The sequence below is a fragment of the Lycium barbarum genome, chromosome 1, assembly GCF_019175385.1.
Source record: "Lycium barbarum isolate Lr01 chromosome 1, ASM1917538v2, whole genome shotgun sequence".
Lineage (NCBI taxonomy): Eukaryota > Viridiplantae > Streptophyta > Magnoliopsida > Solanales > Solanaceae > Lycium > Lycium barbarum.
In genome coordinates, this window is record NC_083337.1 from 152,666,330 (window position 1) to 152,725,620 (window position 59,291).

Consider the following 59,291-nt stretch of genomic DNA (forward strand, 5'->3'; position numbering starts at 1 on the left):
GAATATCATCTTCTAGAAACTTACATTACAGCGCAAGCGGCCGTCATATCTTGACTTAGTTTGGCGACCATAATGTTGCTGAAATTTCAGACATCGATTTGTGTGATGAGAAAGGTGGAAGGTAATAATTAAAAGACTACATGTAAGTTCCTGTAAGTAAAACAGATTTCTCTAAACAGAAAAAATTATAATTTGCAGTTTAATTGCTTTGTTACTGGCTCGAAACAATTGAGTGAACTGACTTCTGCTAAATCGATTGAATTTTCTAATCAAATGAAACTTATGTGCAATCTGTTTTTCTCAACAGGTGTCACTGTATTCCTATGTGGGATAGCTATTGCATTATTGGGATCCTTTTGTCATGCTCCAACTACGATGTTGGCTAACTTCATTGCTACTCCAATTGAATTGAGGTACTTTACAATGGTTCTTTATTAGCTCAATTATCTGATTGTCCACCCCACAACACACACACACACACACAACCCCCTACCTGGTCCAAGATCTCTTTGACGGTTAGGCTTCTTTGTTATAAAGTAGGAATCTTGTTATCAGCTTAACATCTATTTCTGCCAAAGTTGTTAGTATTGCACATGTTTCTTCTCTCCAATTTTATGCTAGGATCTTTAGAACAAATTCTGTGGTTTGTGAGAAATGGGAAACAAAGGAGGATGTGGCATCATGTTATGCTTTTGGTTATTAGCATCAATGTTATGCATTTGTTAATCTATGACCCCTCAGGATTTAAGTTTCTTAAAATGCAGAAGGCCCACATTTGGATATAGTTTATGTGAATATCTCTTTCCCGTTCGTCATTAGACTGTGTCAGAAAGAAGCAATTAGGGTTCTTATGTTCAAATTGTATTATGAGAGAGCTTCATAAAGTTGTGATTTCATTTCATTTGTAGTCCTAACTCCCATGATATGCAACAGTACAACTATGTCTATGCAAGTAAATGTCCTCTTCACTTCAGGAATCATTGAGTATTTTCCACTTTGATATAGTACTTGACATGGCAATAAAGAGATTTCAGGTCATTTATATGACAGCGAAATTAAATAATAAAGACATTTCAGGTTTAAACAAACGTGAATTTGAGTATTTAACTTAAGGTAATGGAGAAGCTATGTTCTGATGAAAGATATGAAGTCCTTTCTTGTGTTTGGGGTGGGGACTGTTGGGCATGAATTTCCTACACCATTACCTTATAGGAATAACATCAATTTGTTGTCCGTAAGGGTTTGAATGTGATGCTTTATCCAGCTGGTTAGGTTAGCATTCCCATTGTAAATCTGCCTATGTTGAAGATAATGTCTGCTTTAAGGTGATGGAAGATTGTTGTTTTAACTTTGTGTTCAACGAAGCAAGTCAGATGTTAGTCCAAGTGAGGATAAACTGTGATCTAAGCTATATTTCGTCCGGCTTTTCATGTCTCAGCATACTTGTAATTTCATTTGCATCTTTTCTTTAGTACTGAACCTCTGTGAGGTATGTCTGCTTAAGTCCTCACTTAGTGCTCTGCCTTCCACTTTGCAGTCTGATGATTCCATTTCTACGCATGGGTGAGTTTATGACTGGTGCATCTCATTTTCCTTTGACCTCTGATGCACTGAAGAAGGTCTTCACTGGTGAGGCTTCAAAGGAAGTCTTGCTCAGCATTTTCCATGCGGTAAGTGAAGAAGTCTTTGCATCCGAGCATCTCTTCCTTCGTTTCTATCTTATATGAGTATCATCTTCTTGATTGTTAGACCGATATATCTTTTTGATGTGGTTTTCTTCTTGATTTAGATGCATTTCTTTTCTCTCCTACCAATAGAGCATAGGATTTTCGTTTTTATTACGGTAGATTCTTGATCCAATGAGGTAGGCTTTATTCAGTAGATGCAGATTGGGGCAAAATGAAGTTTGAGACTTTGTCCGGCTTCTTCATTCCAATTATACTTCAGGCTGCAATATAATTTTTAAGTACCAAAAGAAGAAGAAAGGGCATTTCTCAGTTTTCCTTTCTTTTTTTTTGTTCTTGAAGGCCTATAAAGCATTAACTTTCCATTTCCTTAAGCCTGCATACTTATTAAAGGGTCATTTGTTATGCATGGATTTGTGGAATATGTGTTTATGACTTGATGGTGGGCAAAGTTTCAAAATTTCGTTATTCTTACAGTTTCGATATATCTATCTCTCTCTGCATGAAGAATTACTTTTCTGTCAGTTACTAAACCTGATGCTGAAGTAACTTTGATTCGTCTTTGCATTCTTGAACTGACCTTTAGCAATGGACTTTGGAGAACTTTTTGCAGATATTGGGCTGGCTTGTTGCTGTACCATTCATCCTAGCAGGACTTTATGTAGCGTTTTTGCCATGTTTTACGATCTTGGTTCACAAGTTCAGCACTCGTCCTCCAAGCCCGAAGACGCTTCTCACACCACTTACAGAAGTCAGTGTTAAAGCAAGGGATGCATGATTGATAATTGTAATTTAGATATGTAAGTTTCTGCTAATACTTATTGCTTGTGAATAGGACCTGGGGGAGTCTAGCAATTCTGTACATGTATGAAGTTCAGTATTTTTCCCAAAGTTCATCACTTGCTCATGAACTCGCAGCTTTGCCAAAAGTGACAAGGGGGCCTGGGGAAGGCCTACTACTACATGAGGGGGGAGCTTTAAATAAGAAGCTTTACCCCTGAATCTCAATCAAACTCCAGTGTAATCTCTTTCTTTTATACAAAAACTTTGTTAGATTAAGCACAAGGACTATACAGGCAGTTGTGGATGTAGCATATAGTCGACGGGGTTAACTGAATTCATCACTTTCCTCATAGAGCACATCTGTACATGTGTGTGTGTGTGAGGAAAACCGCAAGTTCAGAAAATTTAAATTATGGACTAATAATTTCATAAGTGTAATCGGATCCTAAAGATTAAACCCGTTAAATTTAAATTATGGACCCGTCTCTATTTAGATGTACATTCTCTAAACAACTAGCTCTACGCTTGACTACATTGTTATGGCGTTCATGGTTCTTTTGAGTCGGTTTTCCTTTAAAAGGTAATTAAACTAATTAAGTCGGTTCTTGAAATGTTGGAATCAAGCCAAATCAATTAAATCGCTTTTTCATCATTACAATTTTTGTGAGTTTTATAAGTATATGACAATATAGTTTGAAGCACATATTAGATTGACTAGCTTCCTCGAGAAAAAAAGTCATATGCATAGTCCAAGAATTCAGTCATTTTCAAGGAACTTAAAAAACTTGTTACAGTGAATAAACTTTATTTTAACGGTCTCTCGTTGGTTGTTCACTAATTCCATTATCAAGAAGTGCATCCATGTCTTCTTGTGCTATTTTGTCTAGACACATTACTAATTTTTATGGTGTAAATTTACTGGTTAATAGATTGATAAGGATATTGTTCTGATAGATAACTCATCTATAGATCTCATTAATATCCAAGCTTAATGGCTTACACTCGTCTATTTGAATGATCGATCTCAACTCAGGAGGAAGAACTAGTAATAGATACAGAACCGTCCAGCTTAGTCAGAAATGATTAGTACCAAAATTGAAATAGCCAACACCAAGGAAATAGAGGTGCAATTTCTCCTCCTATTTTCAAACAACGTCGATCATCATTTTGTTGTACTCCAATTTCAGTAAATGTTATTATTAATAGACAAAATAATTTATTTTTTAGGTCCAAACAAAACATGCTTGTATTAACTAAAACTAAAAATATAAGTAACTTGGCACTAAAAAGAGGTTGAAAAAAAAGAAAGAGAAATATGTATGTGGGAAAATGCAGCTGATGATGCAGGAAATGCGGTAAAGTCCCAAGGGGCAAATTAAACGCCTAGTAAAGAAAGTATAAATTCTAACATAAAAGTGATATCTATAAAACAAAAATATGGGGACAATATAAGGAGAAAATAACATCTTATACTCACTTATAATTTGAATAAAAGAAATGACCTTATATAAATCTGCCCTGGTATTTTTAAGTGACACAAAGAGGTCTTAAGCTTCTTGGAAAGAAGAAAAAGAGATTTTAGGCAATAAGGTTTATTCCGTCCCAAAATAGCATATACTCCTCAAACAACGTTCTCTCGTATAGTCGCATAATTCCCCCAATCTTAAATCATGAAGTTTCATTTTTAAATGATATTCTTTTGTCTTAATATTTAATCAAGCTTTACATGGCCAGCTGTCTACATATTTCTTTTCTTCACTATTCACTATAGTACGTTTTATCACCATGGTTTCTTTGTTTATTGAGTTTTACTTGAAGAGAAAGGACACTTCTATAAAATTGAAATGAAACCAATTCTTTCAAATCAATCTTTTTTTTTTTCTTTCTATAAAATTGAAATCAAACCAATTCTTTCAAATCAATTTTTGTTTCTATTTCCAGTTTACTCTCTAAGAAATTCTCAATTTATCTTTTGATATTACACCTTTTAACTCATGAAGAAATTCTCTAGTTAAAGTACTCAATCTACTTATTGAATTACTCTGAAATTTTAGTAGTTTAAGTTAGACAAAATGTGTTAGGGCGTTTTCAACAGGGGATGGAGAGATTATAAATTTAAGGTTTTAAGCTGTTGTTTTTCTTCCGATAAGTGAAGCAATCAAAACACAAGTTACTATAAGATTAAGTGACATAATAAGTTATAAGAAATCAAATGTTGAATCTTTAATTGCCAACACAAAGTATAACTCATATTAAGTAGAAGTGGAAAATACACATCGTTATGGACTTCTGGTTAAAAATTGGACTTTCGGCCGGATAAATAGGTTACCATAATTCTTTACATATGAATAGAAGAGAAATGATCATGCAAAAAATTCTTGTATGTTAGTTTCAAATATCTTATGTGTCAAGTTATCTTACCATAATTCTTACTCTCATAGCTAGAGTGAAGAAGAATCTTTCATAAAGAGAGAAACAATTGCTTGACTAAGTCATAAGAAGAAATGAACAATAAAGACATGATGTGTCAAGTTGAACGAATCCAATAATTTTTTATTGCTATATTTCCATGAAATCTATACAATCATAAGAGGTCAAAATGTGTCGAGCAACGTTAAGTTAGTTACTCGTGTGGAATTTTGAAGTCATTAACCCAATTATGAAAATTTTCTCATTTCACCGAGTGACTGAGATTGCACCATGCGTGACATACAAAACCTATTGGCCCGTTGAATGCCGTTTGGTTGAGAACTTTCCTGATTAATGAGATGCCAAAACTCGAGAACGTGTATGTTTCTGAAAAGAAAGAGTTTATTATAAATAATAAAATAATAGATGAGCATTAGAATATATATTGTTCACGTTGTGGATTTGACGCATCTTTAATTTTATTGCAATTTGCAATAACAAATCCAAGAATCCTCACCTAAAAAAGAAGAAGAGTAAAGGTAGTAATATTACATCTTTTATAATACTATGATTTTTCGCTGAACTTTATAATACTAAGTTGCAATACGTAAGACATTGTTTGGTCGCCGCAGATAACCGTAGAATCACGATGAAACCTCCCCTATGTCCATCTATTTTCCAAGTTTGAAACAAAAATGTTTGGTAGCTTTCCTTCATCTTTTTATTTTGGTCTTCAGTCGTGCTTATCCTTTGCATTTTTGTTATATTTCTATTAGTACAAAAGAAATAACATCAATAAAAGTATAGAATTCCAGGATAACGTACATATATGGATTTTAGATTTGGTTACATACATAACTTCTAAACTATGTGTTGGGTGTTTTGAAGCTTATTCTGGTATTTTTTCTTAGTTCTTTCTGGAGAAACCCCAACCCCAGAAAGCCAAATTGGAAAGGACAAGGTCACAAGAGCAAGTAATATACATGAATATTGGCCTTTGTTGGGATAAATATAGTTTTATTATATATTTATTGTTAACTCTGTCAGGTTTTGCCCTGATTTTCTTATTATAATCGGGTTGTTCTTTGCCTTAATTAAAGAAAAATATAAATTTTTCGTATTTGGCTAATTCTTTTTTTTTTTTTGAATGAAAAAGTTTTTGACTACGTAGCTATAAATTGAGGTTTCTTCCTTCTCATGTGACAACATCCTCAATATAGCACTAAGGGATTTGAGAGTTTGTTTAGGAAGAGAATTTGTGATTATTGAAGATAGTGACATTACTTAGAACTTAGGGGACTAAACTGTAATTACTAGAACTTAGACTGGTTAGTGTAAATCAACTAATTAAATGAGTTAGTTAGTTAGTTAATAAAGTGTAGCTTAGTTGTATAAACTGAAGATGTACAACTCATTTTTCTGAGATAACGAAATCAGTATGATTCAATCCCCAACTTCATCTTTTCTATTTTCTCTCAACTGCTCAACTGCAATCTCCATTAATGGAGTAAATTCATCATGGTATCAGAGCGGGTACATTCATTGGACTGATTACCAATCCAAGTTTTCATAGCTCAGAAGCAATTTGAGAAATCACAACAATGGTGGTGGAAAATACACTACCAGAAAACCTAAATCACAATCATCCATTGTATCTCAGCTCAATTGACAACTCTGGGGCAGTTCTAATTGCATTGCAACTAACTGGTGTCGAAAATTACTCGATCTGGAGTCGAATGATGAAACTTGCCATTCTCGGTCGTAATAAGCTGGGATTCATCAATAGAAGTTGCAAAAGGGAGGATTACGGTACAAATTTAACATATCTGTGGGAAAGATGTAATGCAATCGTACTCTCATGGCTAATGAATTGTGTTTCAAAGGAATTGTATGGTGGAATTGTGTACTCGACTGAGGCAGTTAAGGTTTGGGAAGATCTCAAAGAAAGGTTTGATAAAGTGGATGGTTCTCGAACTTATCAACTGCACAAGGAGATAGCAACAATTCATCAAGGTACTGATACAGTTTCTGCATATTTCTCTAAATTGAGAGCACTTTGGGTAGAATTTGATAGCATAATACCATTTCCTGGTTGTGATTGCCCTAAAACTCAAGATTATGTGAAGTTCATGAATGGTCTGAAACTGTTCCAGTTCCTAATGGGACTAAATGACACCTTTGAACAAGCTAGAGCACAAATCCTTATGATGACTCATCTTCCTACAATCAACAAAGCTTACTCTATGTTGATTGAGAGGGAGAGTCAGAGAAATATGGTAAATAACAAGTCTATGAACGAAATTAATGATCTCACTGCAATGCTAGCCCTGAGAAATGCAAATACACAAAAACACAAAAAGGACTATAACTACAATCCAAATTATGGTCCAAATACACAGTGTGACCACTGCAAGTTGAAGGGACACACCATGGCAGTTTGTTATAGACTTGTAGGATATCCACCTGATTATAAATTCAAGAAGAAAGGATCCTATCAAAATAATAATCAAAACAGCTATCAGAGGAATTCACAAAGAGAGTATAGACATACTACTAATAATGTTGCTGCTGCTGCACTTGGTGAATCAAATCAAGCTGAATACAGTGCAAACAATCATCAAAGGGGCCTTGAACAAGCTGTGAATAACTTTGGTTTTGGTATGGGATACAACAAGGAGAAATATGCTCAAATAGTGAATCTGCTGAATGAAACTGGCCAGCCTAGTCAAAGGGCAAATGAAACTGTTCAAAGTGATGCCTCAATCTCTGCCAACACTGCAGGTACTACCACTGCATTCATGGTTAATCACACACAAGATAAGGATATGTGGATGTTGACACCCAATTTTGTCCCTCCTTCATTTAATTTTATTCACTCGGGCGTCTAAATTTATTGACGAGCTAAATACTTTATTTTTTCACTACTATTATTTTCGCTACTTTTATTTTTAACATTACAAGTATTACTTTATCACAAATTTTAAATGATTCGTCATCATTTCATTTTTTCGGGTTTGGACTCGTTAAATTAATTACAAGACAACACTTTGCAAAATATTTTTTTTTTTACATTATTAATCTTTACTAGTTATTAAATTAGAAGCCCGAAAATAATTAAATAGAGAAGGAAGAATCAACAATTTTCAGCCAAATTAATGACCCGAAATATAAATACAATATTATTTCCCTACCCAAACAAACAACCCACATTTAAATACACAACCCACATTATTTTCATACCCAACATCTCTACTCGGTCCAGCCCAAAATCACCCGACCCGGCCCAATTGTTTTTATTTCCCTAAACCTAATCCCTTTTCTCTTCTTCTTCCGCCTCCTTCATCATCATCTCCTCCTTTCTCTCTCCCTTCCTTTTCTCCCTCTTCTCCCACGCTCCCCATGCCTCTCCCACTTACCCCTGCTCCCCACGCCTCTGCACCTCCACTCACCGCTGTCCCCCACGCCTCTGACTCCTCCATCCTTCTTTGTGCCCCCCCCCCCCCTCGCTCCTTCGTCCATCTCTCATACGTTCCTCCCTATCCTCATATTTTCCTATAAAGAACGGAATTACTCAACATTTTCAGGGGGATTTTTCAGGATTTGAGAGGAGAGACAAGTTTCCTATCCTCAAGTCTTAAGTTTCGTTTCTACTCTAGTCTTGATTTTCTTTTAAAATCAGAAAACCTTCCGTTGAAAAAATGTAAGATTTGGGACTGAAATCCTCATCGAAAGATAGCCTCGTTCTGAAAATAGCCACATATTACTCTATTCCCAATTTGAAGCCTTAGTTACTTTAATCGATTTCGAGCTCGTCGTGTTCGAGTAGATTCGTGACCGTCGACACCCACTTCACTGCACCCACAAAAGGTCAGTGTGTTCGTTTTCTTCCAAATATGAAGTTTCTGATGTATTCGTGTGTTTGTTGTAGTTTGGCTGAATCTCAGTTCAGTAATGTAGAATATTATGCATGTCAGGTTTGGTTAGTTTAGTTCAGTTTTAATCATGTTTGTAGGTTCATGTCTTAGTTTGGTTTGGATTTTGCAGTTTAATAGCAGTTAATAGTGTCTGTGTGTTCATGTGTTAACTTAGTTTAAGTTCAATTTTCTTTAGTTCCCTGCGACTGATGGTTTTGTCGTTTGATCTTCACCCAACTTCAGCTAATCTATATGACCAGTCTACGTTCTAGTGGTTTACTAATTACGATTCAATTTAAGTCAACCATGTTTGTTTAACATGAACATCGGGTCTGCTAGTAAGTAATTTCCCAGCTGTGTACATGATGTCTTCAATTTGTATTAGGGTGTTCCTATCGTTAAGTCCCTTTCAGATGAATTAGTTTTCTAGTAATAGTTTAATTTGTTTAATTTTGCGCTTTATTTACTCTTTCAATCAAGTAATAAGGATATCAACATGTTTAGCATAGTCTTTGGGCTTTTTCTACTGTTTTAATCAAATCATGTTGCTGAAATTAACTTGGCATAGCCTAGTTTCTTTTGTTTCACTTGCTGCCTTAGTCAAGACTACGTTAGTAATGAAATTAACTACATGTTTGTGTGTTTTGCCTACTGATATTTGACTCTTGCGCATAACAAACGCTACTAATAACTAGTTTTCAATCTCAATATGAATCTTCTTTGTTATCTAGCCAATTGAATGAACATGTCTATGTATTTGGTTCAGCCACAACTGAGAATTATTAGCTTGTATTAGACTTATTTAAATCAGTTTAGGCGTCAACTTATGTCTAAAAAAGGATTCAGAGGTTTACTTAGTTAAACTAACATAAATGGCTTTGGTGATAGAAGGTGCTAGTTATGGGTTTAGTCCTTGTCTAATTTAAGTCTGGTGTGCTTATGCTATTTCATGGATAGTCTGGTCTTCTGTATATTTGATTGAACAACATTAATATAGTCATGATTCATTTAAGTATCTGGTTATCTGCCCTCTTCATGAACTCACTGTGAAGAGTCCTGCATGTAAAATGAACTTGAGGTAACGTTTTAGGACTTCAATATGACTGTCCAAGCTTGTCATTTGCCTAGTTTAGCATGGTAACTACCTTGAGTTGCTTAATGTTTAGTTTTCTGTTAGCATGGTAGTTTGAGTACATTACTGTTCTATATGTTTGGGTCTGGAACATGCTAATGAGTTAAAAGTGTTCCCACAGGTCTCTAGATTTAAGCTAAAGCTCTCTAAGTTTCTCTTATGTGATTTTAATTTGAGCATGCCTTCTAAAATGAGTAGTCTCTTCTAGTTATATTAAGTAATGTTGTTACTTTAATTTATTATGCTGTTTGTTTAATCTGTTGTATGGTGTAGCTTGTTAAAGTTGTGTCTATATAGTTATGTTAAGTAATGTTGTTACTTCAATTTATTGTGCTGTTTTGTTTCTTTTATTCTTTATGTTGTTTGGTAGGCTATTTATGCGACAGTATATGCTCCATGGTTTGTTTAACTAGGACAATGATGTTGTAGCCTTAATTTATGGGATTGTTTAAGTATTTTTCATGCAGTCTTAACTTGTTATTGGCATGATATGGCCTGCTGATTCCATGAGTGTGTGGTTAGCTGAAAACTACTGCTATCTCAGTCTGTTGAGCATGACCAGCTTAGTAATCTTTATGTGCTGTTGAAACTGGTCCTGTTATCAGTCTAAAATGCTAGACAATATAGCAGGTTCTCCTATACTTATTTATTTAGTTTAAGCAGTGTTTTTGTCTTAATTTGTTAACCAATTAGGTGTGCTGAAATCTTTCTTAAAACAGAAAACTATACTACTGATGCCTTGATGAAACTTGTTGCATTTGGCTGCCATAATATGATGTCAATACTATACTAAGTGAACCACTGGTTTTAAAAGGAAACAAATGCTTTCATTTGATGAGAATGCAGTGTTAAGCCTAGCTGCTACTGTTTCGAAATATCCATAATTGAGTTTTCTGTGTTTAGCATAATCAGCTGGTTAGAATATTTTCAATGCATCTACAATTGCTTCAATTTTGTTAAGGCAGTGAGGTTGTATACCTATGTATACATAAGGTATACTTCAAATATACATAGAATATATACGCTCTGCCGATTTGTTTGAGTTTATATCTTACATGTTTAACATTATCCATTGATTGCATACTAATCATTTTCTTTTCATTTTTTATGCATGACATCTCGCACACGAGTCCAAGCGACTCGTCATTTCCTCCCGCATTTTGGCGTTGGGACAAAAGCCCAACATAATTTCTCTCGAGTCAGCCTTATACAGAACAACCCTCAGCAGCAATACAAAGAAATTAAATGGGCCAGATCCATTTAACATTTTCCTCTCTTCCTTATTCTTATTGTTGTGTATTTTATTTTCTTTGTATAACTAACATTTGTGTTTGTCAATTAAGATAAACTTTAGTAACATTAAGGGTTTTAGTTTAGTATGGGTAGTTAATTCCACAAATCACATTCATTTCTATTTAAAAAAAAAACTATTTATAGTATCTATAATATATTTTTTTTTAGAATAATTGATTTTCAAAATAGCATTACGTATTTTGGCTAAAGGAATCATAATTTATGCTAACTATCTTAGAAGTTTAAAACATCACGAATCTTACATAACGTTAGATTATTCTAAGAAATAAAGGCAGTTAGTTTCAACGGATAACTTTTTCACTTTAGTTCCTTTTCAACACTTGAAATACATATTTGTTAAAACATTAATATTAATCTTACAATAACTTTACAAATACATTTTAATTTGCTAGTTGGCGCAATTCCTATTCGGGGTACATATGAATATTACTCATTCCGTTTCTTTGGGTTTATTTATAATTAAACTCTTTTTATTAAATCACTACATTTTCTACAAGTATTATTTTAAACAATACTATTATACTTTCGTTTAAAACCTTGATGACATTTATAAGCTGTGTTTACAAAAATAACATTAGAAATACTCTTTTGTATAAAGTATTATTTTGCAAGTTCTATTTTAAATAACATTCTTACATGGCTATTTATCACTTTAGTCAGATTTACAAAGTTATTTTCTTTTCTATAATACTATATTTACCCTTAGCCTAATTAATCATAAGTCCGGTCGGTCAACCATTGTTAATGGGTCTTCAAGGGTGCCTAATACCTTCCCTTTAGACTAATTGAACCCTTACGTAGAATCTTAAGTTTCGCAGACCTTAAACAGAGTTAACTTTAAACATAACTTTAATAAATTTCAGGTGCCCTAATTCACCATAAATAATTAGGTGGCGACTCCTTAAAACAAACATAAAACAGGAATCTCCAATATGTCGTACTTCTAATTTAACCCGGTTAAAAAGGGGTATGACAGTGGATTGTGGACTCTGGAGCCACAAATCATATGACCTCAAAAGCTAGCATCATCACTAATCTTCAGAGGGTAGATAATGATCATAAGAAAGTTCACTTACCTAATGGGGATACAACAGACATCTCTCATATAGGATCATGTCCTATATTTGATAACTCAACACTGGATAATGTGCTCTTTATTCCTGAATTCAAGTTTAATCTATTGTCAGTTTCTCAGATCACAAAAAGCTTACACTGTTTTGTCTTCTTTTTCCCTGATTTCTTTGTATTCCAGGACCTCTACAATGGGCAGGTGAGGGGGATTGGTAGACAGTCTGGTGGACTCTACTTTCTACCTGTTCAAGCTCTCAGTAGAGGCACTTCATCCTCATTCATTAACTCTTGTGCTGCTCAGAACTCTAGTACTACACATCATGTTCCTTAATCTAACACCTCTATTACTGATATCTGTCTTTGGCATAGAAGGCTAGGCCACACCTCTTCCCGAGTTCTTACTCATATTTTCTCTTTACCTTTCAATTCTTGTACTCAAGAAGTTCACAAATGTACTGTGTGTCCACTAGCTAAACAAACTAGATTGCCATTTCCCACTAGCAATTCTAGAACTGCAAATGTGTTTCATACTCTTCATTGTGATGTCTGGGGTCCTTACAAAGTACCTACTTATGATGGTAACAGGTTCTTTGTCACTATTGTTGATGATTGCTCTAGAATGCTATGGATTTTCTTAATAAAGTTCAAATATGATGTTCTGGTCATCTTGCAGAATTTTCTAACTATGGTGAAAAATCAGTTTGCTGCTTCTGTTAAAATCATTAGAACTGATAATGGAACAGAGTTTGTTAATCATGAATGTCAAAAACTTTTTAGTTCTCTTGGCATTGTTCATCAGAGAACTTGTATCCATACTCCTTAGCAAAATGGTATAGCTGAGAGAAAGCATAGACACCTTCTAGAAGTAGCAAGGGCAATCAGGTTTCAAGGTCATATTCCTTTAAAATACTGGGGTCACTGTGTTCTGTCAGCAGCCTATCTTATCAATAGATTACCTACATCAGTACTTGATGGTAAATCCCCTTTTGAGTCATTTCACAAAGTAAAACCTTTTCTGAATCACCTGAGAGTTCTAGGGTGTCATTGCTTTGCTGCTGCCTTACCTAAGAATGACAAGTTCCAACCTAGAAGTATTCCATCTGTTCATATGGGATACAGTCCAACCACCAAAGGCTACATTCTCTATAATCTAAAGGACAAACAATTCTTTATCAGTAGGGATGTTCAATTTAGAGAAGATACCTTCCCTTTCAGCACTAACTCCACTGAAGATTTCAGAATATTCCTATCAGCTGATAAGCCTGTCCAGGATCCTGATCCCACTAATTCTCCTATAGTATCACCTCTTCCTCCACCTATAGCTCCTATCATGTCTACTTCAAATGTCCCTGTATCCTCTTCTCCACCAGCACCTCCTACTAGACTGTCCACTAGAGGCAGAAAACCTCCAATATGGCAAAAGGACTACATTACTGCCTCCTCTTCCACTATTCCTTCTAACATACCACCTTACTCTATTGCCAACTACATCTGCTATGATCACCTATCCCCTTCCTATCAGGCCCATGTTGTTGCTTCCTCTACTGAGATTAAACCAAGTATCTTTGAGGAAGCTAGCCTGGATCCAAGGTGGGTTCAAGCTATGCAGTCTGAAATTTCAGCCTTGGAAGAAAATCATACCTGGTCAGTTGTGCCTCTACCATCTAATAAGTCAGTTATTGGTTGCAAGTGGGTCTTTAAGATCAAGTATAAAACAGATGACACTATAGAGAGGTTCAAAGACAGATTGGTAGCCAAAGGTTTTAATCAAAGAGAGGGGCTTGATTACCAGGAGACTTTCTCTCCTGTTGTGAAGATTGTCACAGTTAGATCAGTCCTTGCTATTGCCTCTTCTCATCAGTGGCATGTCCATCAAATGGATGTGTACAATGCCTTTCTTCAAGGTGATTTACATGATGTGGTTTACATGTCTCTTCCTCAAGGGTTCACACCACCTGCTGGATTTGATGTGCAGGGGGAGAAACCTGTGTGTAAGCTCATCAAATCCCTCTATGGGCTGAAACAAGCACCTAGGGAGTGAAATATGAAACTTACTGAAGCATTACTTAAGCTTGGTTTTGTTCAAAGTCATTTGGACTACTCCTTATTTACCAAGAAGAATGATGCATCTATTCTCATTCTTCTTGTGTATGTGGATGACCTGCTTATCACAGGTAGCAATATTGATATTATTACTCAGACAAAAGAAATGTTACAGAAAACCTTCAAAATCAAGGACCTAGGTGAACTTAGATACTTTCTAGGCATAAAGTTTACTAGATCAGAGAAAGGCATACTTATGCACCAAAGGAAGTATACTCTAGAGATTATCTCTGAAGCTGGCTTAGGTGCTGCAAGACCAGCCTCTACACCTATGGATCCCAATACCAAACTAACTACAATAGAGTATGATGAGATGATAACTGCCAACAAAGGAGAAGATGAGAAAAAAAGTATCTCAAGTGAAGATAAATTGTTACAGGATGCAGGGGTGTATAGAAGAATGGTAGGAAAATTACTCTATCTAACAGTTACCAGGCCATATATCTCATTTGCAATTCAAACTCTAAGTCAATTCCTTCATCAAACTAAACAGTCTCATCTAGATGTTGCAATGAGAGTAGTTAGATATATCAAGGGACAGGCAGGCTTGGGAATTCTGTTATCCAGCAAACCATCAAAGAAAATGGCAGTTTTGTGTGATGCTGATTGGGCTACTTGCCTAAACACAAGGAGATCTGTTTCTGGATTTCTCATCAAGTATGGAGATTAACTCATATCTTGGAAGTCAAAGAAGCAAGGGGTTGTTTCAAGGAGCTCAGCAGAGGCTGAATATAGAAGCATGGCAAACTCAGTTGCAGAAGTAGTATGGTTACAGGAACTATTCAAGGAACTAGAGATTGCAGTTGAGACTCCTATTTCAGTGTACAGTGACAGCAAGTCAGCTATGCAAATAGCTGCAAATCCTGTGTTCCATGAAAGAACAAAGCACATAGAACTTGATTGTCACTTCATCAGGGAGAAGATACAAAAGGGACTGATTGAAACAAGATACATAAACACCAAAGAGCTGGCAGCAGATCTACTTACAAAGGGGCTGGGAAGACCACAACATGAATATATGTTATCCAAGCTGGGAGTGCTAAATATCTTTGCACACCACAGCTTGAGGGGGAGTATTGAAGATAGTGACATTACTTAGAACTTAGGGGACTAAACTGTAATTACTAGAACTTAGACTGGTTAGTGTAAATCAACTAATTAAATGAGTTAGTTAGTTAGTTAATAAAGTGTAGCTTAGTTGTATAAACTGAAGATGTACAGCTCATTTTTCTGAGATAACGAAATCAGTGTGATTCAATCCCCGACTTCATCTTTTCTATTTTCTCTCAACTGCTCAACTTCAATCTCCATTAATGGAGTAAATTCATCAGTGATACACAAGTGTTACCCTATCGGCTGTCACTTGTGTGAACCTCTTTTTTTGTTCAAGTGAATTTAGTACTCTCTTGTTAAGCTTAAAAGGCAGTGTCAGGACTCGCCCCGAGGCTCGCCTCGGGGCAGGGCAGTGGCAAAACGCCCTGGGGCTAACGTGCGGGGCTTAGTTCCTATGAGGCTTACGCCCTAAGCGCCCAACTGTACGCCCTAAACACGTCTAACGCCCGACGCCCAGGGCTCGCCTAACAGTTTTTACACAAATTATATTTTAAATTCCTTAATTAAAATCATTCACCTTCATAATTGTTTAACAAAATAATGATACTTAATACTTTTTCATCTATAAAAATAGAAGATTGGGTGTAACTCATATAACAAGTCGTAGTATTGGATATTTACTATTTGAGAACGTCGTGAGGGTGAATATCACTTAATTGTTTTTTAAAAAAACACATAGCGGAATTGTACATTTTCACTTGTCATTGGTCATAAGTCCTATGTATCAGAATTATCATATAATTTTATTTTTTGTTCATGAAGAAGTTATGTTTTAATTGTAATATTGATAAATTTTATTGATTATTTGCTTATAGGGAGATAAAATGAATAGTATGATAGTAATAGTGTTTTAAGAAACTGTGTTTTTTTCCGTGTTTGAAAGTTAAAATGTTAGAATTGTTTTGCATTTCATAATAGCTTTTATTTCATTGTATTGTTTATACTTGTAAAATTATGTTATATATAATTACAAGTTATAAGCGGTGTATAATGGATTGCTTTGATCATTTTTTTGTGAGGATCAAGCGCGCGTGCGCGCTCACACACACACACACACACATATACATACATACATACATACATACATACATACATATATATATATATATATATATATATATATATTCATTTATTTACAGTTTTCTTTTATTTTATTATGTAATTTTACCTATTTAAAAATATTTATTGTAATTATATTATTTTAAGAAATACTAAAAATTAAATACCCATGGGGCTTGCCTCGAGGCTTACGCCTCGTCGAGGCGTATGTAAAACGCCCCCGCCTTTTAAAACACTGATCAAACCAATTCGTAACATCTCTAATATTTTGTTCTCTCTTTCATATAGTGGATTCATCTTTGTCTGTGGATGTAGAGGTCGATTGACTGAATCACGCTAATTTATTGTATCTTTTTTTGGTATATTTCTCTTTTGTTGTCTAATTTATTGTCTTTCGAAGTTTAGTTTGTTAGCTTCCACATGACAGCTAGTATTTTGGAAGCATATTATGATTTTTTTGTTAGCTCTCTCAGGGAAACCCCAATTCCAGAAGGCAAAATTGGAAAGGACAAGGTCACAAGAGCGAGTTATATGCATGCATTGGCCTTTGTTGGGATAAACATAGTTTTATTATATATTAATTGTTAAATTCACGTAGATTATATGGATATATAAATTGATCAAGTCAACTAAATCTACGGATCGGAGCAGCGTTATATTTCGTAGATCATAATTATTACAAAGTTTATCTACTTGCTTGAAGATAAGTCAATATTCCAATGCAACGGGGTACTGTACCAAACTCTGAGCAACAAAAAACAAGTCCATTTCCAATGCGATGGAAACACACAAATAGATGTGATACCAATTATTCATATTTGGTCTTCACATCAATATAATACAACAACAACAACATATTCAGTGTAATCACAAAATGGGGTTTGGGAAGGGTAGAGTAGAGTATATGAAGACCATATCCCTACCTTGAAAGGTAGATAGACTGTTTTCGATAGACCCTCAGATCAAGGAAAATCAATTCAAAGCAGTTTGAAAAAAAGATAAGTAATTTAATCTTAATAGTTAAAGTTACAGTTACAGTGAAAATATAAATTATTCAATCAAAATTAAGTGATATATATATATGAAAAATTTCTATGTTATGAAAGTTAGGGATATTTTGATTAGATAAGCAAAGATATTTGAATATAATTTGGATCACGGGAGATTGATAGCTTTTTTGGCTTGAATGGCATGGTATGTCACGGCCACTTATTAACAAAGGTATTGTCAATATTAACCGAGTTGATACTTACAATAACAGCGACATATACCTGTGTAATTCCGCAAGTGGGGTACCGAGTTGATACATGTATTAAAAGTAATTAACGTGCTAGCTGTTGGATATGGAACATTTATATATATATATATATATATATATATATATATATATATATATATATATATATATATATGTATTTTAACTATAAAAATGTTAGAAATCAGTCAATTTATTATTGAAAATCCTTCGAAAATGCATTCCTCAAAAATGTCTTTGATGAACTTTTCATCGAAATTAATCCTAAATTTCCAACGACTATCCAACGAACTTGGCTGATTTTTAGTGAGATAAAAGGAGATCAGTAGAAGAAATAGAATTTCAGGATCTACATACAGATATGGTATTTTTAGATTTGGCTTGTTATGTATTGTTCTTAAAATAGATTGTCATATGTACTATCTGAACAAGTCAACTAAATATGGATTAGTATGATAGTTAACTACACGTTTAGCTGCCTTCTTGCAGATATAATTAAAGTCATTCCAATGCAACGTGGTGCACAAAACTCTGAGCAAAAAGAAAGAAGTCCCTTTCCACCAAGATCACGAGATATTACAATGAAAATATCTGATTCATTTTTTTCCTTATAATTATCTACCCATCAATTTGGGGTGCGATAGGAATTTTTAAGAGTTATAATGATCATCATACGAACAATAAATTATTTTACCAAGCACATCTCTTGACAAGAGAAACCAAACGTAATGAAAGATAATAAGTGATGTAGTAGTATATATTGCTAATAGTTATTCAAAGAAAGAATTAAAAAGGTGTAAAGAAATTAAAGGTCAAAAAATAAATAAACAGGGCATAGACTTTTCTATATTAGCTAGGAATGGCTCGCGTTAATTGCAAAATAAATTCTATATTGAGTTTTTGCACATTAAAATTAGTTACTAGAAATTGAAGAGGAAAAAGAGTGTTTTCTGTGTGATTAAAGAAAGTTAAACCATCGTCTTATTAGATATATTTAATTTTTATAATTTAAACTCCTTTCCCGGGAATCAAAAGTAAAAGGAAAAATATACTAAGGTCCAATCCCACCTAACTAAGACATTATCATGCATCATTTAGTTTATTTTGTAGATGTCGTAATTGAAGATTAATTTGTAATCGATAAGGGACCCTTAACCTACATTCGACTCTCAAACACACAGTAGGGGAAAAAAGGACAAATTACTAAAGGCTAAATATTACAACTCTTTTGGAATAAACAAGTGAATTGGGTAACATGTGCCCTAATTAAATAAGCTTGTTGCTAATAGTTTTGGATAATTGACACATCAGACCATGATGAGTGGTAAAACATATCTAAAAGATTGCTTAGCTTTAAAAGGATAAGTAATTATTTTCAAAATTCCTACTCAAAAGCAATACGTAATTCGTAGTGTTAATGATTTTTTTTGATAGTGAGTTGGTTAATATCAAGATACATATAAATGCTTAACATTACTCGAATTCAATAAATTTCCCGAAGATGAAATTGCGTAACATAGGTTCTTTTTTATGGGAGGGAATGGTCAGACTTTTGCTAGATCGCAATTATTATGGGATGAAATTGCTAGCTGGAAAAGACTACAAAAGAGGAGATATTAACTTGGTAGAAAATACACTATTGAAGATAACTTTCAAAATATGCGTAATGGAAGCTTGTTTATGAGCCAAAATAAAGGCTAAAAGTTACCAATTTACTTCAAAGTCGGCAAGATAAACTAACATGAAAATGGCTAGCTGGAAAAGACTACAAAAGAGGAGATATTAACTTGGTAGAAAATACACTATTGAAGATAACTTTCAAAATATGCGTAATGGAAGCTTGTTTATGAGTCAAAATAAAGGCTAAAAGTTACCAATTTACTTCAAAGTCGGCAAGATAAACTAATATGAAAATGGCTATATATTAATAGCCTGTCTAACCAACAAAAATGAAATACTACGTAGTTTATCCGAAAACAAAAAGAAGAAAAAAGAACCATTGTAAGCAAAAAAATAGTACTTTGAGAAAATATCGATACCTGAAAATATGATATTTTGTAAATCTTGATTTGCTCTTTGTTCTTGAACTTAAACCTAGATATTCTGATCTAGAACTTGAACTTGATATTTCTTGAATGCTTGAATATTTGTGGCTTTTAAATTAGGAATCCTATTTATAGTTATTGGAAACAAGAGTTATGACGAGGACAAACTCTCTCTCTCTTATTTTTTTTTATTTTTTATAATTTGATTGGATGATTAATCATTCACTAATCAGATTGAACCAATACAGGATCACATTAGATTAGCCGGAAAATGTAACTCGTAGATGTGACAAATTTTAATTGACATTTTGATTTGATTAGGCATGTCACGTCATTTTGGCATGTGACATGTTCTAATTTGCCCTTCCAATTGATTTGCCTTGCCACATTATCAAATCACTTTATTGATTGTAGATAGGCAACTTGTCTTTTTTTTTTTTTGAGATTGTGAATATCATATTTTTTTTTTAAATTACTATAATTATCTTTTGAATTACGTAAATATTTTTACATTATGGTTCTGTTTGATATGAAGGAAATTGTTTTTTAAATTTTTCATGTTTGGTCGTCAAAATGTTTTGGAAAATATTTTCTCTAGAAAAACAAGTCCCTTAAAAATAAGGAAAATGACTTCTCTAATGGAAGTAGGTAAAACAAGTTCCGAGTAACATTCAAGCGCATTATCTCCTGCCCACCCTTCCAACCAGGGGCGGATTTAGAGGGCGGGGAGGGTGTTCACCCAAACATTCTCGGTAAAAAATTACATTGTATATATATGGTAGGATTTATGTGTTTATGCACATATATTAACTTTTGAATACCCTGAAAAAATGTAAAAGGTTAGCTCAAACGGTCCAGGATGTTCAAAATTGTTTCAAGCGCCTTGGATTTGAATCCAGGGACAACATTATTTTTTATATTTAGCTTTTGTTGTTTTTTTCGAACCGCTAGAGTGAAAATTCTGAATCCGCCACTGCCCTCAATGCACCCAACCCCCATCCCTTGAGTATCTACCCCACCATCCCTATTCCCCCACTCTCTGCCCCTTGAGTATCCTACCCCACCATCCCTATTCCCCCACTCTCTGCCCCTTGAGTATCCTACCCCACCATCCCTATTCCCCCACTCCCCACCCCATCTCACCCCTATAGTATTGCTATTATTACATATAATTGTTGTTGAAATAATATCTTTTTGTTTTCTTACCAAACATTAGAAAATAAGTAAGAAATCTACTTGTTTTCCAGAAAAATATTTTTCATGGAAAACATTTTCCTTCGTACCAAACACGCCCAATATATATAACTTAAATTCATAAAAGGGAAAAGGGTCAAATATACCCCTATACTTTAGTTTATTGGCTAACTTTTCCCCCCGTTAGCCAAAGTAGTCAAATATACTCCTCCGTTAGGCAAACTATAAACATATACCCTCGAGTGGATGAAAAATCCCAAATCAGCCAAAATTACGCATTTAACTAAAATTACCTATGCCCCATAAGTTAGACCTGACTCGACCAGGGGCGGATGGAGCATTATAATTTGGGGTTCAATTGAACCCCAAACTTTCGATACGGTGTACAAATTTATATGTAAAAATTTACTAAATTTAAAATAAATCGGATTAGTCAAAGACACGCTACAAGAAGGGTAGAGGGGTATATTAAGGCGGGGTGAAATTATTTTTTAGGTCGGGTCGGGTCTAACTTATGGGGCATGGATAATTTTAGTTAAATGGGTATTTTTGTCTGATTTGAGATTTTTCATCCATTCAAGAATCTATATGTGTACTTTGGCTAACGGAGGAGTATATTTATCTACTTTAATTAATAGAGGGAAAAATTAAGAGCCGGAACCAAAATGCCCCCAAAAAAAAAAATCACTTTGAACCAAAATACCCCAACAAAAAAAAAGTTATCAAAGTACCTTTAGCGCAGTATTTTACTGCGCTATAGCACTTCGCGGAGACGGAGCCGTTAAGTGCTATAGCGCAGTATTTTACTGCGTTATAGTGTTTTTTTTTTCTATAATGCAATAAAATACTGCGTTATATAAACAGTACAAAAAAAATTGGCCAACTTTATTTTTTGCAACACTTAGTGTTATTTTCGATACTTTGACCAATAATTAGTCGTGTGTCAAGATTCCGAAACGTCAATATTTTATATAGAACTTGATATTTTTTTCTGCGTACAATAATGTAGGTTCAATACATCAAGGATATGTAAACGTTCGGATCGTCATTTTAGGGTTGAAAATGTGCCCGAAGTAAGTTTTGTTTGAAAAAACTTAGTGTTTTTTCCATACTTTGACCAATGATTAGTCGTGTGTCAAGACTCTGAAACGTCAATATTTTATATAGAACCTGATATTTTTTTCTGCGTACAATAATGTAGGCTCAATACATCAAGGATACGTAAACGTTCGGATCGTCATTTTAGGGGTTAAAAAGGTGCCCGAAGTAAGTTTTGTTTGATAAAACTTAGTGTTTTTTCCATACTTTGACCAATGATTAGTCGTGTGTCAAGACTCCAAAACGACAATATTTTATATAGAACCTGATATTTTTTTCTGCGTACAATAATGTAGGCCCAATACATCATGGATACGTAGACGTTCGAATCGTCATTTTAGGGGTTGAAAAGGTACCCGAAGTAAGTTTTGTTTGGAAACTTTAGGGTGTTTTATTTTTTAAGATTTTGATTTAAGCGTGTTATTTTTTAATCAAGACATAACTTTATTTTGAATATAAATATAATTCTAAAAAATATAGGGACAAAAACTAGTTGTAAAGTCGTCAAACTTTAGATGGTCATAACTTTGCGCTCGGACGTCCGTTTTACGCGCTCGGACATCCGTTTTACGCATTTTTTTTTAACTTGCGTATTTTTTCGAGATCTATGCGGACAAACTGCCTTAAGGGGGTTTGGATGAGCCGATTTTTTAAAAAACACCTTTTATCCCATTCAATTTCGATTTCCCCCCAAATTGGCGTGAAATTTTCAGTTTTATTTACTGATGATACGCAATAAATTTCAATGTAAAAATCCCGGGGTAATGTAACTGTGAATATCAATTTCACTTCTACGGTTTCAATTTTTGAAAATAAAGCTGACTAATTTTCTCGACATATAAAGTTGATTAAAATAATCTTACAGTCAAACACTAAGTTTTATCAAACAAAACTTACTTCGGGCACCTTTTCAACCCCTAAAATGACGATCCGAACGTCTACGTATCTTTGATGTATTGGGCCTACATTATTGTACGCAGAAAAAAAATATCAGGTTCTATATAAAATATTGACGTTTCGGAGTCTTGACACACGACTAATCATTGGTCAAAGTATGAAAAAAAACGCTAAGTTTTTTCAAACAAAACTTACTTCGGGCACCTTTTCAACCCCTAAAATGACGATCCGAACGTTTACGTATCCTTGATGTATTGAGCCTACATTATTGTACGCAGAAAAAAATATCAGGTTCTATATAAAATATTGACGTTTCGGAGTCTTGACACACGACTAATTATTGGTCAAAGTATGAAAAATAACACTAAGTGTTACAAAAAATAAAATCGGCCAATTTTTTTTTTGTACTGTTTATATAACGCAGTAAAATACTGCGTTATAGATTTTTTTTTTTTTTGTACTTCTATAACGCAGTATTTTACTGCGTTATAGAAGTACCAATTTTTTTTTCTATAACGCAGTAAAATACTGCGCTATAGCACTTAACGGCTCCGTCTCCGTGGAGTGCTATAGCGCAGTAAAATACTGCACTAAAGGTACTTTGGTAATTTATTTTTAGAATATTTTGGTTCAAAGTGATTTCTTTTTTGGAGCATTTTGATTCCGGACTTCATAATTAACTAATAAACTACGGTAAAGTAAAGGGATATATTTGAGTCTTTTCCATTCATAAAATCCACTCATTAGAGCATCAACCCAAATTCATGGAAAGAAAAACCTTATTTTTGCCATACAAGTAGGGCCCCACCCCCCACCATGCCACTGCATAAAAGAGGAGGCAGCAGTTAGCCAAGAAGAAGCAATCTTTATTTCTTGTATTTAAGTCGTACTTTGTGAGTTTTCACCTTTCTATTTAACTGCACAAATCTTTCCAACAAATTGTCCAAATCCAACGAAGCACATCTTCTTTTTAACCTTTTTTTTTCTCACCCATATATTTTTCTCTGCCATTTATTCTTACCTTCTGTAAAATTGTCTGTTTCTTGGTCCTAAATGAAACTGCATTTGTAGTCCCATTAACTGTGAAATTGAATCACATTATCTTCTATTCTTGTTGTGGGGTTGTTGAATTTGAGGAAAAAGAAAGATTGTCAGCCATGTCTCTTGCTGGAAAAGGCTATCCAGATCCACAACAAGAAAGCACTGGAGTTACTAGTAATAATAATGCATCTAATTGTTGCTCAGAAGCTTTAACTCAATTAAAGCTTTATCAAGCATTCATCTTTTCAGTCCCTATTTTCTTTGCATTTATACTGTTACTGTTATTCTACTTATTGTATCTTCGTCGTCAGAGAGCTGATTGGTCCTCATTGCGGATGAGGACTTCCACATTGCACACTTCAACTGAATCTGATGAGCTCTCAAGGGTATGTTAAAAGAACAATTTTATTTTTATTTATTTAAGATTAAATCTTATTATTTTATGTCTTTGTTAATTGTGATTGTACCAGTCTGAACTGGGATTGAAGAAGGAGGTGAGGGAGATGCTGCCTATTATAGTCTTCAAAGAGAGCTTTTCTGTTAAAGACACTCAGTAAGTTTACCCTCCTTAATTTTTCAATGTAATGGGACAGATAGGGAGTTTAGACATTATGTGACTATTGGCTAGTAATTTTGTTGAAGAATTAACCTAAATAGCCGCCCACTTATGTAAGTATATGTGTATAACTGTATATAATGTATGTATATCGGCTATGAAAAGTAAACAATGAATCTGATGGGCTTTTTGAGTAAAGATCCCCTTTATTTGATTAGTAGCCTTTCCATGCTGCTGGTATTTAGAACTCTCCCTTACAGACAACAGATCTAAAATTTAAAGAAATGGGTTTGGATGGATGCAGTTTGCGGATTATACACATTTTTATGTCTATAAGCACCTTTTAAGTTCTTTTGCATATGTATACATGGTCCGGACCGACAGTAGTAGGTTTAGTTGAACACAATGTGAAGAGGGCTAAATTGGCCTCTGCCCCCACCCCCACACAACAGTGTGATCTTTCCATTTCTCAGCTTCTTGAGCCATGTGAGGACAAACATATGTGATGCAACATTGTTTGATTTTTCAATTCAACCTGCAGTGGATTGGATGTAAAGCCCAGCCTCTTGTGGCTGATTGGGGATATAGATTTTTCTCTTTCAGAGTTTCATGGGAGGTAGTTAGCTTGGGATTGATTGTTGTTGTAAACATTTCTGGGAGGTAGTTAGCTCTTATGTTATAGGTGAGTTATTGTTTGGTACATTTTGTAACTTGTTTTGGTGCATTACATGATGGTACAAATGAGTTGAGGGTTTCTTTTGAATTTGTTTGGCTACAATGTTATAGAAGAAAAAACAGACTTTTCGCTGGTATTCTCCATGAAATAGCTGGTTGAGATTCACAAATTACCACATGTGGTACAAGTTTGTTAGTGTAACAAAAGGTAAGCCAGGTAAAAGCAGATCATGGTGTATGCAGCATAAAAAATCGGACTCTCAAATGCTAGTAGATGCCAACTAATATTACTGGCTCTTACATCTCCCAAATCAGTGAGTCCCTTCTCTATTCACTCTTTTTGTGTGTGAAGTGAGCTATGTCAAGTTCATAACTGTCATGGCATCTCCAAGTATTTTCTTGTCTAAGTAAAAACAACGAGTCGTCGAGTCCGACTTGTGTATTCATGATTTGAACTTCATGGGTTCGAGTTTGGATTTACTGGGTTTGAAATTAATTATTTGTACTTTTCTTAGTGACTTTCTTAACACATACAAGGATCAAGCCAAGGCTACTCTGTCGAACTTTATAAGCATTGAGCCATCACGTCTCTTTACACTATTTGCTCAATCTACACATCAACATTTTTTTGGCTTGGAAAAGTTATCCAACAAATAATAGCGCATCTGCAGTAACTTTGATAGTGATTTTAAATATGTCTGCAGATGTGAAAATACAGAATGTAATCTTGAGATATGAATGAAACCTCACACTTCTTGATACATGTAAACATACCATTTGTATCCAAATTCAATATCAAAGATCTGCTAGCATGATACATCACAAACTTCTTGGACTTCTTGAGCCGTTATTATTCTGACACTGATATAGAGGACCAGGCAGAGTCACTTGCCTACTTGGAAAGTGTATTTGGAAAAAAACACCATAAATATTTCCCATCAATGATTCATTAATAATAGATAGGAGGGTTTGGAGGACCCAAATTAGGGTAGAAGGCTAGTAGATAGTCTCGTTTTCCGTTCTTATTAGTAGTCGCATTATCGCAATATAATTTCTTCTGCTCAGATTTATGCTATTATCTGTTATTTCCTATGCTTTGATTATCCTGTGTTATCTGTGTCGCTTGCATTATTTCATTTCATATCGCTTTGATTCTCTTAACCTTATCTGACTTCTTTTTATGCTTTTATTGAGCCGAGGGTCTTTCGGAAACAGCCGTCCTACCTTGGTAGGAGTAAGGTCTGCGTACACTCTACCCTCCCCAGACCCCACGATGTGGGATTTCACTGGGTTGTTGTTGTTGTTGTTGTTGTTGATTTTCAGTAGCTTTGCAGTCGGCAGCCGATGTCACATTCTAAAAATGTGCCTCTTGATGTTACACACAACTAACAATGATATGTGGATCTTCAGATGGCTGAAAACTTGTGAATATAATTAACTGGTCCACACAGAAAATCATTGCTGGATCTAAAACTATTTAGCTAAAAGAAGTCAATCTGTCATCATGCGAATATGGGACCGCATCCCTTAAAATGAACCATCATGAATAGCCTTGATATTGCTGAGATTTGGTTCTAGACATTTGTTGCTTCAATCTTCATGTTCTTGTACTTGCAGCTTATTTCATTTTGGTCCTTAAAAGCAAGATATCCCCACAGATTTAGTAATTCTGATTGTGGTTTCTGTGGCAATTGTTGCTGGGAAATGCAACACCATTTGCTTTATATTACGAATATTCAAACCCATATTGGAGAGAACAATAAATTTTAAGAAATGTCAGTTTGAAATTCTTCTTATTGACAAACTTTTTCAAGGGTTGATCTATAGTTGCACATCAAGTCTCTCAATTTAACTTTCTTCGCTAATTTAGTTCATGTATGTTTACTAGCGATGACCAAGGAAATAATTGTTTTATCTGGACTGCACATTTATGGGTTCATAGTTGCATATTGTTGAAAACAGATATGCTTCCCAGAGAGGAAACTCAATATTTAAACATTGTTTTCTAACGAAGTTTGATCTTTACTGGAACAGATGTTCAGTGTGCTTAGCGGAATACCAAGCAGATGATAAGCTTCAACAGATACCTGCTTGTGGGCACACATTTCACATGGATTGCATTGACCACTGGCTAGCCACTCATAACACTTGTCCCCTCTGCCGCCATTCCATCCTTGCTCCAACTAACGCTTTCACTGAAACACCTGATAGGAGCGCAGAAACAACTTCTAGTGAACCAGATGCTGATGAAACATCTCATCGGAGCAGCTCTGAATGTTGTGAGGGTCCTCAAGTAGGTCAATCAAATTCAGAGCTAGAAACCAGAGAAGAAACGGAACACGGCTCGTCTAATGAAGAAGAAAGTGATAGTCATAACGTTGACTGTGACAGGGTCTCAAGAAACAAAATTCATGACACCGTGCAGGAGCAACGTGATTCAGTTTGATTTTCGTAAGTTAGGGAAGATAAAAATATAAGCCATACGCTAGATAGATGTGATGCAGTTTGATGCATGTTATGGGACAATAGGGATGAGACAGTGCAGGATGAATTTGACAACATAAGTTTGGCCCTTTGTTCGGATTCCAAAATACTCCAGTCTTCTTGAGTGCACATGGACTTTTCTCAGCAAATGGGAGGCACAACAGCTTGCATAAACCACCGCATGTTCAACGTTTACGTAATGTTACCGTCTGTAACAAGAAGCAGCTCAAACAATCCTTGGTGCAAGGTTTAAGGATTGTTGTACCATGTAACCTTTCTGAGTGATAAATGTATTGTTGTAACATGTAACCTTTCTGAATGATAAAGGTTAATTGTGACTTTAGAGTTGTACCTCGTAATACTATGTTGTGCTTAGGTGTTAATATTATGCATGACCTGCTAATTGCTTGCTCGGCCTCTGGTGCTCTGACAGTATTAACTTATATGATCAACAATATTCAGAACTATGCATGTATTATTTTAACATAATCAATTTCAAGTTTGGATTGAGGATGACAGTTGTGATAGCGCAAATAGTTGACTATGATGAATCGTCTATACATAGAATATACATGTTTACATGGAATGAAAAGGGTCCGTATAGATCAAAATGAATGCATATAGTCGATTTTAACTAATTTGGGATTAATGAACACTTATTGGTTTGATATTGATTAGGTATCTTGAGAACTTCTAATTTTCAGTCTCCACAATTTTTTAATCTGCTTGCACTTGAAAGTCATGACAAGCGTTGTAGAGGTCTCAAATTTTGAGTATATAAGTTGGTCAAATTAGTTTATAAATTTTCTTGGAGCTAATTGATGTATTTGGTCATTTGCACTTTCGGCCCCTTTTCTTAACCTTTCAAATGGGCCGGACTTTAATTTTTGATCTTCGAAGTCAAACTTATGCCCATAGATGTATAAATTACGTATCATAATTAGTGGCGGAGTCAGAATTTTCGCCGAGAGGGTTCAGAATATAAAAAAATAAACATACGAAGAAGCCTAAGGGGGTTCAACATCTACTATCTATACATAAAAAATAATTTTAATTTTATAAAAACAGTGTTTTTTTCCGCTGACAACATATCACTTTCTCTCTCCTATGCTCTCCCAACGGTAAGATCTGCCCCCTCCCCCCCCCCCCCACCCGCCACCCCGACCGGCGACCATACCTCATCACTGTTCAGGTGACACCGGCGACCAGGTAATGCCGGCCACTTTTCCGACCAGATTTACTTTTCTTCTCTCTTCCCTTTTCTTCTTCTCCTCTTCTTCTTCTTCTCTTCTCCTTTTTTTCCCCTTTTTTATCTGCTTCTGGTGCTGCCAGAACACCACTACGCCATCACCAGCGACTTTTTCCGGCCAGTTCTATCTTTCTCTCTCCTTTTTTTTCCCTCTTCTCTTCTCCCTTTCAAGTCTTTGTGAACATTATTCCGGCAGTGAACAGTAACTCGACAGTGAACAGTACTCGGACATTGAACAGTGTTTTCCGGCAGCGACCAGGTTCAGTTCAACTGGAGTTGGTACCTTCGGTTGCCATATCCATTATTTGTTTATACACTTGTAGTTACATTTTGCTAACTTTAGACCTTTGAATAATTTATTAGTTCATACTCGTTTTCGCGGCTTTGGTTAGTGATGGTAGACTAGGGTCATGTTCTCGTTCGAGGACAGGGGCGAAGGTTAGGAGGAGTAAGTGAGTTAAAAGAGCGTCTAGGTTAGGAGTAGGTTCTTGGAACATTGGGACGTTAACGGGGAAGTCCATAGAGCTAGTTAAGATTCTTAAGAAGAGGAAGATTAATATAACTTGTGTCCAAGAGACCAAATGGGTAGGTCCTAAAGCTAAGGAGGTAGACGGGCATAAGCTTTGGTTCTCTGGTAGGTCGAAGTATAGGAATGGGGTAGGCATTTTAGTAGATAGTGAATTAAGGGATCAGGTAGTAGAGGTTAGGAGAGTCACTGATAGGATGATGTCGATTAAGGTGGTCGTGGAAGGGCTCACTTTGAACATTATTAGTACATATGCGCCGCAAGCGGGCTTAGGCGAGAAGGGGAAGAGGAGCTTTTGGGAGGATTTGGACGAGTTAGTGGGAGGCATACCGCCTACTGAGAAGCTATTCGTGGGAGGTGATTTCAATGGGCACATCTGATCTATTTCGGGAGGTTATGATGATGTGCATGGAGGCTTTGGCTTCGGGGACAGGAATGGAGGATGAGTCTTACTTTTGGATTTTGCAAGAGCTTTTGGGTTGGTGATAGCCAATTCGAGTTTCCTAAAGAAGGAGGAGCACTTGGTAACCTTTCGTAGTTAGGTGGCTAAGACTCAGATAGACTTTTTACTCCTTAGGAAGGATGATAAAGGTCTGTGCAAAGACTGTAAGGTCATTCCGAGCGACAACCTTACAACCCGACATAAGTTCTTGGTGATGGATTTAGGGATCAAGATGACGAGGAAGAAGAGGGTCGTGGATGACCGACCTAGGATCAGATGGGGGAGTTTGACCACGACTAGTGCCCTGGAGATGGGAGAGAAATTGAAGGATATGGGGGCTTGGGATAGTAGTGGGGATGCGACCAGTATGTGGGATAGGACGGCTAGTTGCATTAGGGTGGTAGCAAGGGAAGTGTTGGGGGTCTCGACAGGTAGTCGTGGTCAGCATCCAGGGGACTGGTGGTCGAATGGAGAAGTTTAAGGGAAGGTGGAAGCAAAGAAGGTAGCGTATGCGAAGTTGATAGAAAGCAAGGATGAGGTGGAGAAGTGGACGAATAGGGAACTTTATAAGATGGCGAGGAAGGAGGCGAAGTTGGCGATTTCGACGGCAAAAACGGCAGCTTTTGAACGCCTTTATGCTGAACTAGAGGAGAAAGGAGGGGACCAGAAATTGTTCAGGCTAGCCAAGGCGAGGGAGAGAAAGGCACGTGATGTGGATCAAGTGAAGTGCATCAAGGACGAGCATGGCAAAGTATTGGTAGAGGAGACTCTCATTAGACGGAGATGGCAGTTATACTTCCACAAACTCTTAAATGAAGAAGGGGACAAAGACATTGTGTTGGGAGATTTAGAACATTTCAGGAAGGCGTCACGATTTTAGGTATTGCAGGAGTATTAAGGTTGAGGAGGTTAAGGGTGTTGTTCGTAGGATGCGCAGGGGAAGAGCGACCGGACCTGACGAGATTCCTGGGGAATTTTGGAAGAGTGCGGGCCCGACAGGTTTGGAGTGGCTGACTAGATTGTTTAATGTCATCTTTAAGACAACAATGATGCTCGAAGAATGGAGGTCGAGTGTAATGATCCCTCTGTACAAGAACAAGGGAGATATTCAGAGTTGCAACAACTATAGAGGTATCAAGTTGCTAAGCCATACTATGAGAGTGTGGGAAAAGGTGGTGGAAATGAGGGTGAGGAGAGGCTTGTCTATTTCAGAGAACCAGTTCGGATTTATGCCGGGATACTCAACTACAGAAGCCATCCATCTTGTGAGGAGACTGGTGGAGCAGTATAGGGAGAGGAAGAGGGACTTACACATGGTATTTATCGACCTAGAAAAGGCTTACGACAAAGTTCCAAGAGAGATCCTATGGAGATGCTTGGAGGCTAAAGGTGTACCTGTGGCGTACATGAGGGTAATCAAGGACATGTATGAGGGAGCCAAAACCAGGGTAAGGACAGTAGGAGGAGACTCAGAGCACTTTCCAGTTGTGATGGGGTTGCATCAAGGATCAGCTCTTAGTCCGTTTTTATTTGTCTTGGTGATGGATGGATTGACGCGGCAAATTCAAGATGAGGTGTCATGGTGTATGCTTTTCGCGGATGACATAGTCCTGATCGACGAGACTCGTAGCGGAGTTAACGCTAAGCTGGAGGGTTGGAGACATACTCTGGAGTCTAAAGGGTTTAAGCTGAGTAGGACCAAGACAGAGTACTTAAAGTGCAAGTTCAGTGAAGCACCTCAAGAGGCTGGCTTGGAAGTGAGGCTTGGTACCCAAGCCATCCAGAAGAAAAGTAGTTTCAAGTATCTTGGGTCTATTATGCAAGGCAGCGGGGAGATTGACGATGATGTCACACATCATATTGGGGCAGGGTGGATGAAATGAAGGCTCGCTTCCGGAGTGCTATGTGACAAGAAGGTACCACCACAACTTGTGGGCAAGTTCTACAAAATGGTGGTTAGACCGACTATATTGTATGGGGCGGAGTGTTGGCCAGTTAAAATCTCTCACGTTCAAAAGATGAAAGTTGTCGAGATAAGAATGTTGAGATGGATGTGTGGCCACACCAAGAGTGACAGGATTAGGAATGAGGATATTCGGGACAAGGTGGGAGTGGCCTCGGTGGAAGACAAGATGCGGGAAGCGAGATTGAGATGGTTTGGGCATGTGAAGAGGAGAGACACAGATGCCCCAGTGCGGAGGTGTGAGAGATTGGCCATAGATGGTTTCAGACGAGGTAGGGGTAGGCCGAAGAAGTATTGGGGAGAGGTAATTAGATACGACATGGCGCAGTTACAGCTTACCGAGGACATGACCTTAGATAAGAGGGTTTGGAGGACCCAGATTCGGGTAGAAGACTAGTAGATAGTCTCGTTATCCTTCCTTATTAGTAGTTGCATTATTGCAGTATAATTTCTTGTGCTCTGATTTCTGCTATTATCTGTTATTTTCTGTGCTTTGATTATCCTATTTTATCTGTGTCGCTTTCGTTATTTGCATTTCTATATAGTTTTGAATCTCTTAGCCTTACCTGACCTCTTTTTATGCTTTTTATTGAGCCGAGGGTCTTTCGGAAACAGTCATCCTACCTTGGTAGGAGTAAGGTCTGCGTACACTCTACCCTCCCCAGACCCCACATTGTGAGATTTCACTGGGTTGTTGTTGTTGTTGTAGTGTTTTTTTCCGCTATGTGGCTCCGCCACTGATCATAATATCCACAAATTATGTCAGCGTCCTTAAAGAACTTATGCCCTTAGAGGCGTAAGTTCAATTTTGAAGGACAAAAATTAAAGACCAATCCATTTGTAGGAAAAGCCGTGCAATTACTTGGTATTTGGTAAACATAAAAAGCAAAGTTGATTACCTTTCAACTTAAAGCTTTTTAGCTTATTAACATTTTTATTTTGATCATTCTAATATCTTCTCCTCTCAAACTTCAGTTTCCAAATTAAAATATTTAATCCCCCTCTATTTCATTTTCGCCGTTCGTTCTTTTCCTTGTATAAATGTAAATAATTTAAACGACATATTAATTATTATAATAGAAAATAATTTATTTACACTTTTTTCAATTTCAATACTTCTATTACAATACTAATTTCTTATTTATAAAATTAATATCTCTTAAAACATCTTTCAGCATGATACATCAACAACTACTACTACTAGTATTTTATCAACTAGCCCAATCAATAGTTCAGTCCAGGTTGACTTGGTCAGTTTCTCCTCATCCAACCATGTCCTACTGTACATCATTATACGTATGTTTTCCTTTTGTTTCCTAGTTGACCAGAAACTTTCTGTATTTTCCTGGTCTGCTTTTTCTCCAAAGATTGGATCTTTTTGTGCTTGGATCCTTTGAGAAACTAAACTATATGGATTTGTCCCTTCAACACTCTGTACTTCATTCTTGATTTCCAATAGCTTGGTGAGGACTTATTTTGGTACTCATTTCTTTTTCTTGTTTATCCTAGCTGATGAAATGCTGAGTCTTTTGGGGATTTTGTCTCTAGAATTTATCAATATTATCTTGGCTACTTGTTTAGTTCAATCTTGATTGCTTAGGATCTAGAGAAATCTCTCCAAAAATCTGAGCTTTTTGGTTTTTTTTCAGACTTCGCAATTTGGTTTCACTTTGAATGACTTAGGTAGCTAATTTTTTTTTATGTGATATTTAGTTTACTTGAAAATGGGTTCAGTCAGAAAAGCAGTTTATTATTGTTCAGTGTCTAAAGGGGATCAACTTCTATACGCATATAATGGTGGAGATCATGAGATTGAGAATTTAGCTGCATTGTGTTTGGAAAGGATTCCTCCTTTCCATAAATGGTATTTTCAAACTATGGCTAAGAAAACTTTTGGGTTTTTGATGGAAGGTGAAGGGTATGTTTACTTTGCTATTGTAGATGAGGGTCTTGGTAATGCTGAAGTCTTAAAGTTTCTAGAACAATTAAAGGATGAATTTAGAAAATTGGCTAAAAATAGTTCTTGCTGGACTCTGTCGAATCGAAACTCACTTTGTTTACAACGAGAACTAGTTCCTGTTATTGGGCAAACTGAGGGTGGTGCTTCAGCAAATGCCCTGTTATTGGGAAAGCAAAGTAGACAAGAAAACAAGAAAATGAAGGATCACGTAATTGGTATGAGAGATACTGAAGAAGTTAAGGTTGATTCAGGAGCTCTAGATACGAACAGTCAAGATACAACAGTTCCTCCAATTATGTCACAGAAAGAGTTGTGTTTGGTAAGGAGCATAACAAGCTCTCAAAACTTTCAAAAGAACTGGTGCCGCCATGTACGCGTTGTCCTTGTCATTGATGTTGTGGTATGTCTTTTGTTGTTTGTGATCTGGTTAATTGTTTGTGAAGGTACAAAGTGCCTTCACTGATTACCTTATCATAATGCTAGGAGCAAAGGAGATCAATGTTTTAGCTTTGTGAAATACTTCAGCACATTGTTGCATCACGATAAGCATTTCTGAAGAAAGTGGATAATGAAATTAACAGATCAAGCAGCTTTTATACTTATATCAAGTACAAGTTTCATCAAAGTATACTTGAAGCTCATTTTGTACAGGTATCATTTTGCTTATGGATAGAGTAGGGGATGCAGATTACCACTGAGGCGAGGTTCTTGTTGGCTATTGTTTTCCAAGTTATTTGCAGCTTCACTGTTGTTACTCCTTGTAATTGCCACATGAGTGCTTCATTTGAATATTTTTAAGTGTTCTTGTTTTCCTATTCGATTGAGACTGGTCTAATTGGAGTTATATGGAACCAACCCCAACTAGCTTGGGGTTGAGCCATAGTAGTAGTTGTAGTTCTTTCTTTTCCATTGCAATCCTGTGTGTATACAAATGGCTGGTTACATATATTTTGCTACTGTTTTCAATTAAAAGTTTGCTTTGAAATCAAATACTGCATTTGTCTACTTCACACTTTGTGAACTATCCCTATATTTCTTCTCAATCTATCATTAGTCCGCTTATCCTATAGCATTTTTATGATCCCTTGAGCATAACAAATACTAAAAATGTTTGAAGTAGAGCCTTGGTAAAACATTATCTTTCTACTCCGAGTGTATTTCTTTATATATATTTGAAGGGTAATTGCCAAATTTGGGGTGGGGTGAGGGGCTGTTGCCCTTTACTTTGCTGGAGAAGTGCTGCGAGGAACATCTCAAGAATTGAATGAATAGTAAAATTTGGCAAGTCAATCTTCTTTCAAGGATTCGAGTTCATCAACAATTGAAATATAGACAACAAAGAGATATTATTTCTCTTTTCCCATCATACTAATTTAATCTAGTACTTTACATGTTCTGTTTTACTTGCCCTAGTTATATTGGCCTATTAACTCTGTGCCAAATCAAACTATGTCCTTATACGGGGAAGAGGGAGGGAAGTTACTGAAAGACATCTGTATAAGACCCAATAACCAAAGATGGCAGGCTCAGGGGGGGAAATGCAACAATAGAACAAGGGGCGCTTTTGTATTTGAAGTAGTCTATATGTTTGACATATAATCATAAGTAATTGATGCAAGCTGCATTTCCTTTGTGCTCAAAAGCTAATCACTGAAGCAGAATATTGCGTTGAAGGTCATACCATGGAGAAAGGGGTTTGTCAAGCTTCACTGAGTTGTTTTAGTGAACAGAAATGAAAGTTTAGGCCAGCTTCATGGTAGTATGTGTATTCTTTTGTTCATTGGTTTGTCTGTCGATATTGTGTTGAAAAGGAAATTAATCACCCTCCTCGCTTCAGAACATAGGTAAGTGTAAGTGTACTGTGGAGGCGACTTCTTGGACTTGATTTTACCTTCTTTTTTTTTTTTTGGAAAAATTTGCACCTTTATTTTGTTGGTATGTGATACTTCAATTTTATAATGTTGTGTGGAATATGCATCAATACGTACATGAATCATTAATCATCTTTTGAGATTATTACATCAGCACAGAATCCAGTAGACTTTTGGCATATCTTTATTTTCTCCTCTCCTGGGAATCTCTAGGCCATTTATAAGCTCATAGGGATGAGAATTTTCATCGAGTTCCTTGAGATTCTGTCACAGTTAGAAGCATATGTAAGGCTCGACGAGGATACCTTTTCATATCATGTGAAGTTCTGGATCATATTTCAGTAATTTTTGCATTTTCCATTCAGCTTTTTAGCCTTTCACTTCTGATAGATAGCATACAACACAGTTTTGATGTTGAACTAAACTACCTCGGCTTAACTGTAGAGGAATCATTGTGAATGTTGCTTGATACCTTTACTCCTTGGTTGGAACTCACATCGATGCAGGCTACGTTTGTTTGATTATTCTGAGAGGTAGATGTGCTTCTGGGCTCCACTTTTCTGACTAATGATAAAGTACAGAGGGGAGGAATGGAAAAACAAAAGCACTGCCTCTCTCTATGAATTGTGACGCCAAGATGAGAAGAGAGCATGAATAGATTATAGTGTATCCATAAGTTATGCAGGAATTGTTATGGCAGTGTGTTTATGATCAACGGATTAGTAACACAAACATTGTCATCAAGAGATTGTTATGCCTTGTCTCTCCGGTATTAATTTGTCATTAACTAATTAATTGACTATACTGATTAGCATACATGTACATGAAGGGCAATCCCATGCATTAAGTTCCCGCTATGCATGGGGTCCGGAGAAGGGCCGGACCACAAGGGCCTATTGTACGCAGTCTTATCCTGTGTTTTTGCAAGAGGCTGTTTCCACGGCTCAAAATTAGCATACATGTACATATTTTAGTTTTTCAAAATTAGATTATAAGCAGGGTATCAGAATCCCAAAGTATTACTCCATGTGTGTACAGAGCAAGCCCTTTTACTTGGATTACCCATATTACGATGCTATTCATGTACACCAACTTTTTTAATGTGTCTTGTAATGTGCAAGTGACTTTTTAGTCATGATATGTTCCTGTTGGATTGGCTGGACTACAACAACAACCCAGTGTAATCCCACAAAGTGGGGTCTGGGAGGGTCGGATGTATGTAGACCTTACCTCAACCTTTTTTGGGGTAGAGAGGTTGTTTCCGATAGACCCTCAGCTTAAAAAGAAACATAGTCAATGCAGGATTGCACAAAAAAAAAAAAAAAAGAGGCCAGAAAAATATCAAGATAGAAAATAAATGGAGCAACACATAGTAATAACACACATAAGGATAATACTCTATGCGATACGTAGATACTACTACTAAGAAAAGGAGAAAAGTAGATGGAAAGGCAATCCCCCCACCTCTCGCACACACAATGTGACAAAACTCAACTATCTACTAACCTTCTATCTTAATCTTCGATCTTCAAATCTTCTTATCTAAGGTCATGTCCTCTGTCAGCTGAAGTTGTGCCATGTCCTGTCTAATCACCCCCCTTCAGTTCTTCTTCGGCCTAATTTTACCTCTCCTAACTTCTACAATCGCCAATCTCTCACACCTCCTAACTGGTGCATCCTCACACCTCCTTTTCAAATGCTTGAACCATCTCAGTCTTCCTTCTCTCATCTTGTCCGTCACAGAGGCCACTCCGACCTTGTCCCGCATAACTTTATTTCTAATCATATCTCTCCTAATATGACCACACATCCATTTGAGCATCCTCATCTCCGCTACCTTCATCTTTTGAACGTGAGCGTTCTTGACTGATCAGCATTCTGCCCCATATAATAATGCTGGTGTTTGCAACAAATTTTAATATGCGGAAATAAATTGTAACCACAAATAAAATATGAAGAAACAGAGATTTTATTGATGAATATTGCGGGTACAAGATCTGTTTACTCCCTTGATTCTTCTCTCCTAATATTTCTCCGTGATTCAAGGGCCGTTTATAGCCTATTTCTCGAACGTAGGTTGATTTGGATTTGGATATGGATATGTAGACTTTCTTGGGATGTATTTGATCTCCATGAAAGGATATTGTGGATCTTCTTGAAGTATTTGGTTATCAAGAAATATCCGGCCACATATTGACCTCTTTTTGAATACCCATGAGTTTATGGGATATTTGAGATGTCTTTCCAATGGAATATGTGTCCCTTATATAAGTGTGAGCTAGGGTTTAGAGACAGAGGTCTCCAAGAAACCCTAACAGATATTGGGCTCATCTTGTAGAGTCCTATAAAATTTCGATGTCTACAAATGCCCCCTACTACAAGGCTTGTTGGAGTGTAGATTTACCGAAACTCAATGACGAGACTTGAAGTACCAATGAAAATAATGAGATTTTTTTCATCGTATCCCAATACCAAAACACTTAACATTTACATATGTAGGTGCGTGAATTGACCATCTAATTTTTTTTTTCATTGATACCTTGGAGAACAATTAATAGCACTCCCAACTGTACTACTACCTTATTTTCATTCTTCGTAAGATGGTACTGGTGGAATTAAAGCAACTTCACGTTTGACCAAATAGGAGCCAAACCCAGCACTTAAGTTTCCACGGGAAAAAATGATATTGGGCTCCCTCATTCCATATATCAACTATGGCACCTTATGGTTATGGAAGATTTTACTTCTTTACTTGCCATACAACAAAATTCTCCTACTACTATCATGTAGCTTTAACGATGAGTCACTTAGCATATCTCCTTCGCAACTTTGTGGCTTTGGCGAGAGATTATTTGGAGTCGCTCCCTCCCTTACAGCTTTAATGGAGAAACGCTTGGATAGAGAACAATAGCTTTTTCCCTATAGCTTGCCCCCATTGTTAGAGATTTGATCTAATTTGTGAAAGAAGAGATGAAGGGCAGATTTGGTCCCACTAGGCGTGCCAATTTGTTTGCAACAAATTTAATATGCGGAAATAAATTGTAACCACAAATAAAATATGAAGAAACAGAGATTTTATTGATGAATATTGCGGGTACAAGATCTGTTTACTCCCTTGATTCTTCTCTCCTAATATTTCTCCATGATTCAAGGGCCGTTTATAGCCTATTTCTCGAACGTAGGTTGATTTGGATTTGGATATGGATATGTGGACTTTCTTGGGATGTATTTGATCTCCATGAAAGGATATTGTGGATCTTCTTGAAGTATTTGGTTATCAAGAAATATCCGGCCACATATTGACCTCTTTTTGAATACCCATGAGTTTATGGGATATTTGAGATGTCTTTCCAATGGAATATGTGTCCCTTATATAAGTGTGAGCTAGGGTTTAGAGACAGAGGTCTCCAAGAAACCCTAACAGATATTGGGCTCATCTTGTAGAGTCCCATAAAATTTCGATGTCTACAGCTGGTCTAACCACCACTCTGTAGAAACTACCTTTCAGCCTAGGCGACACCTTCTTATCACAAAACACCTCGGAGACGAGCCTCCATTTCATCCACCCTGCTCCAGTGTGGTGTGCGACATCATCATCAATCTCCCGTCCCCTTGTATTACAGACCCAAGATACTTGAAGCTTCCTCTTTTAGGTATAACTTGTGCCTTGATCTTCACTTCCACATCTGTCTCCTGTGTCATGTCACAGAAGTTGCACTCTATGTATTCCGTCTTAGTCTTGCTTAACCTGAAACCTTTAGATTCTAAGGTCTTTCTCCAAACTTCTAGCCTATCATTAACTCCACTACGCAACTCGTCAATAAAAACTATGTCATCTGCAAACAACATACACCACGACACCTCTTCTTGAATATGTCACGTTAATTCTTCCATCACTAAGGCAAATAGAAACGGGCTAAGGGTTGATCCCTGGTGCACCCCATCACGATCGTAAAGTATTCTGAATCACCTCCCACTATCCTAAACCGGGTCTTGGTACCCTCGTACATGTCCTTAATTGACCTGATGTAGGCCACAGTTAGGGGTGGGTATGGTACGGTATTTGAAATTTCGGTACGGTAATTTTGGTTTTCAGTTTCTAAAAATAATATACCATTACCGTACCAAATTAATTCGGTATGGTTCGGTATTTTAAAGTTCGGTTTCGATATTTTACGGTACGGTAAATCAATAACATAGTTTGTCCGACTTCAACTTACATATTCTCATATCGTGGAGAATTATGACTTCTACTACTTAAGAAACGTCTCAATTATTATGTACTAAACACCTTACACATGTAAAAATATTCAAAAGAAAGTACAACCAATTCCCTTCATAAATCAATTACACAAAAAATACATTTAAATTAAGATAAAGTAGTCAAAGTTCCAAGGTTTAAACAATTAGTTTTCTAATAATACTAGTTTATATATTTGTTAGTATTATAATACTAAAATATATGAATTGTATATGTAATTATATACTTCGGTATGGTATTCGGTATTTTTTTATGAATACCGAATACCAAACTTTTTAAAAATGCATACCAAATACCATAATACTGAAACCGCAGTATAAAAGATTTCGGTTTCGGTATGGTAATCGGTATCTACCATACCATGCCCACCCCTAGCCACAGGCACACCTTTAGACTCCAAGCATCTCTAAAGGACCTCTGTCGTACCCCTTTTTTAACCGGGTTAAATTAGAGTACAACATATTGGTGATTCCTATTTTATTTATTTTAAGGAGTCGCCACCTAATTAATTTAACGGTGAATTAGGACACCTAGATGTTAACTAAGGTAAAGTTAAAACTAAATCTCCGTTAATGGTCTGCTTAACCAGTGTGATTCTAGATAAGGGTTCTATATTATCCTAAAGGGAAGGGGTTAGACATCCTTTAAGATCCGTTAACTTACGGTTATCCGGCCAAACTTAGGTTAATTAATTAAGACTAAAGATATTAATGTAGCATTTTAAAGTTTTAAGAAAAATGGCTAAAGAATGTTGCTAACGTTTTAAAGGAATACATACTAATGTTATTTAAAATAAAATTTACAGAAAACAATGACTTGCATAAAAGATGATTTTAAATGCTATTAAAATAAAACTTATAAATGTTAAAAAATAATAACGCTATATAAAATAAGGCTTGTAGAAGATATAATAACTTGCATAAAAGGAGGTTTTAAAATGCTATTTAAAATAAAGCTTATAAATGTTGCTAATGGTTTAAATGGAAGCAGCATAATGAAAATGAAATTTACGAAATATGATAATTTACATATAAGTAGAAGAAGATGCGAGTTTATGCAATGTTTTAATAAATATTTAAAACGAACTAAGCGATGAGGTATTAATTGACTTTAAGTTTTAGAAGTGTGAATAAAATACAAAATAGCTAATAGATTTTCTTTATCCATTTTATTATCTTTATTAACTATGCTTAATTAAGAATATGCGTGATTGACTCAAAACTTGAAGAGTTATTTAAAATATGTTTGAATTTATATTTGCATATTAGTGATGTTTTGAAATTAAGATAATAAGGATATGACTCCTTTAATTCGAAAATATGAATTTATACTACCAATTATTCTAGAAGTGAATATTATGGATACTATAAATAATTTTAATATAAAAAGAAAAAAATGAAATTTATGGAATTAATTATTGATCTCCCTTTAACTAACTACCCATTACTAAAACTAACCTACTAATTCATTAGTATTCTTCTAAACTAAGAAAAACAAAAACAAACCAAGAGCTAGTTGCATAATACAAATTAAATGCATAAAATAAAATAAGGAGCAAATAACATTAAATGGGCTCTGCCCATTTTGGAACTGCTAGGATTTGTTTGCTGCTGTTGGGCCTCGGCCCAGCAGAAACTTTATACACAGCTGCGGACAGGATTGACGGACGATGACCCGAGGAGATTACGTTGGGCTTTTAGCCCAACACCGAATGCGGAAGAAGAACGAGTCCCTTGGACTCGTATGCGATGTTCATGCACAAAAACGGAAGAAAAGGATTAGTATATAATCGATGAATAAGGTCAAACATGTAGAATATAAACTCAAACAAATCTGTATATTCTATGTATATTTGAAGTATACCTCGTGTATACATAGGTATACGATCTCACTGCCTTAACAACGTTAAAGCATTTATAACGTACTGAGGCACATAATCTGCCCAGCAACGGCAGTGGACATTACAAGAAAAATTATACAATATGCTAAGGCAAACAACATCAACACAGCAATAGCAGTGAATATTGCAAGAAAACTGCCCAGTATGCTAAGGCAAACAGCATTAGAGTATTTATACATACTAAGGCAACATCTGCCCAGCACTAGCAGTAACGAGGGTCTGCAGATTTTGGGATGATTCATGGTATACTAAACATCTACTGAATTTAGGAGGGACATTTATGGCATTCAGACACATTTCAGTTCATATCTTTATATTAACAAGGCAAGACACCAGTAGTTATAGTAAAAATCATCTCTTCCTGTAGCTTATAATACTAGAGCGATAACAGAACATCGTCGCCTCTCAGTTCACATTATTCAATCAGTTTCTCATTTATCATGAACATATAAAGAGGAAGACAAAATATTGAGGCAGAGACATAACAGAGACAGGTAGAATACCAGGCCTCAAAGTCATTTTGAAACAAGTAATATATGATAATGTTACGGCTATTGCAAACGCAGACATACATCATACATGATTGACTCACAGAATACTTTTCTGGTAAGGGAGCAGGCAGGTGGAAGTTCAATGGACTAGTTCATATATACTGAATCATCTTAACACTTACTTGTATATTTTCAGCAAATGAAAAGAAGAATGCATTATCTAGTTAAAAAATAATTGTCGTAGTTACCTCTTTTTCTCAAGATCATTACATGTACCCAAATTAAAACAAATAAAACAGATGCAAGATCACAAGGTTGTCAGGATCATCAAGAGACAACTACTGCAGTTAGTCAATAGAATAGGTAGTTTAAGAAGTCCTAGATTTTATGACATAACTTGGTAAAGGGAATGGATGCAAAGAGATACAAGTAGGCTATGAACTGTAAGGAAACATACACAGAGATGGAGGGGATGCTTACGATGAGAGGCAGGATAGCAGGGAAGGAAGATATATCAACATCAACAAATAGGAGATTAATCAGAACAGTGTAGGTACAATGCAAATGGTGACATGCACAGAGGTCATAAACCAGGATGAAGCTAATACGGTGTTCCCACAGGATAGACTAGTCAATGAATGATGCTAAGGGTAGTATGACCTACAAATGCATGGTTGAGATGCAATATATGATCCTGGATCCTAGAGTCCAACTAAGGGCTGATCTGGAGATTAACAGCAGTAATGCAGATTCTTGCCAAGAAACAGCTACAAACTAGAAATTTAGACAAACTATGTTAAAAACAAAGTTACACTTTTAAAACTGTCATCAGTTTGAAGTCTCAGCAGTGGCTTCAAAACCATTTTAAAGTTACACCATATGCTAATATCTAGACTAGGTATAGATTACAACAGCAACCAAACTAAGAATGGCAACAAAAGAAACAAGCTAATGTTTAATTTGGACTAATATACACTCCACCAAGTGGACAAAAATGAACTTATGCTAAGGTCAAATGTTTATCCAAATTCTTATAGAACACTCAGAGACCTTAGTGTATGAACTCATACCCAGGGGATTCAAACAATACAAAACCAAAAACTGGCATTTCTAGTGCAAACAGATGAGATTCAGAACATAGATTTTTAATGACTTAGTCTAACATGTTGAAACTCATTCATTTTTTATTACAACATATTCTAGTCAAATAAGGAAGGTCATTGTCATATTCTGAGTGAGGTTACCATGACACAACTGCCAAACAAAGTTCAAATCAAACCAAACAACTACAGAGGCACAAAAGGTCAATATGCTTATGCCAAACCGATATGAAAGAGACACTAAGCTGAAACAACATTCACATTCTTTATTGAACTACTAAAACAATCTGAGTAAACATATGCAATTGTGCCGATAGGACTTCTGCTAAACTAGTATGGGGGATAATAATAAACCTAAACTAAATGTTATTACCATAGCCAGGTAAACCACAGGTTTATCTGATGCATGATTAGTCAAAGCTGGACATGTATGGCATAGCTAAGTAGCTACAGACCTGGACTAATATGTGAACAAACATTATTGAGCATACAAAAAATACTTAAACTGCTATAAGCTGGATGCATATGGTTGATCAAAACAAAAACATAAAATGAACCATCGCGGAACAAACTGAAAAGTAAACCCATACACATCGTTAGCAAACCACAAACTAGCACTCAAACATTTGCTAAAAAAAAAAAATCACTAATGGAAGGGTATTACCTTCTTCGGGTGCAGCGAAGTGAGGCGAAGGTTTCGATATCTACCTCGAAGACTACTAAATCAGAGCTTGCGATGCTCGAATTCACAGCAACAAACAAGGTAGACGAAAAAAACAGGAAACAAATATTCTAATATTTTGACTCAATATTTTGGATTATCACAACTACTACAAGCTCAATATTTTGGGGATTTTGTGCGGCTGAAAATTTGCTTTGGGGGAATTTCATGAATCGAAAAAAAACCTCGTTCTTGGGGGGTTTTCACCGATCCCCAAAAATCCTCCCTAGATCGATCAAAGATGTGAGTACTTATAGGGAAATTTTAGGGCTTTTCGTCTGACGAGAAGAGAGAGAAGAGCGGGGGGACAGACGGAGGTGGAGAATACAGAGGAGTGGGGAACAAGAGGAGGTGGAGATGGCAGTGAGCGTGGGGGGACAAAGGGAGGTGGAAGAGACAGAGGCAACGTGGGAAGTGGAAGAGAGAAGAGAGAAGAGAGACGAATGAGGGAGAAAAGAAGGAGAAAGGGGCTGGGGTGTGCAGCTGAAGCAAAAATGGGAAGGGAACCCTAGGGTTCCCTTGTTTTGGACCGAAAATTGGGCCGTCCGGGTCAGGTCGGGTATTGGGTGTAGTGGACTGGGTTGGCTGAAAATATGGGCTGGGTGAATTAAAATGTGGCCTGATTTTATGAAAATTGTTTTGGGTTAATCCAAAAATATTGGGGGTGAATTGGGCTCATATTTGAACTAATAATAATAATAATAATAATAATAATAATAATAATAATAATAATAGCTAGTAACTGTAATAGAATAACGAAATGCCGATATTGATAAGAGGCTAATAATTATAGTAAAAATATAAATATATTTTTTTAATTTGCCCAAAAATATTAAAAGCGTAAATAGGTATTTTGGAGGAGAGGCGGGACAAAATTGGGTGTCAACAACCTCCTCAAGGACTTTATCATTGTCACGCCCCAAAACCCACCCTAGACGTGACCGGCATCCGAAGTCCTGAACAACATCGGAAGAACCTAAGCGATACAATAATAACACTTGAACCCGCCAGGTTCAACATTCGCCTCCAACAGTTTATAAAATAAAGGTAAACAAATCATGCATATATGAACTAAATCAGCGGAAGTCTTTAATATCATAAAAGTTAATCAAAACATGACAAACGCCCAAGAGTTAAACAAAACTCAACAACTACCCACAAGAATGTATACTATGGAGCTTCTAGGATAAAGAGGTAATAGTTTGACTCATCGGGACGCAGCCCAAAACTAATAATGAATGAACAAAATAATAAGGTGTCCCACAAATGAACGTGTGGGCTCACTAAATCAGCAGCAACAGCAAGTCCTTCCTAAGCGCCTGAAGTATCAAGAACCTGCTCTTCTCCGTTACCTAACATACCATCAAAAACAACAATGGTATGCCTGAGTACTTCGTACTCAATGAGTGTCTCGGGGACAACAAGTAATATGAACATAAATTATAATAATACATAAAGAAATCAGTCCAAAAAAGATAGTATAAAAACAGTTATTCCACTTTGTGATTCTTAATATCATTTGTTAAACAGTTTACAAGCCATTTCAAAATCCCAATTCCTTTCAATTATGCTTTCCAAATTGATCATGATTGTCAACAACAGTTCCATGAGAGAATAAGAATATCACACATGTCAATACAGGCCCAAGAATCAATCACATCGAAGGGATGACCGTAGAGGTTCCCTAAACACTGCGCAATACACCGAAATATGGATTCACGGTGGCTATTCTTCCTCTCGAATAGCAAGGCCATTAATATACCCAGGTAGCGAACCCGGAAGTGGCCACTCTTCCTCCCGAATGGCAATGCAATTAATACACTAGGATCCATAGTGGCTACTCTTCCTCCCGAATAGCAAGGCAAACACAACAACAAGGTTCATGGCATAGAAGCCGATTCACAATTTATGTCAAAGTAGTCACACCATCAATAACATTAAAGTTCATTATGCCATATCGAGAGATTAAGTCATTCCAGTCAATGTTTTGAAAACTTATAACTCCTTTACAAAAGATTTCCATGTCTCAATTCATCAATAATAATGCCATTACCAACTCTTAAGTATCATTATTAAGCATCTCTCATAGAGGAAAACATTCATAATATCTTATACATATATAGGGTTTGTTACAATCTAGGTTTAATGTGGGTTTGTCCCCTCACACACATTAACCACCATTTAGACATGAATTAGAGTTCAAGAAACATGAAAGATTACTTTTCCTTTCATTCATTAAAGAATCTTGAATAAAATTTATACTTCCAACAATAGGTTCAAAAGTGATTTTCATTCAAAATAACTTTTCAAATGAGAGACATACAAATCATCCTTATAGTCAAAAAATGATTTTCAAAAAAGACATACCTTAATATGTTAAACAAAGTTTAACAATTCACTTTCCTAATGAAGAACACCCAAACCCTAGCTTGAATCACTTTAGGAAGAATTATGCTGCAAACCCTAGGTTTTGATCACAGGAATCATGGTAAGAATCATGGGTTTGATGTTAGAATAGATTAGTAATGTTAAGAGTGTTCTTACCTTTGATTTGAAGACTTGGAGAGATGATTTTCGTGCTTAGGGTTTGGAAGGATGAAAAAAAATGGGAACAAAATAAGACCATACCCAATTTAAACCCAAATTTTCTGCCAGAAACGGAGAAAATACGGTCTAAAAGTACGTCCCGTACTTGTAGCCCATATTTAGGCTGCCAAGACCATTGAATAACGGAAGAAGTACGTCCAAAAGGACGTCCCGTACTTTAAAGTATGGCCCGTACTTTCCGGGCGTACTTTGGGCGAATTCTCCAGTTTTTGTGCCCTTTAGTAAAACGGGAATAACTTTTTGTACATAGCTTTTCTTGGGCTGGGAGACCTACCGTTGGAAAGATATTTCAAAGATCTGCAACTTTCATCTAGGAAGTTTTTCCAAATTCGCAACACATTTTCGTGAAAATCGCCCAGAAGACAGACCTATCAAAACTTAGGCGAAGTTAAGAGCCCTTAAGAACTTCAATTGTTGGTTTGACTTCAAAACGACCATTTTCCACCCGAATTCATCAAGAATGGATTGATATAGATATAATATCATGTTAACACTAGATTTTTACACATTCACACCTAACTCGGATTTACGAGATGTTACAATCATATGCCTTCTCCAGGTCAATGAACACCATGTGTAAGTCTCTTTTTATCCCTATACTGCTCAACCTATCTCCTGACAAGATGAATAGCTTCTGTAGTCGATTGCCCCGTCATGAATCTAAACTGGTTCTTGGATATCGACACATCCCTCCTCATCCTTATCTCGACCACCCTCTCCCAGACTTTCATAGTGTGGCTTAGCAGCTTGATCCCCCTATAGTTATTTCACCCTTGTTCTTGTACAACTAAACCATTATACTCTGCCTCCAATCCTCTGGCATCCTAAGCGTCCTAAATATGACATTAAACAACCTAGTCATCCACTCCGTACCTTCCTCCTCTGCACTCTTCCAAAAGTCTATCGAGATCTTATCTGGCCCGGTCGCTCTTCGATGGCTTCCATAACTAGTGCCACTGGCCACTTTTTTGCATGTTTTTTAATATAGTTATTGTCATGGTGTTTCAAATTTCAAAGGTGAAATATACCTCAACATTCAATGGAACTTCAATAGCTTCCATGAATAGCATCTATTGACCACTCAAGCCAAATATAGATCAAAGTTCAATGGGACTTGGATGGCTTTCATAAGTAGCGCGTATTGGCCACTTTTGGGTTTATGTCTTTGAAAAAATAGTCATTTTCATGGAGTTTGAGATGACGGTGGCTATTTTTCAATTACAGGGGTTGAAAATTGGCTAATTTGTATATTTTCTACCTCCATATGTGTGGGAAAAAAAAAAAAGAGGAAAACTTGGATCACAATATTTCTAAAAACTTTTGACTAATTCAACCCCAATATATATAAATATATATAGTCTTCGTCCTTAGAGAATTAAAAATTGTTAAAACTAAAATGTCAACCGTCATGCCACGTGTTCCATCCTTTTTATTTTTTTTGGGTTAAAGTGAACGTCCCATCCTATATTATGAGTGAAGTACAATAGAAAGTCTGCAAAAGAAGATATAAGTAAATTTTTTGAGGAAAACAAAAACTATTACCAACAGTTAAAGAAATAATAAACGACTGTTAAACCTAGGTGATTTAATCAGTAAATCAATCAATGTTGGAGAAACACAAACAGACTTGTTCAAGAAATGTCGATCGTCATGCTAACGAATTTTTATGTGCGCATGGAGCAAATCATATAGACACATTGCTTTTATTTTTTGGAAAAATATGTTTAATCCTCATCAATGAATATATATATTATTCAGTAAATTAACAAAGTGGGATGCTCTTTAGTTATCTGTTTATTTGCATCCAGAATCTCCTGCCACTGCCACTCTTTTGTTGCCCTCATGAGAACTCACACATCAGTGGTTTCTCATATCTAATATAATCAAAACATTACTCCTTCTAGTTGAAGACAATTAAGGTTAGCCATTCTAATAAATTTAACATATATACTGTAGTACTAATCCCTGGTTCAACCCGTAGCGAGCAGTAAAACATACACATGCATGCGTGCTACATTAATAATATCTGTACGTAAGCATATACTTTAAGACTTATGATTAACCAATGGTACTACAATATTGACAGTTTCACCTTTATTAGTTTTAAGTTCAAACATCATCAGGTATTACTGGACTTTAACACATTACGACACACGCAAAAGACAAAAAGAATCACTGATTTCCCTGATCCGTTTAAACTTGTCTTAAATAATACTAGTCTGTTTGGTATGATCAGTATCCTGGAAATGTTTGAAAGTCATTATATGTGGTTATCCAAAAATCATTTTCACCAAAACAGAAAAAATGACTTCTCTTCCTTCTCGGCAGAAGTCATTTTCTTACAACTAATCTTTTTCGTGATTTTCTGACACTTTATTATCTTATCCTCCATATTACTTGCTTCAATTAACAAAACTTGGTTATTATTACTAATATTCAGTACTCCCTCCAGTTCAAAAGAGTGTCCACTTAGTGTTTTTTTTGTTCAAAAAGAGTATTCATTTATCAAATTAAGAAAGAATTAACCTTATTTTTTCATATTTGTCCTTATTAAGTGCTAAGTGACCAAATCTCAGTATCTATTTAATTAGGGGTAGTTTAGTTAAATTATATATTTTTTAGGAGTTATCATATTCATAATAAGTGGTGTTTTAGGTTTTTTATTTTATTTCAAAATAAGCAGTGCTTTATGATTTCAAAAATAAATTGATCTTATTCTTCCAAAATTACCCTTATTAACATAAACTTAGAAAGAGGTAAAATTTAATTAGGGGGTAAGTTAGTAAAAACACTTCTAATTTTTTAGGAGTGAACAATTTTTTAAGGGGTGTGCATAAGCTAAAAACATCACTTATTACAAAATGGAGCGAGTACTCCGTTACTATTGCGGAAAAGTATTATTCCGTTATTTTCAATGAAACATGACCTTCATATCATGCCTCGTGAAGAGTTTAATCAAACTTTCAAACAATATAATCAAGATTTCAAGTCTAATTTATGCTCATATATATATGGGTTGTGTGAAATACAGAGAACTTGCCACTTATTTTATGATGTTAAAACAGAAGGCATATATAAAAATAAATGAAAAGAAAGGAAGCGTGAAGTTGAATCAATGAAATTAATGAACTTCCTTAAGGTCGTCCCCAAACATGTGCGAAGCCCGAGCTATGGAGACTGCATACTCCAACTTTTCACATTATATACAGGTTATTAGGATCCCCAGAAGGTATTGTAGCTGTTTTTCGCCAAAGTTTGCTTAAGAAACAATCAAATGTCCCTTTATTTTATTTCCTCGGGATCATTTATTTCTTTTAATAGTACAGGAAATTCAGGTTAAAGTTTGTAATGGGACGCATTTGTGCAGCAAGTGGACTTTAAAGTTTAAACAAGTTGATTGATTGTATGCAGGTGCATGGCAAGTTTCTAAAATTAAAATTGAACCCGGAATTCATGCAGCACCCATGACCAACGGCGTGGGTCAATAAAGTGTACACAAATATTTTAGATAATTTAGGGTTCAATGTTAGGAGGGGAAAAATAGATAATTCTTTCATACGCCAAAATTTTGATGCGCAAAGTTAGTTTTAACTTCGACGTAATAATCAAAACACACATAAACTTATACTCAAGTGAAATAATCGAAGTGCGCGTGGCAGTTGAAACCTGGTGTATATTAATGCATGCATGATGGAGATTTACCCTTGATTTATGATATTATATTGCTTCTTGTGCTAATAATAGTAGCTAAGGCTAGCTGGCAATTCCATGCAAACAAGTGAATTCTTTTTCTCAAGGGATAGGAGACCTAGTACCTACTATATAATGGATAGAGATTGTTGCGTAAAATCACCTTTGCAAGTTGATACTATCTATTCATGTTATATAGTGTTGGAAGAAGGGAAAATTGCCATCAACAATAGAAACGATAAAATATGACATGGGAATAAGGCTAGTTACCTCAGTAATTCTTATTAAAATGGATATAATTTACTAAAACTTCTCTACTAAACCTAGCTGGACTAATAAACTAGTACAAATAGAGGCGTATGTAGCATTGTATGTAGGGGTTCAATTGAACCACTAACTTTTGATACTGAGCATAAATTTATGTATAAAAACCTACTAAAATTATAATAAATAATATATATGAACCCCTAACTTTAAAAATATAATGGGTTCAATGCTAAAAATCTTAAGCTTTGATCGCATAGAGTTCAAATCCTGGATCCGCCTCTGAGTACATGTACTAAAATACTTGGACATGTGACTACCTCCATTTGTCTCGTTCACCTAGCTAGGTTTATGCGTAGAGTTAATATAATATGTCGTCCATACTTCAATCTCTACATATGCGCGTATATATTCAAGTCTCATGGTCATATTCTATAACTTGCAATTTACTTAAGCTTTATGAGTTAGCACCGGCGGCGTTATCGGACGTCAACTTTCTCTCCTCACAATACCCCGTTGACAGTTGGAGACAAGAGGATCTATATAAAAGCCCATCTCAATCAAATTTAAAGAAGGAAAGAAAGCTTCAGAGGGAGTAACATTTACACAAAATTAAGAGATCGTAGTTAATTTTTTTGGGGTTAACTACTGTGGGAATTAAGAAGTAGAGTTTGCATGGCAACATCTTCAAATGGCGGTGTTCCGCCAGGGTTTCGATTTCATCCAACAGAGGAAGAGCTTCTTCATTATTATTTGAAGAAGAAGCTTTCATTTCACAAGTTTGACATGGAGGTTATCAGAGAGGTCGACTTGAATAAGATTGAGCCCTGGGAATTGCAAGGTATGCATATATGGAGTATCATTTATAGTTAGGTATATATGATCAATTAATTATATCCATAATACCATATATAGTGGCATTTTCTTGATAGTAATATCGTTTAGTTCGTAAATTATTTTGAGAAAATGAAATTAGCTACAAATTTCATCGCTAATCTTTCATTAAATAACTCGCAGCTAATAATTTTTTTGATAATTTATCATTAATTTGGCACTAAACTGTCGTTAAATAGGATTAGCAATAAATTATGTTGTTTAGCTACAGAATCTGTCGATCACTAATTCCTACTCCTCCTTTCTCAATTTATTTGTCTTACTTTCCTTTTTAGTCTTTTGAAAAAAAAATGTTTCTTTCCTAATCTAAAAACTCTTGAATTTCAACAAGCTACATGACATGTTTAAGATCACAAGATTAAGAGTATTTTGGTACATTATACATATTTTTAATTTAAAATCATAAGATTCAAAGTCCTTTTTACTTTCTTAAACCTTTGTGCTCAATTAAACTAATTAAGAAAAGCAAAATTGAAGGGGGGGGGGGGGGGGGGGGGGGGGGTTATTTTTTAGTAGTGAATGGAGCTACGATCACCTGAGTCACGAGGGATCATTTCTAAGTTCATATTTTTGGATAACTAACTGAAACAAAAATTAAAATTATAAATTGATGCGTATATTTTTATTTACTTAATTATGTTCTCAATATGTAAGGCTCAAGCCTGCTCTGGCCAGGGGCAGAGCTAGCCTTTTGGACGTGGGTTCGACCGAACCCAGTAGCTTTGGTCCGAAACATATCTTTGTATTAATTTTTTTTTTTTTATCAAATATTGTATGTACAAATTATTAATATAGAACCCAGTAACTTTAAAATATTAGAATTCCGAACCCATAAGTTTCAAATCCTGGCTTCGCCTCTAGTATATATATATATATTGAATTGTATGATCGAAACTTAAGCAGTCAAAGAGAACATATACTTACTTTTATTACTTAATTATCTCTTAACATATTTAATAAGGCAGTATTTCATGTACAGAGAGGTGCAATATTGGATCAACACCGCAAAACGAGTGGTACTTTTTCAGCCACAAGGATAGGAAGTACCCGACAGGTTCAAGAACAAACCGAGCAACAAATGCCGGTTTTTGGAAGGCCACAGGGAGAGACAAATGCATAAGAAACAGCTTCAAGAAGATTGGTATGAGAAAAACCCTAGTCTTTTACAGAGGAAGAGCTCCACATGGCCAAAAGACTGACTGGATCATGCATGAATACAGGCTTGAAGATGCCGACGAAAATCAAAATGTAAGTTGATCCATCTCCCTTAGTTTCTCCTAAAATGGCCTCTCAAGGGGATACAAAAAGAAATGTTCCTTTTTTAATTTAAAAGAAAAAACAATTAATTAGTAATGTGATGTGGGCATGTGGCATACGTAGATATTGCTGGTTGAAGTCTTGCATGTCAATCGCATGAATGTATGAAAGTCAAAGTAATTATATGATCCTTATAATAATGATTAATTAATTAGTAAATAATTTCCTGACTTGACCTTTTTACCACAAAATCTTTGACTGTGAGTCAGCAATTCCCAGGTTGATCGGGTCTAGGAATTTGTTATCCATAATAATCTCATTTCAGCTGAATTCTTGAAATAGCTTAAGAGGCTAATAAATGAAAACAATTTTATACAAGTGTTTGAACATCCCATCTAAAAGATGTGATTTATATTCATGGTTCAGAATTGCTCTAACATACGTAGAAGTGTGTGATCATGTCATTTAAAAGTTTAAATTGTCAGAACGATCGCATTTGAAATAAATATACGCGCCCCTTCATGTGCAATTTTGTGTCAAACACGTGAATTTTTTCTTTATGTGTAATGGGTGAGGTCGCTCAAACTCATCAAGACCTTTGTCAGCTCTGATATTATGTTAAGGTGTGTGATTAGCTGTTAAATAGAGCACATTTTTATTTATTTAACAATGTTTTTAACATTACGTACTTAATTTTCAAATGTCCAGGAGGATGGCTGGGTGATTTGTAGGGTTTTCAAGAAGAAGAACCTCTTCAAAATAACTGGAAATGAAGCTGGCGCAGCAGCTTCAAGCCACCAACAACCTCCTCGAACCAGCTTCACACACAACGATCACAACCCATACCTACTACACCAATTACCGCAGCACGGCCATGACTTAAACTATTCCCATATACCAGTTGCTACTGATCTGCCACAATACTATTCACACAATAATACTAATATTCAATTAGCACAAAACTTCAAGCCATCATTGGGATATCATCACCAACACGAGTTCTCATCATCAGGCGCTCAGTCAGCACCTTGTGAGTCCGGCTTGGAGGTAGCAAGTCGCGATCATCATCAGATCAATATGAATAATAATGATCAGTGGGGAATTAATATTGATCGCCAGCTTGTTGATGAAGATTCATCCAAAGTTGCACTAGCAGTGGGATTTGATCAATCTAATCAAATCAATCAGCTTTCGCTGCGTGGAGAGATGGACTTTTGGAGTTATGGAAAATAAAGCCTATATATACACAATTATTCTTTGTATTAATCCTGTTTAAAAGATTATATTTTGCTCTGTATAGATATTGAAAAGACGTCTCACTTAATTACCTAATTAGCTTGTTTGTGTACTACTATTGGATTCGGGAAAAAATTGTATGTGATCGTCCTTATTTTCTGTTAGTTGTATGCTAGCTAGTGATCATGATTGGAATGTAAATCTTCTTTTCTTTTTTCTTTTTTCTTTTTTTTTTAAAAAAAAAGTCAAAAATTTTTTTTGCCCTCTCCCCTTCAAACAGGCCGGCATTTCCCTAGGCCTTAAATTTATCATCTTCTAGTTTCTTCATCTTTTTTTTTTTTTTTTTTTTTTTAGCTAGGATAAGGATGACACTAAACATTGTTACCTTCTTCAGCTAGCCTTTCAGAAATATAAGGATGACATTAAACATTGTTCTACTGACATCAGTAGGAATTAAATATATCTCCTAATTCTCGAAAAGAAATCAACTCATGTGCCAGCCACATGAGAGTAAGGAAAATCTTAATGACAACCATTTTGCAAATCCAAATGTTCTCAATAATTTTGAGAGATGAGATGATTGAGCCAAGCTTGACGAACTGTTTGAGGGTTAGAAGAATCTCCTGTGATAAAAAATGGGGTCGAAAAGTAGGGAAATAGTTTTGGTTAGAGTACAATTAGGATTCAACTTACCTTTTTTTAATATTGAGTAAATTAATAATTATAAATTAAAAAGGTAATTGTATCATTTAAAAATTATTATAATTACCTTTAAAGTTGTGTGATAGTGTAGAAATTTGTGTGCACGGACAATGCACAAAATTTAAACTCGTTCAAGAATTAAGTTATATACACTGTTGATGTAAAGGTGATATAGATGATGTCTAGTGCGAAACATTCTATGATGTATATAACTTAAAGGGACCGATCGAGTAGATATATATACTAGTAAATCATTGGAACTACTTCTTTTTTTTTTTGGTTGGGGATTGGGGGGGGGGGGGGGGGGGGGGTTTACAATTGGAACTACTAGTTCAGGGGATTTATTACATACACTAAATAGAGCTATGCACAACATTCAAACACGATTCTATATCAGTTTCTATGAAATTGACTAGTTTTGGTAGTATTGTTGTTTATTTTGGTTCCTAACAAATACGAATACACATTTATTTTAAAATGCATTTGCTCCTATAATAACCTGTAAATCTATACAATTAAAGCGAGAAAATGCTTAAACAACCAACTATATATAGCAATTGAGACAATGATATGGATGATGATTATTCCTTAGTCACGAGTCACGAGAGCCATTGTCGGAGTCACAAAAGAGTTCACACAAAATTCAAGTCAACCTAAGATCTTGAGAATATAAGAGCAATTTCTGGAGTTCAAATCTTCACAAGTGAAAATTAGGAAGAACAACGAGAAAGAGAACAAGAAGAAGAAGAAGAAGAACACTTTTCTTTGGAAAAGAAACGATTGCGTGCTGCTGCCTGCTGAATGCTGATATGTGGAGGGTTATTATTGTTTTCTTTTAAAGAGTGACTTTGCAATTAGTTTTAAAACGGTGGCTCATGTTATTAAAAAAGACCATAAAGTAATACATCAAAGACAAGTATATAAAGAGACTGATATATTATTCAACTTTTAATTTATCTACAAATGAACTGAATTAAAAACAAATGAACTGAATTAACTTCCTATTTATAGAGGAAAAGAAGTTGTTACAAGACTTTTCAGGAAGTTGCTGCGAGGCTTTTCAGAAGCTCTTGAGCTACTTGCAAGTTGTCTACTTGAGCTACTTGCCAAGGCTTTTCAGGAAGCTATTGGCCAAGCTGCCTGCTTGAGCTACTTGTAAGTTGTCTACTTAATTGTAAGCTTATCCAGTTAACTGTATATTTAAATGAACATTCACAATTCGGTGTATTTATAACACTCCCCCTTGGATGTTTATTAATAGATTCTGCCTCGTTAAAACTTACTAGGAAAAATCCAAGTGAAGGAAAAAGAGTACACATCTAGTAATATGTATTACAAACTACCTCATTAAAACCCTTACTGGGAAAACCCAATGGGACAAAACCTTGGTTAAGGGAAAAAGAGTACAGTGCATAATTTACTCTCCCTGATGAAGACCACAATTAAGATGTCTAAGTCTTTGCATTCCAATATTGTTTGCCATCTTCTCAAAAGTTGAAGTCGGCAATTATCACTTGAACGAATTTGTTGTACATCAATATCACCATTCTTTTGGAGTTCGTGTGTGAAAAATAACTTTGGTGAAATGTGTTTCATTCTGTCTCCCTTTAATTAGGCTATGCATGCAACATTGTCTTCATATAGGACTGTGGATATTTTGATGTCACACTTCAGGCCTCATCTTTCTCTGATGAGATGTATCACTAATCTCAACCACACATTCTCTACTTGCTTCATGAATAGCTATTATCTCAGCATGATTTGAAGAAGTAACAACAATGAACTGCTCTGTAGATCGCCATGATATAGTAGTATCTCCACATGTAAACAAATAGTTTGTTTGAGATCGAGCTTTATGTGGTATAGATAAATAACCAGCATTTGCATAACCAATAAGATCTATACTACATTTGTTAGCATAAAACAGACCTATTGTTACACTCCGCACTTTCAGAGCATGAGCATGCCACGTACTTCACCGTTGTAATAGAGTGTTGGAGATGTCCCATGAAGTTTCGAAAGGTACAAGCCATGGGAAGTACGTAACAATGAAGTAAAAGATGAATTGCGATCTCGTAAGTCGTAACCGGGAAGGACAACCTTGAAACATGAGAACATGCCCATTATCAAGTATAATAAATTATAAATAGTATGTAGGGGGGGTTTTGGAAGATTCCGGGACCAAGCAAATCAAAGAAAATAAGTTTGTCGAAAATTTAGAAAAAGTTGGCAGAATTAAGGACAAAATTTTGGGTCAACTTTGGAGGGGTATATCTCCAGGTATATGAGGAGTTTTAAGGTGTTTTAAAAGCCTAAAATGAAGTTCGTCGAGTCTAGTTTCCAACGCTACAAACCGCTTGTCGATAGGACATTGGAGTAGAGAATTATGGATGTTACAAGTTCGGCTGACAAAGCAGAAATGTGTGCTACAGTACTGCTACAGTGCCACCAGATTTACCCACCTATAAAAGGGTCAAGACCCCATTTTTCAGCTTCAAAATAGATCCTAAAGCCCAGCACACATATAGGGGCAAATATGTCATAGAAAGTGAGGGTTTGAAGTGATTTTTGGCTAATCAAGGCTCGGGTAATGCATAGTTACTGTTATAGTATCGTTTTACGGTGGATTTCGACTTGGATTCAAGGTGGATATTGGAGATATTATTGTTCTAACAAGGACAAGGTATGAATCTCTCTTTATTGGTATTAATTTCGGCTTCTTTATGGAAATAAAGTTATTAAATAGTAGTATCACAAGTTGGTTAGTTGAGAAATTTGGAAAACATCGTGTGGGATGTTTTAGGAAATATGTTGGTATGGATAATGGTCTTGATGATGTTGGTATTATTGTTGTTGATTGGTTGTTGATATTATGATTTCGGGCTAGGCATATAAACAGGGGAGATGGTGCCCGAATTTCGGCAGATTCTAAATGGATTTAAATTAAGGGTTTAAGACGAGCGTATAACGATGTGCCTAACAATAACATGAATGTTTTACATGTACATTTACGAGCTTGGAAGGATAAATGTTGAGTAGTTAAGGAGACCAAAAGGTATGTTAAGGTTCGTCCCTTCCTTTCAAAGGGCATGATTCCTATGCTATGATTCCATATATGTTTCCATAACCTTCTTATTCCAAAAGTTAGAAGTTCATGATTCTTAAAAGATTTTTATGATACTAAAGACGATATGTTTTCTATGATGAGCATGATGATAATGATTTTAATTCTAGAAATTTCCAAAGCTTATGATTTTAATGCTAAGATGAGATTGCTGAGCTTATTTCATGATTTTCTTGATTCCACTCATTGTTGTTAATCTCACCTTATAATCATTGTTCCTTCAAGGTGAGGTAAAGCGATGATAATTGTTCCATAATATAAATCGGAGGCTACTGACCTTACGTCACTCCGATTTATTTGTGGCTTTTGATTGGGCTCTATATATATTATTTTTCTCACACCGCGCCACGCTATAGTCAGCTGGGCATGGCACGTAGATGTGCACACCACTGCAGTGGGCATGTTATGATATCGCCCCGGATGCGAGAGGCCCAGACGCAGGCTAATAATGATAACACCAAGCCTTAATGGCCGGGTGATGTGCCGCAGATTTGTGGCACATTCGACGCCTTTTACTATGAATTTTGGTTGTTTTCAAGTAAGTCTGGTTCTCTTTAATATGTTTTTGTTGTGTTTTAGGAAAACAGTGGCCCAAAAGCAAAAAAGCAAAGAACAACAGAAGAATTGGCCAGAAATGAGAATCGACGGTCCGTCGATCAATCGACGAACCGTCCTTTGAATCGTCAAAGAGCATAAATTTCCAGAAAGGACAAAGTTGAAGACGACAAAGGACGGAGGCATCGACGAAGCGTCGAACAGATCCTCTCAACAGAGGAGAAAAATACGGATTACTCGACGAAGCGTCGAACTGGTCGACGGCACCGTCGAATGGCACACAGGGCTGAAGTTACAAAAGACGAAGAAATCGACAGATCGTCGAACGATCGACGGTCCGTCGATCTTGCTATCGGGGGCAATTTTGTCAGCTTTTGCTGTGTGTTTTTGGAGCCTATTTAAAGAACATTTTAGGTCATTTATTGTATGCATCTTTTATGATACTCAACTAAAAAGTCCCATTAGTTGGTGAGCATTGAATACTCTCCCTTTGGAGTTTAGTGAAGACACAAGATTCCATATTCCACCATCTTTATTACATTTGTAAGCTTTATGTCTCATTTATTGCTTACCATTTTTTAGACCAAAATGTGTGAGTAGTCTCTTTAATCAGAGTTGTGGACCCAAAATGATGGGTGCTATGTAATGGG

General features: G+C 35.8%; 5 protein-coding genes across 8 annotated transcripts in view; all 5 read left to right on the forward strand.

Annotated features, from left to right (window-relative positions):
- LOC132644779 (uncharacterized) overlaps positions 1–2,744 on the forward strand; it is a 4,895-nt gene extending 2,151 nt beyond the window's left edge. The window contains exons 1-5 of one of the 2 annotated variants that reach the window (XM_060361392.1): positions 11–121; positions 308–413; positions 1,538–1,670; positions 2,299–2,436; positions 2,521–2,744. In XM_060361392.1, coding sequence (XP_060217375.1) covers positions 73–121; positions 308–413; positions 1,538–1,670; positions 2,299–2,436; positions 2,521–2,556 — 462 coding nt within the window. In that variant the 5' untranslated portion in view covers positions 11–72 and the 3' untranslated portion in view covers positions 2,557–2,744. Of the gene's footprint in view, positions 1–10; positions 122–307; positions 414–1,537; positions 1,671–2,298; positions 2,437–2,520 lie in introns of those variants that run through there. The other variant, XM_060361383.1, reaches the window with a different exon arrangement.
- An 11,608-nt stretch (positions 2,745–14,352) lies between these two features.
- Positions 14,353–15,081, forward strand: LOC132616591 (uncharacterized mitochondrial protein AtMg00810-like). The gene has a single exon (XM_060331114.1). It carries the CDS (start codon positions 14,353–14,355, stop codon positions 15,079–15,081), a length of 729 nt encoding a protein of 242 aa, XP_060187097.1.
- An 8,763-nt stretch (positions 15,082–23,844) lies between these two features.
- LOC132644791 (RING-H2 finger protein ATL58-like) lies at positions 23,845–28,245 on the forward strand. 3 transcript variants are annotated; one of them, XM_060361412.1, is made up of 4 exons: positions 23,845–23,965; positions 24,425–24,499; positions 24,584–24,666; positions 27,379–28,245. In XM_060361412.1, exons 2-4 carry the CDS (start codon positions 24,449–24,451, stop codon positions 27,788–27,790), a joined length of 546 nt encoding a protein of 181 aa, XP_060217395.1. In that variant the 5' UTR covers positions 23,845–23,965; positions 24,425–24,448; the 3' UTR covers positions 27,791–28,245. The 3 variants fall into 3 exon arrangements, with proteins under 3 accessions (XP_060217395.1, XP_060217393.1, XP_060217389.1); XM_060361410.1 differs by lacking the exon at positions 23,845–23,965 and adding an exon at positions 23,972–24,287; XM_060361406.1 differs by lacking the exon at positions 23,845–23,965 and having other exon boundaries at positions 23,972–24,499.
- Positions 28,246–33,209: 4,964 nt separating this feature from the next.
- On the forward strand, positions 33,210–34,958 carry LOC132644807 (phytolongin Phyl1.1-like). Its single transcript, XM_060361421.1, has 2 exons — positions 33,210–34,368; positions 34,452–34,958. The coding sequence occupies exons 1-2, from the start codon at positions 33,733–33,735 to the stop codon at positions 34,473–34,475; spliced, it is 660 nt and encodes a 219-aa protein (XP_060217404.1). The 5' UTR covers positions 33,210–33,732; the 3' UTR covers positions 34,476–34,958.
- Positions 34,959–51,468: 16,510 nt separating this feature from the next.
- Positions 51,469–54,920, forward strand: LOC132617545 (protein BEARSKIN2-like). The gene is made up of 3 exons (XM_060332601.1): positions 51,469–51,714; positions 52,747–53,015; positions 53,733–54,920. Exons 1-3 carry the CDS (start codon positions 51,549–51,551, stop codon positions 54,255–54,257), a joined length of 960 nt encoding a protein of 319 aa, XP_060188584.1. The 5' UTR covers positions 51,469–51,548; the 3' UTR covers positions 54,258–54,920.
- The last annotated feature ends 4,371 nt before the right edge of the window (positions 54,921–59,291 follow it).

Excerpts from the sequence above, each read along its gene's own strand:
- LOC132616591 (XM_060331114.1), top strand. The coding sequence starts at position 14,353 with ATGAAACTTACTGAAGCATTACTTAAGCTTGGTTTTGTTCAAAGTCAT.
- LOC132644791 (XM_060361406.1), top strand. The coding sequence starts at position 24,230 with ATGTCTCTTGCTGGAAAAGGCTATCCAGATCCACAACAAGAAAGCACT. Across the intron at positions 24,500-24,583 it reads AATCTGATGAGCTCTCAAGG|TCTGAACTGGGATTGAAGAA; the intron begins GTATGTTAAAAG and ends TGATTGTACCAG. Across the intron at positions 24,667-27,378 it reads TTTTCTGTTAAAGACACTCA|ATGTTCAGTGTGCTTAGCGG; the intron begins GTAAGTTTACCC and ends TTACTGGAACAG.
- LOC132644807 (XM_060361421.1), top strand. The coding sequence starts at position 33,733 with ATGGGTTCAGTCAGAAAAGCAGTTTATTATTGTTCAGTGTCTAAAGGG. Across the intron at positions 34,369-34,451 it reads TCCTTGTCATTGATGTTGTG|GAGCAAAGGAGATCAATGTT; the intron begins GTATGTCTTTTG and ends TCATAATGCTAG.
- LOC132617545 (XM_060332601.1), top strand. The coding sequence starts at position 51,549 with ATGGCAACATCTTCAAATGGCGGTGTTCCGCCAGGGTTTCGATTTCAT. Across the intron at positions 51,715-52,746 it reads TGAGCCCTGGGAATTGCAAG|AGAGGTGCAATATTGGATCA; the intron begins GTATGCATATAT and ends TTTCATGTACAG. Across the intron at positions 53,016-53,732 it reads ATGCCGACGAAAATCAAAAT|GAGGATGGCTGGGTGATTTG; the intron begins GTAAGTTGATCC and ends TCAAATGTCCAG.